Raw genomic sequence first — 72,089 nt, 5'->3', positions numbered from 1 at the left:
ACACAATTAAAACCTTTGCGCAAACAAACCAAGTTATAATTGGATAAAAAACTATAAGGAACCTTAAGGATTTCCGTATATATGAACCACTAAAATTACTTGATTCTTTATATTCAGTATCTAATAGTTTTAATAGTTGCATTTCATACATTTCATCTATTTTCTTTAAAGGCTCAAATATGGATGATAACATAATTTTTTTTTTTTGATGTATTTTTTTCCTTCTTGGGTGATTTTTTTTGTAAATTTCCAAATTCTCTTTCATTATTATCATACTCTTTTAATGAGTTAGATTGTTTTTTAATTTTTCCATGAAAATTTCCTTTTAAAGTTAATTGTACATCTTTAAGATTTTTGTATATTTTTCCACACAGTAATCTGAGTATCCTTACATCTACTGTATTACTAATGATGATTTTCTTATTCCATGATTTTCCAGTATTTGGTTAAAAATTAGAGAAAATTTACATTCTAAAAATTATCTCTATTTCCATATTAACAAATCTTTATTTTAAAATGAAAATGTGGGATTATAAAAAAAGAATAAAAAATATAGAATTTAATAATTATCCTACCTTATAGGAGTTAAGATATATCCATAATATTAGGGCAAATAAGAAAAGTTTAGAGTAGAAGAATTTATTTGTTTGTGCCGACATTCCAAAATTTTTTATAAATTCTAAATCTTTTGAGATATTAGAATTTCTATCTATATAACTTTTTCAGTAATATACAATAGAAGATATTTTATAATTTCTCTTTATTATTTCTACAACTTTAAAATTTTAAAATTTTTACCTTTCTTTATTTAATGATAAATATACCATATATTCAATAGTAAAAACGGAAATAATGAATCAAATAAAAATATGTTAGTAAATTTTCTGCATAAAAATATAATTTATTAAAATTATAAAATAGAGAAGGATTTTTAAAAGCTTCAAAAATATGTAATTATTGCAATTAGACTTCTTGTAAAAAAATTAATTTATAATAATATAACGTCTATGTAATAAACATATTTTTTAAAGTGGTTATAAAAATAGATAAAATTTAATAACGTTATATGACATTATATATAAAAGTTAACCTAGAAAGCATACCACTTAAAATTTCTCTCTTGCGATTAAAATAATAATAAATATTCTGAAGTTAGCTAGAGGCATACTTGCAATAAATTTTTTAAATATTTTGCAGTAAGCATAATATAATTAGGATAAAATATATATATAATATGTATTATTTCATAAAATTCAAGTAAAAAGCAATATGCACAATATGAAAGAATTATATATACTATGCAAAAGTGCTTAATATAATGGTTTCGATAAAAAATATATTGAGGTTACTTTTTCTGTTGTATAAGATAAATTAATGTTCTGTTCTTTTTTAAATAATATAAGAAATAATTTTCTTATGCGGTTTAAATATTCAGAACCGTTAATATGAATTCACGTGTTTTAACAATATAAAATATTAAGAAAAAATATTAAAAATAAAAATTTTAATAATAAAGTATTTTTTTATAAAATACTTTGGATTATAATAAAAAATATAATTCAAGATATATATATATATGTTATAAATAATTTTATGAACAAAATAAAATGATCATTTAATGATGCCTTATCATGGATTTATTTCCTAGTTTATGATGTACAATAATAAAATACTTATAACAAGATAGAAAAATGGCTTTACTAGGATACAGTAAAGCAAATACATCACAGTTGCGAAGTATAAAAAAGCGATTCACAGTAATTTTCAATAAAGAATGATTAGGTGAAATAATATATATTATTTTTAAAATATAGTACTAAAATGTTATTAATTTCCTCACTTATTTTATAAGTACAGAATGATTTACTTATATACATTGAAAGAGTATATATATATATATATACATATCCTACTTATTAAATATATTTTCTATATAATATATTAATAATTACAACGACAAATTCCACTTTCATACATTTAATGTGTTTATAGTAAATCGTACATTGCACGTTTAACTATTTCATTCATTAATATATACTTATATATATTTAAATTGTAAAAAATAATTTTTTTTTATATTTAGAGAATTAATTATATATCAGGAGATATAAAAAAATGAGTTCCCTTATTTTATTTTTTATATGTATTGTATACATAATAAATCTTATATTAATATTAATGTATTTATATTTTATAAAGTAAGATAAAATATGACGAAATACCTATGATAATTTAACGGAAATATCATTTATATATAAAGCTCAATAAAAAATACCCTCATAATATTTATACATAAAAATTAATGAATTTTTGCTAACTTACTCATATATAGCCATAGTATTCTTGTATGGATAAAATTTTTTTATTTTTTAAAAACAATGAAATTGATTTGTATGTAAAAATATTTTTTCATAAAATTTTCTAAAGATAATTCTCTCAAATATATAAAATAAACTTATATTTATGGAGTTCTGTAATATTTATTATTAGTTTACATTTCAAACTGTAATAATTAAGTATCTGTCACAACTTTCTTAATGATTTACAGTTCATAAAGAGAGTTTCATATAATAAATCTTTACTTTGGATAAAACATAATTTAAAAAAGTTCAATTTTTCTTGAATTCTATATATAATATATTAACTGTTACGCTAAATTCAAAGAAGTAGAATACTCAACTTTCATTAATAATAATATTGTACTTCATTTTTGTTGTTCTTCATATAATGTTATATGTATTTGTTCAAACATTTTGTAAATAAAAATTTTGACATAAATTACTTTAAAGATTATTCTGATTTTCTTAAAAAGTAAAATTTAAGAATAATTTTTCTTTTTTCTAGTGCAATTATATAACAAAGAAAAAAAAAAATAATATAAAACAAAAGAAAATAAGTTAATTACATGTTCTACAGTTCTAAGAATAATTTAATCGGAATATATAAATAAAACATTAAATTTCAATATAACGATGATTTATATTTAACCCTTAAATATTTTAACAATTGTTATAATATAATACACAAGAATAGTAATATAGTATGTGTTAGTAAATATGCTATACTTATTATATATATATATATATATATACATATACGTATAGTTAAAATAATGTATGCATATATATACAAATATTAATATTTATTTATGCAAATTATATCCATATAATTTTATATAATATTCTTTTAGAATTAATTTAACAGATTCGATCATATTTCCCATATACTGGAAAATATTTTAATCTTTTAGGTTATTGTTTATCATATATATCTAACATATATTTGCTCAAAGAAGACTATATATATTTTTTTTTTTCTTCTATATATATAGAGATTTTTAAATAAGGAAAATAATAAACTATAATAAACTAAGCTTATTGTACATCTTCCTTAGGAAATTATTTATTATTTGTATATTATTCATTAATTCTTATTAATTAAAGATTAATTATATTATATATGTTATACTACACATTCTGATAATAAAAAATCCAAAAAATCCTTATATATATTAAACGTAACAAAGATTTCTATTAAACATAACATGGGTTTTTATTATACATTAATATATTAGAAAAACTAATTATTATTGTTACTAATAATTTCTTTATCCTTGGTGCATTAAATATTATCTTATTATTAAACATACTAAAATATTTTTTCTTCTAAGGAAAAACATAATATTATATTTTTATAATGTTTAAATTTTAAATAAAGTAAAAGATTAAAAGAATTATACATTAAAAAAAAAAACATATATACATATATATAAGTAAAATTTTTATGGAGAAACTTAAGCCGTACTTTGATGCTAATATTTGTGGGAATCTAGTTATCTATATTATATTATTTATTACGCTAACATATATATACAAAAGAAATATATTCGTTAAAAATATATTCTATAAATTCAGTATATCTAATAATACCAAAGAAGGAAATTACATATTAAAGGATAATTAAAAAAATTTAGCTCAAAATTTCACAGATTAATATTTAATGCATAAGCTTTTTTTTTTTTAAAAGTATACATTAAAAGTCTTTTTATTTTTTTCGTATCAATCCTCAATATAACTTTTTTATAGATGTACTTATAAAAGTAAAAATTATATATAATTAGAATGTTTTTTAAATAAATCCACTTCGACCTTTATACTCTAGACTTGGTTTTTTCTTTTATACTACTAATTACTTCATATTGTTTTTTTCTTTATTCCCCTTAGAAAAAAAATTTAAGAAAATAGTTTCATCGACATTATGATATATCACTTTAATATGACTAGACTATATTTTGAATTGTTCCTTTTCAGTTCCAAGGATAAATTATTTTACTATTTGATTAGATTTATTTTCATTGCTTCATTATATGTGAAATTTACATATGTATCATCTTCTATTATCCAATTTTCTAAATCTTTTCTCAAACAGTCTTCCCATATATAATTATGAATTTCCATGCTTTTACTGCTTTCCGAAGCGCTACTGTTAGTTTCAATTAAATTTTTTAATATCTGTGATTTTTCATATGAATTTCCTTCTATTTTCCATTTATTTATGGAACTATCTAAATATAATTCATTATTTTCTATATTCTCTTCTTTTTTGCATTCTTCTAATATCTTTATAAATACGAATATACACAATTTTTCTAATATTTTTCTTTTTAAATATTTATATAAATCTTCATAGCATTCTTTAATATCCAGTTCTTCTATATTTATTAGTGATAGACCATAGTTATTTCCTAGAGCTTCAATTATATCTGAAATATTCTGGAGTTTTTCATCTTTACCTTTAAACCAATCCTTTTCCAAATATTGTTCTATAATATAACGATTTTTTGATATCCACTGCTTCCATAAATCTTTTTCTCTTTCGAGATATGGAATTTTGTAAATTTCATCTAAAAGGTTTGAGTTTAATTCTTCACTCTTTTTTATAAAAAGTTCTTTTTTCCATTCATTTTTCAAATTATTGAACCATTCTTCCCTTGTTAATTTATCAGATATGTTTCTGTGTTCTTCTAACCATTTATTCCATAAAATTTTTTGTTTTTCAATATCATTTCTATTTTGAACATTTTCCATTAGTTCATCATCTGTTAAATTATGATAAGTTTTATATTCTTCTTTTTTGAAATGTTCTAGGCATATATCTAAAAATTCGTCTTTGTTAAATTCCCACTCATCATTTCTGATTTTTTTTAATACTTCCATATGCACTTCTATAATAGTTTTTGATCCCTCCTTTTTTCTCTTTAATTCTTCTGTATTTTTTATCACGTCACTTTCATGAATTTTTATTTTTTTTATGATTTCCTTATCATCATATATTTGATGTTCCAAATGATCATGTGATGAAAATTCACTTTTTCTGTCAAAATATGAAGGTACCCTTATTTTCAGAAATTTCACTTGTTTTCTTTTTATCTTTTTCTTTTTTTTATGTAGCCCTACTAAAGCGCACTACAACATAAAAAAAAATTGAATCATAAAATAATTTATTACAGCAGTCAAATGGTAATCATATTTTTAATATTTAAACATTATTTTACTTTAATAAAAATGGAAATGACAATAATAATTACAAAACCCATAAAAATGGATGATATATGTTCCATATGGGGATATCCTAGTTTATTTTTAACTGCATTTTGAAAATGGGCGTTATTTATTGTATTTATTTCAAAAATAGAAAAATAAGTAGCATTAATTTACCTTCAATTTCAGGAAGTTCGGAAGAATCAACAAATGGGGAATTCGTAATTAATTGTGATGAATTTCCAAAAGCAGCACGACTATCTTCAGCTTTTCCTGAAACTTGAACTTTTGGAGAAGGTGCCGTATCTCCTTGTAAACTTAGATCTCCAGTTTCAGGACCTTCAAGAATTTGTGATTTTTCATCTGATACAGATTGTAAATCTTTAGGTTGGTTAGTTGTTATTTCCATAGATGAAGGCTCAGATAGAGGCGTTGTTTGGTATTGCGATTGTTCTTCACCTGTAGATACCGGTTCAACTTCAGTTTCTACTTTTCGTAGAATTTCAACTACCTTATCCGATTGATCTTGAAATTCAGATGGACTTTCCGATACAGTTTGAACTTTTTCTGAACCTTTTGCATGTTCTTCAGGTTGCAGTTGACCATTTTCTGGGGGTTCCAAGATTGAGCATTTAGGAAATATATTAAATGTTTCAGGATTCAGTAAGTCATTTATTGGATTACGAAAAGAGATATTTGCATTATTAATTTTTGAATTTCTTTCAATAAAGCTTTTCTTTTCCTTAAAATATTCCTCTCTATTTTTAATCCACTCATTATATTCCTTACATGTACTTTTACATTTAGCATCATTATTACAAATATATGAATCCTCTTGGTTCTTTCCGAAAGCTTTCAGCTTTCTCTCCGTTCTTATTTTTTGTTCATAGAAATCATCTGCATCATATTTTAATTTTAAAAGTTCTTTATCATTATCTTTTAATATTACAGGGCATCCTCCATACTTTTTTAGACCTTCATATTTAGGTTTTAGCCAATTTATTAGTGCTCTTTCCCAATTATTTTGGCTAAAATGTTGTGGTGCAGTCTTTTCCTTAATTATATAATCAGCTAAATTTAAGCAGTTGTTTCTAAATTCATTTTTATTTTTCACCTGTTTTAAGGTATCAGTTCTAGTTTTTGCTTCTTTAAGAATCTTTTTAAATTTAGCCTCCTTAAGGTAATATACTGATCCCATACCTAGTCCAGTCAGATCCTAAACACAAAAGAAATTTTAGAGATTATTTATGTTTTAATTTTTACGTAAGTTTTTTTGTCCCTTTTTCCTATAACCAGTAAACTAACATATAAATTTAGAAATATTTAAAACCACTAAAATTTAACCATTTCTTAATTCCACTAATTATTACTACGGATTGTTGTAAATAAGCATCTTAAAGAAAAATACAATTATCCATCTTTTTATTTTTTAATGCTGTAATTTTAAGTTAATATATAATAGCAGAGAATATAAAATTATCAATTACATAAGAAAATACATGAGAACTAAAAAAAAATTAAAATAATAATTAGTTTATATTATAATCTCCTATTACCCGAAAACTATATATCACAAGAGGAGATATATCCTAACCACATTTCGGTGTTAAATCACTGTTAAGAATATGTATTTATGTAAAATTCATGTTCTCTTTATAATTCAAAATGCAAATAGATAACAACAAAAAATTAAGTATTAGTAACTTAATAAGTTACATGAAATTCATGTGTAAAATTTTCATTAATATGTGTATTGAGTCCTTTTTTATATGATTTTTGTTTTTATTAATACAGTTACATACATAAAAATATTACTATCCCTAATAATGTAATTAATACTTTTTAATCTTTTGATTTCCTGAAAATAAGTAATCTATAAATTAAATAATTAATAACAGTGATAGTAGGTTTCTTCTTTATTATACCTTATATGTTGTCTATGTTTAAGATATATAATTATGTAGTTATAATTATTTTGTTAGCTGTTTTTTATATTTAGTATGACGTATACAAAAATAAAAATTAATAATATATAAATTATACTAAATTGTTGATTTAGTTCAAGTTGATTATCATTTAATTGTAATTATGACATTTAATAATATATATGTCGACTACATAAATATTGATAATTTATTATATATATTATTTTAGTGAATAGTTTTAATGTGCTATAATTTATAATATATATATGTTTTTCTGAATATGCTTAGAGTACCACTATTTGATAGTAATAATCCCATTCGGACTAAATTTTAATAAAAAGTATATTTAAGTATATTAATGAAAAATATTTTGAATCTTATTCATCATATGAAATATTATTACGATATACTTATAAAAAAATTAATTTTACTAACTCGTTAAACAAAAATATAATTGATTAGAACATTGTTATAAAAAATAATAATATATGAATTTTGTATAAATAGAATATTATATTAAATTAAATAAAAGAAAAATATTGAAGGTTTACAATTATTATTTTTTAATTATTTATAGACATATTCGAATAATAGGTTAAAAAATTGCCTTTTTTTTCTATATTTGTTCAACATTTAATAATTATATGAAAATATCCCACTAAGTCCATTAATAAATATTGTCTTACCAGGAAATATATAAAAGCTCTTTTATTGTTTTTATATACCTTTTAAGTAATGAATTATTAAATGAAAATACAGAATATTCATTCGTATTATCAACTACATATGTTATTCTATTATAATGTAAATATATTATTTATAGTTTTGATATATAATTTAAAACACTTGAAAAAGAGATAATGAATATAGAGAAAATTAAAAAAAAAAAAAAAAAAATTTATATTAATTGATAATTAATTTTTTGTCAAAAATTGCTTAACAAAAACAGTTAAGTTATAATATTCATGTTCAATCAATATATTAATTAGTGGTTCCATGTATTTTTTAATTTTTTAAATTTATTTTTATGCCATTTTTATTTTTTTTGTTTTACGCATTTTTTTTAAAATAAATTTCTTAATAATTATATACAGGATAATAAATGTAAAAATTAATTATCATGTTTTAAGGCATTTTTTATCTAAATTGTTGTATTTTAATATATCGCTTATATGATAAACTTATATTAGTGGCTTAATATGCGCTAATATAAATGAAAATACAATTTTCTCAAAAATTTGAAAGGTTATATAAAGAGATACATAAAATTAGTTTTCATATATTACATAACAATATTATTATATTTTATTTTTACTATTTCATAAGTATATAAAATAAATATTTTTCTTTGTTAAGGTATTTCTGATGACTTCTTTTTTATATGATAACAATTATTGCTTGATTCTTCAGTTTATACATAACATTTAATTTAAATTAATGAAATATTAATGAATACTCATAAGAATTTTTGAATATTCCTTCAAAATATTATGATTATTTTATTTACTTAAAAAATATTATTTAACATTAAAATGTATATGTTTACATGTAAATTTATCACAGAAATTACACTAATAAGATCTCAATATATTTATCCATATAATTATCGCAGGTTACATATTAAAATATAAATAAAAGGAAAATCTAATTTAACATTATGTAGTTACCCGTAAATAACATATACTAATTTGACTATACTTATTATGTATAAGTGTTCATTGTAATAACTGGGGTATACATTACTATAAAAAGGGACCAAGTATTTAAATTTTCTCTTCACACCACTTTATATTAGTGTTTATAATTATCAATATATTCAACTAGTGAATGTATTTTTATGGAATAATTATATTAAAAAATATAATAAAAATATTTATTTTATGATAAATATATTTTAATGTAATATATAACTTTTTACTTATATAACTGAACATACAATAGCAAGATACCATAGAATAAGCTTGCCTTTATATATCATTTTACTAATAATTGCAATCATTTATTTTTATATAGATTAACATAATAAAATATATGTAATGTTATTGTTAAATTTTAATTATTTCCATTTAACTCTATTTTATTATATATAATCGTTCTATTTATAATTTAGCATGCCTTTCTATGGTTATGCTACTGATATTTCAAAATATGATTTCCATATTTTATAGCATTTTTGACAATTTAATTAAAATGATTCGTAAAGTATTATTTATATATTATTAATATGTTCAAATATGGGATAAACCTATTATAACTAGTTTTTGATAATATAATGAATATTCTATTTTCATACCATACTTAAAGGTAAAGATATGCATATTTATTTATTGAATTTTCTTTGAACATATATATTATACGGATGTACTTTTCATCATAAATACTAAATATTTTAACTGTGTTAATTGTGAGCAATAAAATTAATGGTGTTTATGTAATTAATATTTACATATTTTTATTATGTTATAATGTCTCCTTCACAAAATACAAATTTATGTAAAATAATTATTCTTTAACATTTAACTATTTTTATCTTGTTAAACATTTCTATCAACATAGTTCTATATGAGTATTTCATAGTTCCCTTGGTATAATGCTCACTTTTGTATTATTTTTTATACATAATTATTATAAAAAAATTTATTTAAACTTTTTTTCTTTTTTTATATTTTTTTAATAAATATTTCACTTAACATGTTCATAACTTTTATCCATGCATAATGATATATATAAATGAAAATTTATGAGTAATAATTTTGTATCGTAAGATAGGTTATTGAACAACTTGTGTAATCCGAATATATATAAACTTTTCAAAACGATTTATAAACATTTAGAAATTCTCTTAATCTGAATATTTCAATATATATTTATTTTGTCTTAATGAAAAAAAATAAAAAAACCCATAGTAATAAACGAGAATTAAAAAAATTACATATTTGTAAATACAACACTTAACAGTAATATCGTATGATAATATTTTACAAGACTGCATTTATATTCTCTCAATTTTAAGTGGAATAATTTATATTTATAATACAAACAAATTATATGAAAAATGTTCCAATAATCATTTATCTTATTTGTTGAAAATAAAGAGATGTACTGATATTCATTAATATCGTAAGATGCTTATTTTTGTGATTTTTACCACCTAAGTGAAGGTTTTGCAATACATAGGATTCGTTGATATTTAATTCATTCATATATATTATTGAAAATTTAAAAAATCGGTACATTTTTTAAAATTGTTATATGATTTTTACGCGTATCGTATTTAAACACAGAGTTTTAAAATTTCATACAGATATTTTTTCCCCTTTGTAAAACATAACTATTATATAATTAATATAAAACCATTAATATATTTCATAATATATATAAGAACTTTATATATTAACTGAAGAAATGGAACTTTTTAAAAATAGTAAAACATAAAATTTTTATGTTAAATTATAAAAATTATCAAAGTTTTTATTTTTGTAAAAAGACAAAAACGTTGGTACCGTTAAATACATTATAATTGTAAAAACACAAACCATATATTACATTCAGTAAAAGCTAAATATTTAAATTAACACTTTGTTTTTTGCATATAATTTAATATGTACATAGAATAAATAATGTAAAACATTATGAACTTTTAAGTTTAATATTATTTTATATTTAAGCATATTTTATTAGTATGTATTAATATTAATTATATTGTTTATTATATATAAAAAAGATATAATTAGAAAAGTATAAAACCTTTATTTAGACATGCATATAAGAACAAAATACACTTATAGTACATGTCCTTATTAATGAGAAAATAAATACATTACAAAAAAATAATGTACTTTTATATTATTTCCTAATTTATAAAAGGAATAAATATTTTAGATAAATATATATATATATATATTTTAAAAAAAAAAAGGATCAAAAAACCATTAAAAATGAAAAAGGCTATTTATAATCAAATGTTTAGCAGATTTTTATTATATGATATACTTATTTTCTATATTATATTTAATAAGATATATACGGATTATTATAAATTTTAAAAATGTGTTTACTTATATTTTATATAAAAATATTTAATGAAAATAAAAACTTTATAAGGATAAATTGTATGAAAATATAAGATGAAATAAATAAGAATCTTTGTAAATGCTTCATACCAATAATGTATACGTAAACCTATAGTAAATCTATAAATGTATGTTTCTGTTAATTTAAAAGAATTTGTTTTTAATACTGCTTTTTATTTACTTTGAAGAATAATATTTTATAAAGTGTAAAATTATATAATATATTATTCCATTTGATTATAATGATTTTTTTTAATTTTATATTGACAAAATGATTCTGAGATTTAAAACAAATAATGAACATAATATTTGGTTATAATGTGTTTTAAATAATAATGACATGTTTAACAAATTCTAATTTATATATTTATGTCCATTTATTATCCTACGCCTTTAAAATACGCTTCAATCATTATGTGCTATTAAAAGAATAAATAAAAAATAATATATTGTTCCTAATGTAATAAATAGAACAGTTCTTATAATATGTGTGTTAGTAGATTATATTGCTATTATTTCTTATTTGTTATGTACAAATTATATGCTGTATATAAATTTCAAATATACTTCACATAAAAATAATTCTACATATTAAAGTTAATTAAAAATTATTATTATTATTATCAAAAATAATGATATAAAAATTAAAAATCACTGTTTATTTAAATTCATAATATATATATTTTATAGATTAAGTAGATTATTACAAATAGTGTTCTCCATGTGAGAAATATTATATTAAAAAATGAATATATTTAGATAGTAAATCATGCAACTACTATGAACAATGAAACTCATAATGTTTTATGTACTATTCTTCATTTATTATTATTATATTTTTAAAATGATTAATATTTTATTTAGAATTAACAAGTTTTTCCAAAATATTATGTTTATAAATTTATTATTATTAACAGGAAAGCATCAATAAAATATAATTTTCCTCTCTTAAAATGTTCAAAAATGCATTATATATATTCTCTACGTTATATATTCTATATAATCTCTCTATACACCAATATTAAGAAATCATATGTATATTTTTTTTATTTTTTTTTGAAAATTTTTTTTTAAAAATCGTTTAATTACATTACTATTTTAAATAATTATTTCATATATTTTTAATATTTATAGATGAAGTGAAATTATATTTTTCCAATGAAAATTAGTTCTTTATAAATAACAATAAGATAAAGTTTTTATAATACATTTTAAAAGTTATTTTTCTTTATCTGTGTTATAAAATAAATTATTTACATTTTTTATGTTTTTATGAAAAAATAAAATACAAAAAGAAAAAAATAATAATAAATAAATAATCTATCCTTTTTTATTAGAATTATATTATGTTTTCGTTAATTTTTTCGTTACTGAATATATTACTTTATTAAATAGAGTCAAGTTCAGATAAAAAATGAATCTGCTCTTTTTAAAAAAAATATCCACCTTCGTACTTTAAATTAGTCACATTACTTTTATAATGATATACTACGGAAACATTACTAAAGGAAATTCACAATATTCATACTTTTAGAATCTTATTTTTATTAATACTCTTTTTCATCATAAAATTATTTGTTCTTTTAAATAATAAATATGCACATTCTATATTTAAAGTAATTATAATAAATGTTTGGACAACTACAAACTTGGCACAAAATTGAAAACAATATCGTACAGTTTACTGGAAAAAATATTAACAGGTGAATGTTTCAAATATTGAAATATTAAAACAAGAGTTACAATATAATTTAGTGGATCAATAAAAAGAATTTATACAATAATGAGAAGGGGTACAATTCAAAAAATAAACTATCAAATGAATGGACATTGAATAAAATAGAAATATATGAACAATTCAGTAGTAAATCCCACATACGTACTACAAGAGATTCGTATTTAAAAAAAAAAATGTTCAACAAAGTAAATTATACAAAAGGAATTAGGTATATTATTAATGCAGATTAAAGGAATTTAGGATTAAAAGTATATAATAAATAGGATTTACTTTGTACTTTACTTGTTTCCCTTTGATTAAGTGGAATATTATTATATGTCTTAGAAGACAAAATGATTTTTTCGCCCCTTTTTTATTTGATAGATGTAAATTTAATTCCTACTGCAGTAATTAGTACTAATCTTAGAATTAACATCTATAGTTTTACCAACTTATATATATATCTTCTAGAAACATGTAAAATATGATAAGTTAATACATATAAAAAAGTAAAACTTATAATGCTAAATATAGCCTTTACTCACAGTAATTTTTTCAACAATTAAAATATGTAACATTCTATGTGATATAAAGAATAAAAAAACAAAATCCACATTTGTTTATATTTCATAAATTAATCCTTATATCATAAGCCTTTTTTACTCTTATAAGTAAAAATATACAAATATAATTTTTTTTTTAATTTTAATATTTTAATTATTTTCACTTTGAATTTTAGTGTATTATTTTAACACACATAATATTATGATTCATGTATAAGTATCTGCACGTACATAAAAAATTATGAAAAATCTCTATATACATGTTATAATGGATATATAAAGCACAATTTATATTATTTTGCTGATATAAAATGTAAATTAATATTTGTTACTACAGAAAATAGTATTCTATTTATTTTTAACATATTGTAATCTTAAATGATTATTTGTTGATGTAATTATAGAAATGTTTCATATGTTTTAAACTAAAAATATTTGTGTCTTGTTTAGTGTATGACAAAGCAAATTGAATGTTTTTTGCAGTATATATATATAAATTTTTTTTCTTTTTACATATAATATTTATAAAATGAATAATGGATTACATGAATGTTATTATACTATATTTAATTTTACTTAAAACAAAAATTCGTTTTATTTGACCTAACAAAAATTTTTAAAAAAGTGAACCAGTGAAAATATATAAATTATGTCATAATATATAATGTCAAATAATTTATTTAATTACTTCTTATTTATTTTTTTACGTTGTCTTTCTATTATTATAAAATAATTCTTTTAATTAATAAATAAAGTGTTATATAGGGAACAAAAAGATATATAATGATTATGACATAAATAGTATTAGAAAAAATATAAGCATCATTTTTGTTTATTTTTACATTTTTATTATGTATTCTACAGTAATGTACTTAATAATAACATTACATATTCCACAATAACATACATTACAATATCTCCTTGACATTGATTTCAGTTTTACATATATAACATAGAATATTATATTTATTTATTTTTTCTAAACATTTAAGAACGTATACCCTAGATAATATTTATGTATGCTAAAAGAAATGTTTCTTTTCAAATTTAAATTGGCTATGTTATTCATGTTTGTCCTACATTTTTTCAGTATTATACTGAATCATACATTTTTTAATAGGTGAATTAATTTTCATTTTTCTTTTTTTTCGTTTCTTTAGATTCACCCCAAATAAATAAAATGTAATAGTATATGCACAACAAATGCGTAAAGTTTCGAATGTGATATATTAATTTGTAAAAATAAATATCAATATAAAGATAAATTTAAATGAAAAATATGTCATTGTAGAAAAAACTTATACATTACAATACAAATATTTTTCAATTTTGTGAATAACTACAATTTATAAGTTTGTGATAACATAATTTTATAAACTCATTAGTAGTAATAGCATAGTTTAAAAGACATAATTAATTTATATTAGATATTCCTATAGAAATGATTCTTAATGAAACGCTAGGAAAATGTAATTTTTACTGAAAATATATATGATGTACTAATGTTTAATTATCAAAAAAAATATTGATATAAAAAGTCATTTACCCTTAATTAAATAACATTAATATATCACCAATTATAAAAAACGTAAACTATTATTATAAAACTAAATTACCAAGAAATAACAATTACAAGTTATATTATATATACAAGAAGTCAAAAAATATTAAGGGGATAGTTTCATTATATATATGAATTAGTAAATATATATACATAAATAAGCACGTATATATATATATTGTTTGTATATGATATATACATGTACTCTGGAAAAAATTAATTATTTCTGTAAAATAAGAATATAACTTACAAATTTTTCATTTTTATGAATACGCATAATTAATTAATTTAAGTTACCATAGATATTTTTAATAAATACACAAATGAAAGATAATATAGTAAAATATAAATACTCCTAAAAATAACAAACACAGTTACATGGAAATTTAGAAAATATTAATTAAATAGAATATTATATGTTTGTATAATTTGTACTTTAATTATTCTTTATAAGATATATTATGAACTATTGAGGAACCCTGTTGTATTCTTTATAAAACTAAAAATTCGTAATTATTTACGATAAAGTATGAATATTCAAATAATAAAAATACTTGAAGACCACGAATAATTACCTTTCAAAATATGTTTATAATTATATATATAGTTGCATATACTATGTACTTATGGTATAATAAATGAAAAAAATAGTTGTATTATATCACAGTTTTATGGTAACTTGAATTATATAGCATATTAAAAATTTTAAGGCTTCATTTTATTTTATTTCATGAAATTAATTATTTTTTAAAAAAGCAATTTTCCTGCAAAAAAATGTATCATTTTATTATTCTATAATTAAAATAATACATTTAATATATAATATTTTTACAGTTATCTCGTCATTACGTGTTACAAATGGTAAGATATAAAAATCATCAATTGTAAATATTTCTGCATAAAAAGAAATATTTGTTGAAGTATCAAACTTATTTAATTTATTCCACTTGCATAAACGTTATAATTTATTATATGTATTGGAGTAATATCTATTTATATATCAATAGCAAAAGCATCTAGCTTTCTATCCAATATAATGTTTTCATGAAAAAAAAATAATATAAATAAATTCCCGTAATTTTATTATATATTATTTTAAGTATTATACTTTCAGATTTTTTAAGAATATTATTTATCTTGAAAATTATTTTATTTTAAAATTTTTTTAAAATTAATATAATTACAATAAGTATTTTTTTCTATATTACTTTTATATTTATATATATTTTTTAATATTAGTATTCTCAATATATTTGCAAATTTAATTACTTTTAACAAAAAAAAAAAAAAAATTATAAATAAATAAACAAATTTTTATTAATTAAAATTAACTCTTTCGTAATAAAAAAAAATTAAGTATTTTTTTAAATTATAATAGAATTATAATATTCTGTTATAACTTGATACAAAAGTGTGAAATATTTGATTATATTAGAATATTTAAAAATATAAAAATTTTATAAGTAAATTCAAACAAAAAATTCAACTTTTTAAATATTAGTACAAATATTTTCCATATATTCTTGGTATATAACACATGAAAATTCTTATTTTTCTTATAAAAAAAATTAGCTCTTTTTTCCTTTTTTTATTTTCAGTAATATCCTTGCTATTATAAGCCAAAAAATTATTTATGCTTTTCAACTACATTATTCAAAAAGTATAATGCGTTCTTAGAAATATATTAATTATCAGAAAACAAAAGAAAATTTTTACAGGTTATATATCTTATGTAAATGCTAATGTACATATGTAATCGACATATTATTTTTTAGTTTAAACATAAAATAAATATATTAAGAACAAAAGAGGTCATTTTCTTTTATTTTTTATTATAAAAAGTACTAATTAAACGAAATTTATAATTATTTGCCTGACAATTAAAATATATATATACATAGGTTACTAATAAAAATTCTTTACCATAACGTATTTTATTTAATGTTGATTTTTTTTATAAATAACATTAAAGTAAATATTCATTAAAACATTTTTAAAATTATTATTTCTTTTTTATATTATGTATTTCTATATTATTTTTGAAATTTAATACTTTTTAAAAATAAAATATAATAAAATTGTTATACAAATAACATTATTCTATTAACTCCTTGTAAAAATACAAGGAATTTATTATTAACTTGAATATATTATTACATTAAAAAATTCAAATATTAATGGAACAATGAAATCTTTTATTTTAATTAAAATTTTCACATATTCCAATTTTATTTGGATATGTTCTTATTTTAATTGTGTGGTACAATAATAATATCTCATATAAGTTCCTTTATATTTTTTCTTTCTTCATATAATATAAATATAATATATGTTTATACATACAACAAAATATTTTCGTTGTGATTAAATAGATATATCACCATGTAACCAATAAAAATAATACATTTTCTTTGTAGTGTACTTCCCAAAAATCATTAGATAATAAGAATTATACAGATAGTATATTAGATCTAAGTAATGATATATTTAAATTAGTAAATGATAAGGAAAGAAAAAATGCAGAATTAAATATTATGTTATTTGAAAATGGACATAATGATTCAGAAAATTCTAAAAATAATATTCAATCAATATATTACGAAAAACAACAATCATTAAATGAAGATGATAATAGTAAAACAGAAAATTATGGAAAGAATGAATCTAAGAATAAAAACAATTTAACAGAAACATCCAACAAATTATTCAAGAAATGGATATGTGCTATATGTAAACCGTTCAGAACGATAGATAATGTATTTGAAAAACGACTATATAAGGTATTCAGTCATATATATAATTACAGGCAATGTAAAGATCCTACACAAAAAAAAAGTTTAAAACGTTCAGCATATAAGTATATTGCCTTAATATTTGTTATACCAGGGATGCTTTCAATTATTGGATTTATATCACTTTTTTTATCGTCCTCTTTTGTTGGCAATGAATTATATTTAGCATTATGTGGAGAGAGTTATGAGAACGGGGGTGAAACCTTAATAAAATTTATGGAAAATTATGGGGGTACAGATATATTTTTGTTAGTTATATTATTAAGTATTTTTATCGTTGTTTATATGCTAGTAAAATTTATAAAATATTCAATTAAATTAGGAAGGAATGAAGTTAAATCTTAATAATAATATATGCATTTCTTTCAGGAAAAACGTGCTTCAGGTAACCAATAAAAACATACGTTATACTTAATGAAAATATATAATTAAAAAATTCCCTTGATACATATATAAATTTTATTAACATATATAGATAATAAAAAAATAAATATTGATACAAAATGGTAAAAAGATATGTATTTAATATTAATAAATTTTTACGATATCATATATTTGTTTTCGTATTAAAATGTATACTTTTGACCTAATTTATTATTACATTTTAGTATATATATATATATATATTTTTTTTTGTTTGTTTCTTTTTTTTTTGTTTTCCATTAAATTGTGTTATTGATATTTATTAATTTTTGCAATTAACATATACGCTTTATATATATAAATTATGTATTTATATGATTTAGGCAAATTTTTATTATAAAATACATATTATAAATTTAATATATAAAATTACAATTGATGCAACTTATGTAGTACAATAGTTTTTATTATTAACAAATGTATTTTACATTTTTTTTATTATTTTTTTTTAATATTAGACATCAAAAACTGCTATATATATATATATAAATAATTAAATTTTTATTAAGCACAACTGAAATAAATATATTAATTCATGAAGTAGCATAATTAAGTATATATACATATTTATATATGTGTTCTAGTTTTTACACTTCACTACAAATACATTAGATTTTAGTGTTACTTAAAGGAAGAATATTAATAAATAGAGAGTGTGTTGAATACTATTAATTCTTTCATCTTTTTAAAGCTTAAAATTTGTATTAATTAAAAGATATAATAAAGAAATATTTTTTTTATAGGTAGTGCATAAAAACATGATATATTTTTTACTTGTTATAACAGTTTTAATAAAATATTTTAGAAAATATGCAATATATATTTAAACATATTTTAATTAAAAATTGTTATGTATAAGTTGTCCCATGCAGCAGTTTTCCCAATAATTTTTATTTATTAAATTTTATTTTTTGCAGACTGAAATAACTTATTTAATCTAATATTAATATATGTTTTAAATATGTCGTTTACACTTTAAAAATTATTTTTTAGAAAGTTAAATAACACATGTATACTTTTTATTTGTAAAAGTATAATAAAACCTATGTAAAATTAAACTAACATATACGGACATTATTGTATTTGGAGAGTTTAGATATGGCTAATGCGAGTTTTAGAAAATTAATTATTATTATTTTGTTTTATTTCTTTTTTTTTTCTCCTTTTATTAATTTGTGAATGTTAAGGCTTAAATGATTAATAGTGTAATATCCTATTAATATTTGCATTTACACATTTTCAACTAACATGGATATTTAGTTATAATTATGTTAATTCAATATAAAATACAACAATATTCACATTAAATGTTTTCAATTATAATATCAAAATGTTATGGGAACATGTAATTTACGTTTTATGTAAGGTGAAGTCTGCATTCTTTTCATCATAAATACACCAATATGTAGCACTTGAGATATAGCCATTTGTAAGGGAAACACCATAATTAACTATTAAATTTATAAACATATATATTTTTCACAATGTTATAATTATAGAATTTAAAATATTTATTCTTTTACATCATAAAAATTTAATTCTTCAAAAAGAAAAAAAATAAATTACTTTTATAAATTATTAATAATACATAAATGAAAACATTATGACATTATCACATCACAGATCAACAAATACACTAATACGTCCTTAGTAATAATACATATATTTTAAATATATATTTATTAATGAAATATATGATTATATTTTAGATTATCAGTTTATTTTATATTATATATCTTAACAAAATATTACATATTTCTTTTGCATTTCGTACTAATATGTATACTTCTTATTTATAAAAAACATAATGTTACTAATATATGGAATTCATATATAAAAATATATAGATAATTTATAAATATAATTATAAGTTATTACTTATTCACATAAAAGAGGAATAATAATAAGGCGAACAATTATAACTTGTTGATAATATATAATATCATTAATTTATATAATATAGTAAATTATTATTATTAACTAATAGAATGCTAATTACAACGCTATTACTGATTAAATAAAATGTACCAAATTGAATATATCTTATTAATAAAAATACAAATTCGTAGTAATATATAAAAAGTGACAAATATTGAATTTATATAATTCCTTTAATTATGAAATATTTTATTGAATTTATCCCTTTCCCTAGAGATAACGCTTATAGAAAAAAGCGAAAGGATATAATTTACCCTATATTAATTAATCCTTTTTGCATAAGTATATTATTTAAATTTTTATATATAATACTTTTATTTTTAAATTTTTATAGTGCATTATATAATATAATATCTATATAAGGAATTGTTTTTAACAATTTTATTAGCCACTATGCATTAATAATATATAAAATAAGTAAAAATTTTTGTGAACATCTAAATAATAATTAAGGTATTATGTATAATAAAACATAAATTACAATGTATTATTACTCAAATTAGGAACAAGCACTATAACAAATTAATGAAATAAACAAGGAGACAACTAGCTAAAGTATAAAACAAGGCACTCATATATTTCCATCCTTTTAACAAAATTACCGCTAATTTTTTATTACTTATGTCTCATATGAAATATTAAAAATTCTTAATTAGATGACATTTTTTTCATATAACGAACCGACTGTCAAACAAAATTGCGAATTGACTTATTTAGTTAAAAAATATAAAAGAATAATCAATTTAAATATATAAATAATAAATCTCATAACAATAACTAAGGTAATTCTCTTAACTATTATACGATTTGTCAAAATTATTATCACTCATTATTATATTTTAAGAATTGTTTCTATCTATTATTTCAGATATAGCAACAATTAATGCTAAATAAGATCATATACCCAGTAATTCAAACGCAATTTTAACATATTATTATGAAAAATTAATTGATATAGAAAAATTACATTATAAAAAACTACACATTTATTTTTTTTTTACTATGGCTTTATAAATATCAATCTTTTTGAACAGTTTATATCTAGGGTTAAACTTTACATACAAACAAAATTAACCGTTACATATAAGAACATATAATAGAAAAATTACATTTTAAACTATATTTATTTTTCTGCCTTAATGTTAGTTATCTAAATGATATAATGATATGTCACATTTTCTTTCATATTCTATATTTTCAGTAATTATTCTTATATGAAATGTTGAGACATAATACTTTAAAACATAACAAGATTAAGAATTGTGTAATCTTAATAAGACTTAAAAGAAAAATATAATATCATAAAAAGAAAAAAATAAAATAATAAAGCTATATATTTTATTATAGATACTTAATATATGAATATGTTATTATTTTTTTATTTATAACATAAGTATATTGTTGCTATACGTATCATACTTAGGGTCACAGAAAATCATGTAAAAGAACTAAGAATTTCCTCTTAAAAAATATTTTTATTAAGCAAAAATTATTATGAAATTATTTTTTATACTAAAAATATTTTAAAGTTTGTTATTCATTTTTTCTCGAAAAAATTATTCTAATTAATTAGTAAAGCACATGTATAAAAATTCTACTTAGAGAATTCACATAATGAGTTTAATTTTAAAATTTAATAATGTTATATCTTTGAAAAAAAAAATATATATATATGGAAATAAAAGCAAAATATAATCAAATATATAATAAACTACAAATTTATTGAAACAAATAGTAAAAATATAAATTTAATAAAATAACAAAAACAAAGACACATAAGCGATTTCCGACATATATAAAAAAAAAAAAAAATCATTGATTTTAAAATTTACATTTTTCTATATTTATATCAAACTAATTATATAAACAGAGAAAAAATATGTAAATGATCTATACTCATTAGGAGATATAAAAATAATCATAAAAAAACTTTTTCGATAAACGTTAAAAAAATATAATGCAAGTATAATGTACATAATAAATATTTCTTACTCTTAAATATATAAAATTCCATATGTATTAATATAAATCCATTCAGTTAAAATATTTACAAGGATAAATCTTAAATCTAATCTTAACAAGTATTTAAAAGGATTTTTACACATATTTGGACTTGATATGATTAAGACAATTTTTTTTTTTTTTAAATTAATATACATAATTAAGCATTAATAATATATTGAATATAATGCTAAATCACCTAAAAACAACGAATACACGATAGTCCTTTGTAACTCGTATTTTCTTGTTAAAATTGGAATTAACGCCTTAGGGATATTTTTAGTTTATAGGTTGTATGTATCTTCTAATTTTTTGTACATTATTCGATCATTATCCGACAGCTTTAATATTCTAATTTCGTATATTCTATATAATTTCTTTAAATTTTTATGTGATAATAATACTGTACTTTTTCTTCTTGGTTTTTCTTTTTTCATTTGACATGGGTCTCTTAGTTCTTCAAATTATATTTTAAGATAATTAACATATTTTAATGAATTAGACGGTTTTTTATTATTTCCTTGTAATTTTTCTTTTAAAAGTAATCCTATTTGTTTGCAATTTAAATCAATTTCTTCATTTAATAATGTTCTTACTTTTATATCTAATGTATTATTTAGGTTGATTTTCTTAATTCATGATTTACCATACTTGTTTGTCTAAAAATAAAGTAAATATTTAATATTTAAAATAAATATACGTATTATCTGATAAATAAAATAATAATTTTAAAATGAAAATTCAACATTATAAAAAATGTATAGAATTTATTGAATATAATAGTTATTCTACCTCATAGAAATACGGACATGTCCATATTAATACGCAAAAAGAAAAAAATTTTTAAAAAATAAAGAATTTATTCTTTTGTACTATCATGTTGAATTTATATATAAATTCTAAACCTTTTTTGATAAAAGAATTTTTTTCTATATAGTTTTTTTGATAATAATCAATAGGATAAATGCTATAATTTGTTCGTACTCTTTTCTTTTTCTTCAAAATTTAAAACTTTTTAGATCTCTTTAATTAATGTTAATAATAGTAACAATTCATTTATAAACAGTGAAAAAATGAGTTAAATAAAAATATTATACTAACCTTTCTATGTAAAAATATTATAAATTGAATCAATTTTAAAAAACCATTAAAAAATATTTAATTATTATGTAATAATTGTAAATGTACATGGTGTTAATAATTAATTACAGAAAATTTGTTTATATTTATGTATTTTCTATTCATATTAATAAATTGATTTCTTAATTTTTTTACAATAATAATGTATAAATATAATAACATTACATGATATAATTATATATACAATAACGTTTTTTAAAAAATATCATTTAAAATTACTCTGTTATAATTAAAATACCTAAAAGTATTTTGAATTCAACTAATATTATATACATGAGATATTTTTTAAAATAATGTGCTATAAGCATAATAATTAGAACACAATATATAAATAATAATAGTAATTTAATAGAATTTAATTTATGCCCATGTGACATATATGTATTAATATAACTGTATATATCTTACAAAATTGTTTATTGAACTGTTAAGGATAAAATATATATTTAATTTTACATTTATTTTTATATTATATAACATAAAATATTGTTATATATTTTTAAGTAATTTAAAACATTAATTTCTTATGTGCACGATGGTTAATGCTCCTTTAATATTACTTCAAAATTTTTAATAAAACATTATATGAAATAATATTAAAAATGAAAATTTGAAGAATAGAAATATTTTTATAAAAATATTGCAATGATTATAAAAAATTAATTTAAAACATAATAAAAAAATAAATAAATAAAATTGATTACATATATTTAATTATAAAAGGAAAGTTACATAAATAATATAATTGTACATAATTTTTGTATTGTTAATATTATAATGTAAAAATTTGTTCAAAAACATGTAACATATTTTAGAGAAATTAAATCTAAGTTTTATATAAACTTCTCCATAATAAAAATGTTCATTTATAAAAAATAATTAATGAATGTCTTACTTTCTCCTGTAAAATTATATTTATAGAAATAAAATAAAATAAAGTAAAATAATTTTTTTAATAATTATTTTATATAAATAATAAATATATTTGTGCTTGTATTTCATAAATATATTATTTCAAAGAATTATTGGTTCCGTTTATTTAAAATTTTTTAAATTTAGTTTAATGTTTTTGTCTTGTTTCTATTTCCACCGTTACTTTTTATTTTAACCCAAACATTCTAACTATTACATTTTTAAAATATATATCTTAATAAACATATACCTTGAATTATATATATATATATATATATAATTGATCTTGCATTGTATTAACATATATTAAAATTGTATTTGAATGTATTAGTTAAATATATGATAAACATTATATATAAGGAACATATAATAGTAGGTGATTATATTACAACTTAAAGAAAAATATGATTTTCTCAAATATATGTAAGCATTATGAAAGGAATGTATAATAATTGTTTTCAAAAATATATATGACAATATTTATCTTTTTTATCTTTTTTTTTTTACTGCAATATATACGTTATAGATACTTCTGGATACAATGAAGTTTTATTTCCTATAGATAATTATTGGAATTTGATATTTAGTACTATATTCCATAATTATATTCAACTTGTTTGAGCAATTATAATATAATGTATATATATTATCAAAATTACCTGAGTTCTTGCAGTAAAACTTTTAATTTATATTAATGATACGGAAGTATAATTAAGGAAAAAATATAATACAGAAAGAAAAAAAAATCTTTTAAATTCAGATAAAAATTGTTATTATCTCAAAAATGTTATCACTCATAAATGTGATTTATGAAAAATTGTGTGCAAGGAGTTTTTAATAAAAATTACTTCAATATTATGTTCATTTAATGAATATGATCATTGTATTTACTTTTACTATGTATTAACGTTATCATCATATTATATATTTTTTTTTTTATTAAAAAAATTTATAAAGTACACATAAAAAAAAAAAATGAGCTAAATAACTTAGAAAAAAAGTTTAAATTTAATATTAAGAAAAAGTAAAAAAACAATCAGATGAATGTATGTATATTTGAAAAAAATTAAAATATAAGTCCTTAATGATAATGAGATGAACTGACATAAAATATATTAATTATATTTTAATTAATTGAACCTAGGGCAATAATTACGAAATGTAACAATTATATTATTTAATTTATATATATATTTTATGATATTTGTTTATATTATTCTAATTCGTATTGATTATACTAATAATCCATATTTTAAACAAACATCTATTAGATAAAATAAACAATTATAGATATTTCGAAGACACATTTTTCTTGTGAAAATTTATAATTTTTTTTTACATGAAATATTTCACATACAACATAATGATACTATAGCATTTTAATACTATAAATACCCTTAATATATTATTAAATGTTTTCAACAAAAAAATTCAAAATAAAATTCTTCCTAATTATTATATATAAAATAAAATGAGTAAAAAAATATATATATTTTTTACTGTATTATATATAATTAACTAATGAATATAATATACATAATATTGAAATGTAGATTTATTTATCATTACATTTAATTATATTGCATATGACATGATAATAGTATTACTTTTGGAGTTATATCTTTCACATATGATTCCTTATATTCCCATATTGATAATTAAAATCTAATTCATTTTATATTATTCAATTTTTTATAAAAAACATATTTATTCTGTCAGACCAAAAAGTTTACTTTTCCTTTATAATAGTATTAATCTAAATGAAGTAATTAATTGGTATATTATTACTGTAAAAATTACGTTAACATAATTCATAATTTTTTCCAATTTTTTTAAGAATGTAGTGAATCTATTCAAATATTATTATTAGAATTTTGTATAATACATATTATTTTAGTTATAGAATATAAATTAAAGGGAAAATAATGATAATTATAATATAAAGTAATGAATTTTAATTTTCACATTTCTATTATTAAAAAGAAAATATTAAAAAATTATAAAAACCTAAGCATAATTCTAAAATGTAGTCATTTACTTTTCTATATATGTACTTAAGTAATGCTAACATATATATCATTACTTTCCTTCACATTTGTATATCGCTTTTTCCATTATTATTCCTTCAAATAAAATTATTAAATATGTTACATACACTCTTGTGCTTTATAAAATTTCTACTTTTTAATTACAAAGAACATTTTCTATGTTTGCATATAATATCGTGTTTTTTGTATATATGATAATTTATCTAAAATCATTTTAGCTTTTTAAATGTTACTAATATACATGTGTTACTTTTTATAAATTTGGTTATATAATTTTTTGTTTTTTCCTTTTTATATATGATATTCTTACCATTTATTTTGCTTCTTATCATTACATGAGTTTTTATGAAATTTTAGATGTTTTATATTATATATAAATATATGCAAATTTTTTGCATTTAATTATTTTTCATTTTAATCATTCTATCCTATAGTTTAAATATAAGTACAATACATGAATAACCTTTTAAATACACATCGTATTATATATGTATTTATTTATGTATTAACTATATATCAATCATTTTTTTTAATTTTTTCTCTTACTAAATATGAATACATGCATACCTCCTCCACGAGCGCTTTTCAGTATTCATTTTATAAATAATTTTGACTTTTTCGTTAAGTCACCAAATATGGTTTCACCTAGAATAATAAGCAAAATGTAATCTTGTACTACCCCTATTTCTATTTACCGTTTTTGGTGCACGTATTTTAAACTGCCGCAAGTATGATATATCAACATCATCGTCAATTCGTTTATTCCTGGATGTCTTTTTTCTTAAACGTCGTCCAAAGGGAGTGAACTAATATGAAAATTAATAATATAAAGCATAATTAATACATTTGTTTTATAATTATATAATTCAATGGAAACATACAATGGTAAATTAATATATATTTCATTTTCTCGAGAAACTATAATTTACTTTATAATAAAGGAAAATAGTGAAAATTATTCCAATGGCCAAAGCAAGTGCAACACCAACTCTGAAAAAATTGTTGGTAATTGTATCAGTTTTATTTACTAATGTATGATAATAAAAACCATTGATGCTTCGTGTGAATCTAACCTTTTTATTGGGAGAATATTCTTCCCATCTTCCTCCGAGAGTTCCTCTTTCTCGTACATTTGGTTCTTCACATGATCCAGGTGAACCTTCTCCAAATTGGTAACTAGGACAGATCTTTTGTACTTTACTCTTCCCATTTTCTGATAAGGATAATGAATTTGGAGCTTCCCGTAATGTGCCCTTTTGTTCAGAATTTGCAGATAAGCCCGATGCATCGCTGCTTCTATATTGCTTTTCTCCTGAGATTTCAACAGATTGAACTGCTCTAGACCGTGACACTAAACTATCAAAATCACTTTGTAACCTATGATTTGTATTAGAATTAAAATTTTTAGGAGATTCATAAGATGGAGACATTTTACAAATAAGATTATCATTGCCTTTGCATGTAACAGTATAAAATGAATTAAAAATGTGTGATCTAGAATTTTGAAAACTTGATAAACTATCCAAATTTGCAGATGCCTCGGCTTTTTCTAAATTATTACATTTATTTATTCCATTTTTATTTAATGATGACAACAGTTTACGAGGATCAAATTCATCATTGCATTTAAAATAATCAAAGCAACCTATCAAGAATGAACCATGGCAACAAGAATCCTGAGCTGTACGCTTATTGTATAATTTAATAATATAATTAAGATATTGTGTATATTTACTTAATTGAACACGTTCACAAGTGTCATATGTTTTAATACTATCAAAGTTTGTGAAATAATCATGCAAATATTTCTCTTCTATCATATCTTTTAATCCTTTTAAAATATCATTTTCAAAGGCATATAGACAATTATATGCATTATAAGCCCTATTTATACTATTACGAGCTTCCAGGAAATTATCAGTAAGTGATTTTAATTCTTCTTCTTTTGAAATGTTTTTTAACACTTTCCATAATTCATAATATACCCAGTATCTGTTATGAAAACATTGATTAGTATAACTTGGTGTTTTATACATTTTTGACAAATCTTCTGCATTTCTTGCAATCAATTTACAAAGATTATAATTTGCATTAGGAATATTCTCTTTTGTTCCATTTAATGATTTACAGTATACATTGTATTGTTCTCCACTGACGCTTCTGTTCAATTTATTATATATATTACTTGATTGTGACCCTTGTAAAATTCTATTCTGAATATGAAGATAAAATGAATCAAAAAATGACTTATATTTTGAAGAAGTATAACTTATTGTTATAATGTACAATAAGAAATTTACATTATAACTTATTTATGTTTTTTTTATTTTTCAAATGAAAGAGTACCAAATCATCTTCCTCCATAGAATCCATTTTATATTTTTACGGTTAAATTAAAAAAAAAAAGTTATTATTCCGAATGTTCAGGTAAAACAAGATAAAACTAAAATCATTATTCGTAGTGATATATAATGTATTACTCTAAATGTATTTACAAAAGAAAATAAATATAGGCTAGAACGAAATATACGTTAATCATCACTCAGAATTAGAATACATTAAAGTTGCTAACATCAGAGTTATTAATCATTTTTAATTTTATAAGAAATGTAAAGAAAAATAAGTAAAGATTTATACAAGTATAACGTTTATTGATAAACTTTTGTTTTATATATTTTTTAATTGTAGCGTTTATACACTATTCTATTAATATATAACTCATAACAATTTTTTTTTTGTTGTTTCCTTTTTTAACATGTCATAATAAAAGTTTTCATCTATTTTCTTTTTTTCACAAATTTTTTATATATCAATTTTGATATAATAACATTTCATTTAATGATAATATATTTTTGCATTTGATATTCAGAAATATATTAATATAATTATTCCATATAAGCCATTCTAGAACGTTTTTTTTTTTTTAATTTAATATTACACAGTAAATATTAAAAAATATTTTATTAGTATATATGTGACAAAACTGTAAATTAAGAATAATTGTAATACTTCAAGAAATAAATCGTTTTAAATAACAATAAAATTAATTATTATGAGAATATATATAATAATTATAATTTCGATATTTAATAAATCACGTATGCCTATATTATCCCAAAAGAGACCAATAAGTTTCTTTACTTTTTAATGAATATTTATTTTAATATTTATTATTATTTTTTTTATTTTTCCACTAAGCTTATTCTTATTTAACATATATGTTCATATGTATTAAAATTATTAAAATAAATGGTATAAATAGAAAATTTGTACATTATATTTTTCGGTAAGTCATATTCTTAAAAAAGGGTAAAATTAAAGATCTTACATAAAAAGTGATTCGATACTTTTATATTTATTATAAATTAAATATATAATTCCATAATAACACAGAAATAAAAGAATATAAATTAAAGTTTTATAATGTATATGCAATAATTTTTTTTTTATTTTCAAGATATAAAATAATTATGAAAAGAAATATTACAGTATTATGAAATTTATAACATTTCTTTCATATTTTGTTTATAGCTCTTCTGTTCCATAGTAATACATTAATTCAAAAAAATTATAGAATCACAAATAAACAATATATTTTTCTGCATGTAATATTTTGATATAAAAAATGTTAATTTTGTGTACATTTAAAATAATTTATTCTCCACAAGAAATAATATCTTAAAACCTTCTGGAATAAAATAAAAACATAAGGTACTACTAACCTTATTATATACGTAAATTGAATGGATTTCCTTTTTTTATTAATTTTGTATATGATAAATAGTTGTATTCCTTCTTTAAAAATAAATTAAACCACTATATTTGATAAATGTTAAAAAATAAATTAAGAATACAGATATTTATATAAGTATAATATATTTTATATGTTTTTATATTTTTTAATATTATATAATTCATTTGTATTTAATTTTTCTTATTTTTTTTTATATTTATTTTTTGTACTATTTTACTTTAAAAATGTAATATTTTGCTGTTAATTTTTTCTTTATATGATTGTTAGAATTTTGTGAATTTTTTAATGATTTCTTAAAAAATATTGTAAAAAAAAAAAATTAAATTATGATATATAACAAATTGTAAAAATACCTATAACAAACATAATTATTTATGAATGTCGTTTCATTTTATCATTTAAGTAATTTTTTATAAAAGATATTTCATTTAAACCATCGTTTTTTTGTTTATTATAATTATTTATCAGAATACATTAATAGGATATGTATAAAACATTTAATTGATAATAACACAAATCACACCACATGAATATTACATTTTAGCTGTTCTTATTATTATGCAAGTTTTTAAATTGCTTTCTTAATTAATTTATTGAGTGTTTTTTTGCTACATTTTTATATAAATTTTACATATCCATTTTTTTATTACATTTCAACCATATCATTAGCTAATTTTTGAGTAATAACCAATATTTAACTATTATATAATATTCAATTTTTTTAAAATGTGTGATTTTTCAATTATAATAATATATTCAACCTTTATATACTACACGTTATCATAAAATTAACTAATAAATACTTATATTAAAATGTTCTCGATAGATTTTTTTTATAATATTCTGTTGAATGAGAAGATAAAGATAATAATAGTTATAATAAATTTATATTCGAATATTTTATAAAAATATATTTAATTATTTGTAAATAATTTTGAAACAATCAGAATGACATTAAATAATTATATCATATAAATAATATTATTTGTAAGAAGTGATATGGCATTTTCAATGAGGAAAACGTTGAAAAAAAATCAAAATACAGCTTACCAATTTATTTTTTTCATTTTGAAATAAATTAATTTAAATCTATATTACTAATATGACATGTAACAAAAGTAAACAAAATATGGGTAAATATAAAATTAAGAAACATGATAAAATAATTCTTCATAAATATAATTACATCTATAATGAATAAAATAACAGTCATAAACTCATCATTACAACGTATTATAAGTTCTACATATATTATATTATTATAGTTTTAACTAAATTTACAGACTTATTTCTATCATGCTAAAAATATAATAATGAATCTTTCATGACTATTTGTTTACTTTTTTAAAGCTATTTTTAACATTTTCTAAAAAATTCTTTTATTCCAAATAATTTAATGTATACATTAATTTGAAGTAATATTACATGTATATTAATATTGACGATATTTCGAAATATTTTCTTAAATTGTGAGTATTGTAATATAGAATAAAATGGCACTTTAAATTCTTATGTACTCTAAAATTGAGGTAACAGAGAATACCATATTTTTATAATAAAATGTAAATTACTTTTTAATTAACATAAATATTATTAATGATACTTCTTAATGATAAATAATTTTGTCTTAGTTAAATAGAGCTAAATAATCATTTATTATTTTTACCAATTTGCAGTTTTTTTCTTCAGTTATTGTGAATTTTAACTTTGTAATAAGCGTTAAGCTATAATAATAAAAGAATATGTATATATTTTTTAATTTTTTAATATCCATGATGTATTAGTTAATATTTTGCATATTCTAAATTCAAATGTATGTTATTACTTCTAATTTAAATCAATGACTATTTATTTATGCAAATATACATATCTATATTATTATTTGTTTGAGTTATCTAGAATTAAAGAATATATTAATAAATACAAAATAAATTTTATAATTTAATATCAACTATAATATTTGTATAATTATATATAATTAATAAAATTATATGGAATGATTATAAATCAGTATTTTACAAAACAAATAAATTCTCACGTGATGTTTCATTTTACATGGGTAATTCATTGCTAATTTTCATTTAATATTACTCATTATTAGAAATGCTTATTCTATGTTACATTGATAAAACAACTAGAATATAATATTAAAGGAAAATTAAATAAGAATCTCTATGAATAAATATTTATTTAGTTATTATACATAATAGAAGGAAATAAAGAATATATCTCCATCTTATGTGATATTATATTTTATATATAGATATTATACTGTCGCAAATGTAATCATTAATTTAATTAGCATATATTGAAATAGAAAAGAAGATTAAAAGCAGAACAAATGGTACAATTCATATTAATTTAAAAAATTATAAATATTTCATTTTATATTCGATACATTTCTAGTGGGCTACAATAAAAAGCCATTCTACTAACAAAATTATGTATTTATATAACTTATTATTTCTGTTTAATTCCCATGGTAGTATATCATGAGGAATTTCGTCATATGAAAGATATAATGAATAGGATTATGAAAAGAATATAAGTGATTCTAATGATGAATGAAATAAATTAGTTCATAATGAGATTAAAAACCTCTGTAAACATGAGTCAATATCCTTAGTATAATTACCTAGAGAAAATAATAAAGATCACTTAGTTATTATTATTTTCGATATTGGTTCTATGATACGGTAAAAAAAATTTTTAATACTAGTATGAGAAATAATAGTCATGCAGGTTTTATTATTAAACCTTTTTATATAATAAATAGAGTTAATTTAGATCATTTAAGATATACACGAAGTTATTGTTATTCCGATTCGTTATAAAAGTAAGTAAAGAAAAGAAATACCTACTTTATCATTTTAAATTACTCAGTTTTACTGAAATTAAAAATAAATATAAATAATATGAAATAAATATGTAGTGTTAATAAATTATATAAACACTATATATGCGGACAATACACTTAATATAACCATGATAATTGTACATATGTATGTAAGAAGCTTTTTAAACGTAATAATACGTATAAACCTTTTATAAGATATCCAAAATTGATACATTCTCATTATAAATAACAATAATGAATTTATAAAGATAGTTAATCCTTAACATATTGAATATTTTATTAAATACGTTAAAGAATTAACATGAAAAATGGATAGAATATTATCTGTGATTAAAACAAATTATGCAATTGCTCCAGAAATGTTTAGAAAATTAGAATATGATTTTCTATGTACAGTCTTTTTAATTATTTCTGGGTTTAACTGAATATTTCTAAAATTATGACTTTTATATAAAATAAAAAAAAATTGTATTTTAAATAGGAATAAGTTAAGTTTATATATATAATTTTATTATCTTAAAAATTTACGATTATAAATTAAACGTGTAAAATATACATAATATTTCTCATTTATATATAAGTTCACTTAATTGGAATGATCCTCTCATAAGGTACAAACCTAAAGGAAAATTTATAATAATTTTAATTAAGAGTACACTAATTAATTAATTAGACTATGTTCAGCATATGCAAATATAATATGACTAAAAAGGTTATTAAATATATATACTAACGCTCTTCGGTGGCTACCATCTCATATGGAATATAAAATGACAAATCAAACAGATAACAGTCCTATAAAGTGAACAATTATATAAAAATCTTTTTTATAAAAAAAAGAAATTATACATAAATAAATATAAACCCCAAAACACTGTAAAATAAGAATTCCAAATAATAACTATGTTAATGCAAAGGATATTAAGACAAAAATCTAGAAGCTTATATATTCAAACTCTAACAGAACATAAAAAAAACAATTGATATTCAAAGAATATATTTATTGAGATTTAATTTAAAGAAAAATAAATATGGAAAAAAAATATTACATAAGAAATAAACAATTAATTAATAGTAAAAGTAAAGTAATACATATGGTGTAGTATATTAATAAAAAGATATAAAGGAACTATGTGATAAATAGAAAACCTCATGTTATTGTAATCTCCAGACATAGAACATTGTATTAAAGTTTTTATTTTAATGTGTAAAATGTGGAATATACTTTATGTAAATATTCTTTCAGGAAGATAACAATTTGAATTTACTAAAGAGTGAAATAATTGATCTTTGATAATATAGCATATCTAATATATAACATAGAAAATATGTAAGAACATTATACACTAATAACAAAAGTATACGCAAATAAAAGTATTTTCTTTATATAGTTTATATTTTCATTTATATAATGTTATAAATAACATTAGAATAATATCATATACAGAGTAAAGATAAAGGTTAAGTTGATTATAAAAAATTTCATCTGTGATAATCATAATATATATATAAATCTATTAATATATTAGCATCAATAAATATGCAATCAATTAAATATATGAAAAAAATGTATAATACAAAATGATGTAATTTATATATAATATATTAAAATTTTATATTTTTTAACAGTTATACACTATTTTAATAACCTGCCATAAATTAAAAAAATAAAATGAAAAATCTTTAATATTATTATTATTTTAGTCTTATTTAATGTAAATATAAGTTAACATATATAAACAGTTAATAATATAAATGTCATATTAATATAATTATCCAATTAGAAAAAAATATATATGAGTAAAAGGATAAATATAACTTAAAATTAAACAAATGAGAAAAATGTATGAATAATAAAATTTTACAAAATTTTAAATCTAATGCATTAACCAAAATATATAATTTTTTATGAATAAATTATCAGATACATCTGTAATAGGTTACTTAAATCATATAACATACTGTAAAAGGGAAATTAAAATATTTCTAGAAAAAAAATAAAATTTCAAAAAAATTCATATATTTTTATTATTTATTAGGAAAAATAATGGAGTAGAATATTTTATTTATTATATATTGTTTTGATATTAACCATGTAACATATTAAAAAATATATTATATTAACGTAAAGGAGTATTTACAAAATATTAATGTTGAATATCACATGATGTTTAAATGTAAGAAGAAAAATGTCAAAGGATTAATATGAGTACTTGAAGGAGTAAATTCATTCATTAAATGTGTTCATACTATGGAAAAAAGTAAATAAATTAAAAACAAAAAAAGAGATTCATTAATGATTCCTTCATTTTATAAAAAAATAAAAAATCCAGAATACAAATAAATAAATATATGCATATATATCGAAATCAAATAATTATACTTTTAAGGCTTAGTAAATAAAAATATTTCTGATCGAGATAAAGTTTCAATACAAAAAATAATAGGATAAAAATATAATTATGTTAATTTTTATTCTATTATTTTTTTAATTCAAAAATTGCTTTAAATTTATTAATTTTCTTTCCTTTTTTAAAAAAAATGTACTATAATTTTTTTTTCCTTTTTTAATATTAGAACTATCTTTTGTGAAAATAATAATTTTATAAATGTCATTTACATTGTAAATAATTAATATTATAAATAACAAGATATGTAATATATTTCCTACTATATATATTTTTCATATAAAAGCAGTTATTCATGTAAATGATATTTTTAATATTTTTTATTTTTTTTAAATACACTCTATATATATTATATGTTTATGAAATACAAAAATACATAAAGTTCTGAAAATTTCATTAAAAAAATTAGTGAATGAATAAAATATTTTTTTAATAATTTTTAATACTATATCATATAGGTTAACGAAAAATATTTTATATAATATTTATAAATATATACAAAGTAATCATCCTTTAAGTTATTACTAACTGCACCCACTATATGTTAAACAATGTTATTTTTTATTCCTTTCTTTTTTTTTTTTTTTTTAATTCTTATATATAAATATTAAGTTATTTATATGTATAAAATACAATAAAAGAATTTTTTCATAAATTTATTAAATTATTAATTAGCCAAAATAAAATGTAATCCCCAATATACCAACATAGAATATTATAAATTTATTATATAATAGTAAAAGTTTCACATAGATCATACATCTTAATATAAAAAATTTTCATAAATTATGCAATATCATAAAAATTACATTTTTAACGAATACAATATATTTTATACACAAATTCACGCTATGATAGTTATTAGCAAATCAATTTTAAAGTAGGTTTTATTTTTTTAATAAAAATATAATATTGTTTGTTCATTTATTTTTATAATTAAGAACGTCTAACTGAGAAAACAAAAATTTATAGCTAACAGATTGCATATATTAGAACAACTAATAATAAAATATAATGAAATTTAATAATTGAACAATTAGCAAATAGTTTTACATATTCCTATCAATTTTTTATATATTCTATATTTAAATAAATCCAATATTATGAAATATTGCGATATCATCTTTTTCTTTTTAAATGGTAAATATAATATTATTTACTTACCCTACTATGAAATAATTAATTTATATATTTATAATAATTATGAATAAATTCAATTTATATTATTTTAATTAAAATTATATTTTTATAAATAACATTAATATAAAAATTTCCTAATATATATTAATAATTATTATTCTTTGTCTCTATTGTAGAAAATGTCCTAGATATAAATACGTTATTAAAGTTTTTCTAACAAATAATAATACAAAATATTATAAAAATAAATAAATCTTTAGATGAACCTTTATAATAAAAAAAAAATTGTATTACTTTAAAATTTTTCCTTACTACATATATTACAATTTTTAAGATATATATAATGAACCACAAAATGAAGTCTCTATTTTATTGAAATTTCTACCTTTTTACTTTCAACATGGATATGCCTTTTTTACAATGACCCAGCATTACAACATTATTTAACGAAGTTTGTATTATTTATTTTTTCGTCAACTTATTTTTATTGATAAAATTTTTTAGAGTATGTTTTTATTTAAAAAACACAATTTTACCCTTATTTTTTAGAGTACATTTAGTAAATATGTGGGAAAGTACAAACTTGACAGAAAATTAGGTATAAGGAATTATCGACTGTTATCAGCTTATGTAGAAAAAAGTGATCCATATATTGCAAACTTAAAAAAGGGGATAACTAACAATGAAAAATGGGACAATAGAAAAAACAAACAACCATGTAGAAGTTCATCATATAAAGAGGAATTCAATAGACAATATGATAAACATAAATATTTAGGATTTGAAGTAAAAACGTTATCTGATTTTGAAAGAATTTTATTCAGTCATCTTGATTATATAGAAATTATTAAGGAAAAAACATCAATTGGTGATAAGACTACAAACAAAAAATATGTAAAGAGTACGGAATACGAATTCTTATGCCTAATATATTACTCTAGTGGGGATTAATTCTACCATTAAGGAACATAAACGATGTTATAGATATTAAAACTTTAAATACTGAGGATAAAGCATATTCAATATTATTCTGTATATTATGTGTTATATTCATATTAGGACTTGCTCATACGCTTATAAAAATTATAAAATATAAAGGAATTATGAAGAGGAAATATTAGAAATAATAATAAAAAGAATATTTCTTTCTTTATATAAGTCATTAATGTGAAGTAATGACTGTAATATATTTACTCTTATTCATAGTAAACTTACATATAATTTCTTAATTTGCACAAATGCACTTATATACAGATGGCATACTTAACAAAGAATCGTATATATTTATTCTCTAATATTTTTTTGTTAAATTGAATGTTTTAGGGTTTTACATTTTGGATTTTAAACTATTGTTCAAGATTAATTAATTACTATGTTTTAATATATATTTGAGTATTAGTATATATTTTCATGAACAATATATATTTGTCTGTTAAAAATACATGCATAATAACAAATTTTATATAATTTTATAGAGTTATTGTAATTTGCATTCAGTATGAAGTGTAATTTTACCACTTTTTTTTACTGTTTCATTCTAAAATCGTTTTATAATGATCTAATTTTAATAAGACCTTTATTATTTTTAAATTAAAAGTAATTTAGTCTTGTTTTTCATTTAACGGAAGTGTTCAATTATATGGTTCCATTATTATATATATATATATATACATATATATTTATTTATATAATGAAAAAATAATATTTATTCTATAAAATAAGTTTTATGAGATATATTTATTAAAACTTTAGCATAATAATCTTTTTAAGAGACCTTTATTTTAATTTACAATATACAAATTTGTAATTATTAATATATAATAAAATAACATCCTATATAGTTAAGGATTATTTATAATAGTTTAATAATTACAACAATACATGTCTTTATAATTTCATAAAAATTCATTCCCATTTATTATATTATGGTTGAGCATAAATGTAAATTAATATTTCAATAAATATAAATCAAATATATATTATATTTATAATTTACAAATATATATATCATATACATTTCTTGTTTTTTACATAATTAATGGATTCTTTAAAATAATTAAATATATAATAATATATGAATATATAATATGTTGAAATTCTTTCCTTTTTTCAGCGCTGTTAATTCATAATAATAGTCTTCTAAAAATATGCGATATATATATTAAAATAAAAATTTTCATTAAAATATAATGAAAATAAATGTATACTTTTATAAAAAAAATATAATTATATATAGACAAAAATTTATATACATGTTCTATTTTTTTTGCTTTTCTATAGATATATTAAATAAAAAGTTGAAATAATTACATATATGTATAAATATATTCACAGTTTTTATTAAAAATTTGTAAATTCATTAAATTAATAATAATAATTTTTAAAAAATATATAAAAATTAACTAAATGAATTAATTTTATATAAATAACCTAAAAATATGTAATATGGATTTTATTTTTTACATAGATTTAAAAATGAATATTTCAAAAGGTGTTATATTTTTTTTACCGTGTTTAATTGAAAAAGTTCAATGTTTGAGGTTCCTCTCAATACAAATTTTTCAATAATTTCCATTTTTTAAATTCATTATTTTATAGAAACAAAATAAAATGTTATTATAATATTATTATATGTTTTATTTATGAAAACTCCGTAAACTTTAAAAGGTATTCTTTAATAAATTAAATAATTAATTTATATATATATATATATATATATATATAAAATTTTTTTTTTGATTGTGTAAAATGTATTTAAAACCATGAACAAATAAGTATAGCCTATATGGGCATACAAAATAAGGAAAATAAAAAGGTTGCTAATAAGAATTTTAATAAAAAAAATATATTACGTTTTTCTGTTAATAATAAGTATTACTATAAGTTCGTTAATATATATTAATCCTTGGAAACAATATGTATATGCATAGATATATGGAGTAATTCTACTATAACAATATGATTTTTTTTGTTTTTTTTTTTTTTAACTATATTAATGTTTCTAATGAATGCACATAATTAATAAAAGAAAATTAATAAATTACGTATGTGAATATATAGATTTTTCATTTAGAAATAATGATACAAATTAAACTTAATGAAAAATTATAATTTTCAAAAATTATGGTAAAAAAATGTAAAATCTGTTCATATTTAACTCTAAAATATATAATACTACATAGTAGAGTAGTATAACGCAGATTAGACCATTTATATATATTATAGTATATAAAAGATTGAACGTGCTTAAGGAATAACTGGTTCTATGGTAAAATTAACATATCACAATATTTTTTTTCGTTTAATATTACTGTTCTTATATTATTACAATAATTAACATTTTATTAAAAATAACTTTGTTTTACAAAATATAAATTTTATAAAATTATAATTATTAACAGGAAAAAATCCTTAAAATTATTAATTATTGTTTTTCTAAATCGAAAAATATATTATCTCTATTCCTTATATTCTATATATTCCATATTCTATATAAACCTAATATTCACAAATGTTAAAAGTTATATATATTTTTTGCTTTTATGTTAAAGAATTAAGAGGAAAATTTTTTAATTACTCCTCTAAATTAAACAAATAATTTATATATAATTAATAATTATCAATGAATTTAAATTAATTCATTTTAATGATAAATAGTTTTTTTAAAATAAAAGTAAGATAAAAAATATATAATATAAATAAAAGTTATTTCTTATTACATATACTGTAAAATACATTATAGTTATATAAATTCTATTATGTATTTACGACGAATTAATGAAAATTCTTTTTAAAATAAATATAGTATTCATCGTCACCAGAAAGATATTATATTATTATTATTTTTTCCCTAAATTAATACATTAGATTATTAAAGATCAATATAATGGAACAAAAAATTAAGGCAATTTTAGTTATAAAAATTTCTGCGTTTTTAGTTTTAACTTTGAAGCACCATTTTACGAATGATGTGGTATTACATTATTGCATAAGAATATTGGCATAATCTTTATTTTCTCATTATCATTACTGTTATATAGTAATAATTTAACGATTCTTTAAATATTATATATATAATTTCTTTTTTTAGAGAGTGTTTAGCAATTTTTTGCATAACTATAACCTCAACAGAAAATTAGATACAAGAACTTATAGATTGCTTGCAATATGCAAACAAGCTAAAAATTCAAGTATATTAATGCTAAAAAATAATATAACGAATAATGCATTACAGAAAGAAAAATATATATCCATCAAGGAAGATAAAACTGCACAAAAAAAAAATTGGTTAAATGGAATTTCATTAAAGAATGCGAAAAAATATAATGAAGCAAAGAAAAAAAAATCTTGCATATTTGAAACAAAGAAATATTCCAATTTTGAAAAAAAAATATTCAAAGAACTTGATTATATAGATTTTCTTAAAAACAACAGGACAATAAGTGATAAGACTTACAAAAAAATAATAATTAAAAAATACAGTCTACAATTTGCTTTACCTTCGTTATTGTTTTTGTTGTCATTAGCATTACCCATGATAGAGATAATATGGCATTTCTTATATCAAAAAATATGGTTATTGGAATTTTCATGGCTGAAAACACAATTAAATGCGTTAGCCAGTGGACCATTGTCTGACTTTTTAGAAAAGTTAAAAGATGGTATGTCATGGTTATGGGGAGACTTATCTTCAGTAAGTGATTCAAAATGTGCAGTTCTAGGACATTTAGTTGGTCTTCTAATATATTTCATACCTTTTATTATATTAGGTTTCACACTTATATTGAAGCTTTTTTATTACCACAAAAAAGTTAAAAAATATGAAAAAATTAAGTTTAGTAAAAGGTAAGATACATACTAAGCAATATATATATATATACGTAAAGAAGTTCTTAATGTATAATAATAAATATAATGTTTTTATTACTAATAAACATAATCATAATTTCTTTAATTTTGTATATGTCTCTATATATATATGGAATTTTTCATACATAGTAGTGAAAAAATATATTCTTAGTTTTTTTGTGAATTTGAACTTTTTAATATCTTTTAATATGTGACATAAAGAATTATTTCAACTTGACTAAATATTATGTATTAATATATGCATTTTTTTAAACAAAATTTCATTAAATATATATATATATATATATATATATATATATATATATATATATATATATATGTTAAATTAATATATAATAACACTAAACATATAGAATTATATAAGTAAAATAACTATATGCAACCAAAAAGATTTTTTTTTTTATTTTATATTATTGTCTAAAAGTCCAAATTGTTGAAAATATCATGAAAATTTATTATTATTTTAAAATTAGTAATAAACTTGCCTTATTTTGTATTTAATTAAAAGAATCGAATATATTTTGTTGAACTGATATATATATGTATATGTTTTAACGTTACAATAAATTTAGTATTTTTTATATAGGGTTTATACTATGTGGAACATATCATAAAGTGCATTAATTTAAATATCTAAGAGATATTTCGTTTTTTGCGTATAGGTATTTATAAATGAAAAAAAAAAAATTGTCCTCATCAAATATGAATTATTCATAAATGTCAAATAGACTTTGGATTATATATCATTACAACAATTTAAAACGTTCACATCAAGTACTATTTTATTGTTCATTTAAGCTGAGGTGTTAATTCAATTTTGAAAGAACGAATTAAATATATATAATACTGTAAATATATAACTAAATTAACTATATGTATTTTATATTATTAAAAGATTACATTAACGAATTCAGTGTATTCATATATTAAAAAATAATCGGTTTAAATTGTTTTTTTCTTGTGTTTTAGTTTTTTTTATAATATATTTGCTAAACCCATGTTAATACTTATAAAAATAATAATTTTTATTAATGGTAATGAAAGTAAATGTATTTTTTTTTTTTTAATAATATAGAAATATATTGATAAATATTTATCTGTATGTTTTACTTTTTATATTGTCTATAAATATGTTTTGTAGTGTGTTATTAACTTCTTAAAGATGTACAAAATTACATGTTGTTTATATTAAGTGTTAGTAATTTGTTCAGCCTAGTACTGACAAACTTTTAAAAAAAGAAAGTAAAAACGAAAATTAAATTATTATTTATAATTTATAAATATGTAATATTTAAAAAAATTTTTTTTGCTTAGTATTAATCTAATATATTCAAAATGTTACTAAAAATTTTTTAAAATGCTTAATTAAATAAATGAAATTTGTATCTTTCTGTCTACAGCATATTATTAAGTAGTTTTCAATTATTAAATATTATTTTTCATAGATTCAAATAAAAATTATAATATAAGTTCTGGTTATCGCCTTTATATACTCTTTAAATATAAGCAATTAATAAGTGAAATAACTTATCTATATTTTTTTCTTTGTGACTATCCACATATAATATACAGAAAATGAGACAGATATATTTGGACATATCTACATACAGAAATTGAAAATGTTGCTAATAAGAATATTAGTAGTACATTTAAAATTATTTTTACTATTCACTACACTTTTTTTATTTCATTCTCTATTGATATTTCTTCTAAATATATATTAATAATTAAACAAAAAAAATTAGATGAATATGAATATTTTTTTTATAGAAATAACACTATAAATTAATCTTAATTTAAAATTATAATTTTTAAAAATTATGATAGAAAAATAAAGAGTCAGATTTTATTCATCTTTACAATATATATATTTTTTTACATATTATATAATATACTAAAAATTAGATTTTTCAAAATTATATTATAGTCTATAAAAATAATATCCATGTTTACGCAGTAATGCAATTGCCATGTATAACACAACATGTTGCACAAAAAAAAAATTTACTTTCTCTATTATAATATTTCATTAATTAATATATTTTAGGAATAATATCTTTTTAAAAAATATCTTTAAAAAAATTAGAATCATTTATACGATAACATTCTTAAAATTAGCAAATATATTTTTAATATGAAGGGCGATATATAATATGTATATTCTCTACATTCTGCATAGTATGTAAACTAAATATTTGTGTATAATAATAAATCGTATATTTTTTTTTTGTTTATTCTGAATAAGATTAATACATAATCTATTTAATCAGTAATTTACAGTAAATAATTATATAAACTTTTTTAAATATTTATAAATAAACACAATTTATTTTATTTAAATAAATGTTTATTACCTTTTCTTTTTATAACATTAACATTAACATTAAAAAATTTTTAAAATATCTTTAAAGTTTTTTTCTTGTATAAGCTGTAAAATATATCGTAATTATATAAATATTATTAAGTATTTATGAAGTAATAAAAAAAAGTTTTTTTTTTTAATTATATATAGCATCCCTTATAAGTAGAAAAATAAATTGTTATTTATTTTTCCCTTAATATGTTTGCTTATTAATTATTTATATAATGCAACAAAAAATTAATTCCATCTTATTTTATAAATTATCTGCGCTTATCCTTTTAATTTGGATATGTCATTTTTATTGTCATATAGTATGATAATATTATTTATGTATTTCTGTGAAATATATATTTTTCGTGTTTTATATTATTTAAAAATATTTATTATTTTATGTATTAACATATATTAACATAAACTTTTTTTAGGGTATTATTAACATATCATTGGATGAGGACTGGACACCATGTCGAAGATTATATACAAGAAGTTATCGTTTACTAACAAAATATAAACAGAATAAGGATTCAATTATTTTAGATTTAAAAGATGAAAAACCATTCAATGGAGAGGGGGAAAAAGGAAAAAACAAATATTCTAATAGAAGGCCACTAAATAAGGCGCAATACTATATAGAAGTTATAGATTATAATAATAGTATGTTTGACGGTAAACACTTCCATTTTGAAAGAAAATTAGTTAAAAAAAAGGACTATGATGATTTTCTTGAAAAAAAGAGAAGAATTTGTAATATAGCTTTAAAAAAAATAAAATTCAGAAAATACAGATATGGAGCTTTTATGTTTTTCCTTTTTTTCTTGGTCGGAATTGGATTGCCAATATTACAAGGATTAGGCTACTTGAAAACTGCAGGAGAATCGCTTAAAAATTCACTATCTTTGAGCAGTGTATGGGATGCAGTTGAAACTGCCTTGGGTGAAGCAAAAAAACATTTTTTTGTAATATCATTTGGGATATTAATGGTTATATTATCTGTCATACTTCTAATAGCGTTATATAAGATCCTAAAAAATAATGAAAAATATAAAAAAATTAAGTTAATGGCTGATTTAAATGATTAATTAGAAATAAACATTTTTCTGTAAGTTAACAACATTAACTTATATGTATAATATTTTTATAGAATTTATTTTTATAAAATATGCCTATAATTATTATAATTCTATAAATACATATATTAGTAATTATCTTTTTTATACAGAAGAAAAAAAAAAATAAGTTATTCATTTATTTTTGAATTTGGATATTTTGATATTTATGAACTTTTCTTTTAAATTATTGCTTCATATTAATTACATATTATGGGCTAATATAAACATAAATATGTTTATTAAATTAGATTCTTATGAAGAATATATATTTAAGCATAAAAATTAATATATAATAAAACAATTCATATAATTTTATTGGAGTATGAAAACTCATATTTGAAAAAAAAATTGCTTCTTCCTATATTGCAATATTTTTCATAGAAAAATGATTAATTTTTTTGGTAATTAAAACAATGTATTATTAGTGTTAAATTAATACTAAATGCGTCTTGTTTTAAATTTATAGTAACGAAAAGAATTTTGCACCCTTGACACAAACACTTTTTTATTTAAAAGACAACATAATATTTATACTAAAAAAAAAGTTTTATAGAAATTATATAATAAAAAATATATATACTTTAAATATCTTTATAACATATATATAGTTTAATTCGCCTGGTACATTAATACAATAATCCTTATGTACCAATATTTTTTGCTTTGAAGAATGCATTACTAATTGCTTAATTTCAATTTCAGAATATATAATATTTAAATGAAGAGCTCAAAACAAAATTATCATTGTATTTTATAAAATTTATAGTTATAGGAATTAATGCTTTTTTTAAAAAATAACATATATATAATAAAAAGATATTATATATATATTTTATTAGCAAAATCTAGCTAATACTTTTTTTAATTAATCTTAATCTTATACTAGTATGTATCATAAAACAATTACGCATTTTTTCCAAACTTAAACAATAACTACTTAATAAAAGTAAATAATAAATTTATAATGGAATTCAATTAACTACTGAATAATGCGTTAATGCACTTTAAAGATATATACGTTTTTTTACATAACACTATTACACATAAATAAACATTTGCAAATTCTCAGTACTTAGTATTTTTTCTCTATACATATTTTTACCGCATCAGTAATATGATCTTAAATATGTGAATTTATATAATATTATATTAATGATTAAGAATTTTCTGAAATTATATTCTTTCTCATTTTAATAACATAAACTTAAGTAAAAAATTATTTGTATTCACATATTATATCATAATAGTGCTATCATGTTTTTAATAATTTTAAATGTTATGATATATAATAATTAAAGTCTTAAATTATATTTTTCATTTAGTGATTAATCACAAACAGATAAATCATAAAACGTGTGGTCTAATTTATTTACGAGAATTTCACATTTTAATGTTCTATCATTTTTTAAAAAGAACTTTTGTAAATTATAATTTAAACAAAAAATTAAAATTAATAATTTTTTTATTCATTAAACTATTCTTATATTTAGAAAAGTATATAGTAGACAATAAAAAGGAATAATTATTTTATTGTTTTGAAAATATGTTGTTCAATTTAGATAAATTAAAATTAATATTTGGATAAATGCGCATAAAAGTATCAATCTATTTCTAAGAAAATTTTTAATAGGTTTTACAATTTTTTCTTTCTTTTTTTCAATATTAAATGTTATAAATATTATAAAATTATATTGTTATCTGTAAATAGTACACATATGTATCTAAAAGGGGTAATATATAGTCCAAATTATGGCAAAAATATTACCAAGATATACTAGTACAATTCTTTTTGTTTTTAGGGCTTCATGTAGGAGATTATTAATATTGATTATTACAATACAACATCAATATTCTAGATCATACATTTATTTACTATTTTATTAGTATACGTACGAAATTCCTGATTTAATTCTGTGTTATAAAAACTAAGCAAATATCTGTTATAAAATAAAATGGTAAAAAAAATGAATATGTACATACATTTCTGATATATTTAAACAAATATAAATATAAATTTCGATTATGCTGATAATCATGTATTTTTCTCACGAATTACTGTTTTTATTTCTTTTCCCCTTTCGTTAAATTTATCATATATATATATATATTTAATTAAAAAAAAAAAAAAACATTTAAATAGATACAATTGGAAAATTTACATTTAGGCATAATGCTATGAGTTTAATTGAAAATTATAATTTTCTGAAATAATGATGGTAAAATAAAAAATTAATGCTTATTATAAATAAAATATGTATTTTTTCATGTTTTAGTAAGTACATTATTAACATGATTTGTTATATATATTATATACAACAAGGTATCCGCATTTTTTAGATGTATCTAATGCAATATCTAACTCTATTTTATATGCATTACTAAAAATAAGCATAATGATATTTGTAATATTTTAATACCTTATATAAAATTAACTGACTATTAAATGTTTTCAGCAATATATTTTTTAATGTATCATAGACTATTAAGATATGCCGGTATTACATGTATATTAACAAATTTCATTCTTATATATTATTATCTTTATTAAATATATTATAATAAAGTAACTATATATATGAGTTGGTTCACGGAATTTATAATTCCCTCCTTTTCATTTTTAATAATAAAATCCTCATTCATCTTATATTATGATATATATTATAAAAAAAGGTATATATTTTGCCAAAACTAAGAGGTTACTTTCTCGTAATAGCAATTGTATTCATTTAAATAAAGGAATTATTTGGATATTTTTAATGTAAAAGTTATATTAACATAATTCATAATATTTTTTATTTTGTTCACATATGTATTGCATCTATGTCAAATTTAGTATAAGAATTTTATAGAATATATATTATTTTACTTATATAACATAAATTAAAACAAAATTAATGATAATATTAATATAAAGTAAAGTATTTCAGTTATTACATTTATATAATTAAAAGACAGATATAAAAAAAAAATTCTAAAAGCCCAAACTTAATTCTTAAAATTAGCTATTTACCTTTCTAAAAATGTACCTAAATATAGGTAGTATATATATCGTTACTTTCCTATTTATTTTTAAACTGTTTATTCTATTATTATTCATTCAAATACATTCACTATATATAATTCATACACACTGTGCCTTTATAAAATCTCTACTTTTTAATTACAACAAACTTTTTTCATTTTTCCTTATAGTATCGTGTTTTTTCTATATATATTAATTTATCTTAAATTATTTTAGATTCATAAATTATATAATTATTTATGTAACACGTTTTATAAATTGTTATGTATAATTTTCTTTTCCTCTTTTTTTTTTTTTTTTTATATATGATATTCTTACTATTTACTCTTCTTCTGATAGTAATATAAGTTTCATAATTTTTTAGGTGTTTTATTTTATATATTATTTTACTCTAATTTTCTGTGTTCGATTATTTTTTATTTTAGGCGTTTTACTGCATACATTTCATATATATAAGTACAATACTTGGAAAATCTTTTGTATACCCATTGTATATATTTATATATATATTATGTATTAACTGTATTTCATTCAATTTTCTTTTATTTTTTCTCTTACTATATATAAATACATATATAACTTCTCCACGTTTGCTTTTCATTATTCATTCGCTAAATCATTTTGACTTTTATTTGAAGTAATCAAAGATGGTTTCACCTAGAATAATAAGCAAACTGTAATCTTGTACTACCCCTATTTCTATTTACCTTTTTTGGTGAACGTATTTTAAACTGCCGCAAGTATGATATATCAACATCTTCATCAATTCGTTTATACCTGGATGGCTTTTTTCTTAGACGTCGTCCAAAAGGTGTGAACTAATATAAAAATAAATAATATGAACAATAATTAATACATTTGTTATATAATTATAAAATTTGGTGGAAACATAAAATAGCAAATAAATATATTCTTCATTTTTTTTAGAAACTATTAATTACTTTATAATAAAGGAAAATAGTGAATATTATTCCAATTGCCAAAGTAAATGCAATTCCAACTCGGAAAAAATGGTTGATTATATCAATATTATTTCCTAATGTATGATAATAAAAACCATTAATGCTTCGTGTGAATCTAACCTTTTTATGGGGAGAATATTCTTCCCATCTTCCTCCAAGAGTTCCTTTTTCTCGTACATTTGGCTCGTCGCATAATCTTGAAGCACCTTCTATGGATTGGTAACCGGGACAACTCTTTTGTACTTTACTCTTCTCATTTTCTGATGTAGATAATGCCTTTGAAGCTTCCTGTAATGTATCGTTTGGGTTAGGATTTGCGGAAAAGCTCGATACTCTGCTAATTCTATTTTTCTGTTCAACTTGTCTGCTTTGGGAAGCTGGTGCCTCTTGACCTTGTGATGTTAAACTAATAGGTTTATGTTGTAACACACTATCTGTATTGGAATCAAACGTTTTAGCAGGTTCAACATAAGTTGTAGACATTCTGCAAATATCTGTACCTTCTTCTTTACTTCTACAAGTAAAATAATAAAATGAACTAAAAATGTGTGAGCTAGAACTATAAAAATTTGGTGAACTATCAGAATTCGCATGTTTCTCTTCTTTTTCTAAATTACTGCAACTATTATTTCCACCTTTCTTCAATGATGACAATAGTTGTTTAGGATCAAATTCATCAGCACAATTAAAATAATCAAAACAGTCCTCCAAGAATAAGCCGTTGCAACATTCTTTCTGAAGCTTATGATTATTATATATTTTAATAATATCATTAAGGTATTTTTCATATTCACTCAGTGAAAGAAGTTTACAAGTATCATCAGTTTTAATACTATCATAATTATGAAAATAATCATACAAATATTTCTCTTCTAACTTATCACTTAATACACTTAAAGCATTATTATTTTTAAACTCATACTGACAAAAGTATGAATTATAGTCATGCTTAATACTATCTCGAGCACTCAAAAATTTTGTAATATAGGAATTTCCATTAAAGTTTTCAGAATTATTCTCTAGAAACTTTTTTATATTTTTGTATGCCCAATACTTATAGTGTGAACAGTAAATAGTAGATTCATCTTTATTACTATGTTCAAGTAAATCATCTGAATTTCTTGCAATTTTTTTACACAGTTCGAAACCTTCATTCGTACCAGCATCTCCTTCATTTTTGAATACACTACAAGAATTGTTATATTTATCTCCTTCAACCTTCTTGTCGAATTTATTATATATATTATATGAATGTGATCCCACTAAAATTTTATCCTAAAAATTAAACAGACCTAATGAATTATATATATATATTTACAATATCTTTTAAAATCATAGATATATATTTTGTTTTCGTAAAAAAATACTAAATTTATAAAATGTTAATACACTTTTTAATTAAGAATTAATATGTACCCATTTATCCTCATTTGAAGTTGACATTATTGCTTCAAAAAATTGAAATAAAAAAAAATTTTACCATTCGAAGTTTTGAATTACCTATATATAAAAAATAAAAGTACAGTTATTAATGACATATTATGTATTTCACTATATTAATTATAAGAATTAAATAAATCTTCCTTAGTAATAAAAATTAGTTAATTATTATTTATAATTAAAAATCCATAGCACTGATATTATCCTATAGAATAATCATTTAAAATTTTGAAATAGAACAAAAAAAAAATAAGTTCAGAATTCTAAAATGACATTTTAATTTTAGCTCATAGTGTTTTATTTTGTAAATAATTTTTTTATACGATTAATTCACTTTTCCATTAATGTTTTACACTATATTATAATTTTTTATTATATTATTTTTTTAATAATTCTTTTATATATGTATCAATCCATTTCGTTTTTTTTAATATTTTCTTTACCAATAATAATTAATTCTCTTTTATATTTAGTACTATATTAACATAATTATTCCTTAAAATCGATATAAGGGCTTATTACAAAATAGTATATACATATATATATTTTTATTAAAATTAGATAAATGAATACTAAAGAAATTTTATTTATACAAATTTGGAAATTTTATAAAGCAAGAGTTATTGTTATACATGTTGATAAATGATCCTAAATAAGATAAAAAATAATAACTGCTTAAAAAACTTTTTTATAATTACAATTGTAATATTTAAAATATATTATAAGTTTTTATTATAACAAAATAGTTCCTTTATAATTACTATATTTAAAAATATATCATTTCATAATAATGCTAAAATGAACTAATATAATATAAGTTAAGGTCTTAAGTTTTAAAATATATTAACAATAAACTTTTTACTATTTTCACATTATAAAATTATAATAAAAGGATATAGTAGAGTACTCTAAAATTAATACTTTTTAATATCTCATCCCTATATACGTTGTTACATATTAATTCATTAATAAAAAGATATAATAGAGTTGCATATATAAATTCCTATATTTTTTTTTTAGCTAATATTTCGAAATAACTCATTATAATTTTATAAGCCCACAAAATAATATGTTCCAAATAATGACATAATATATGAAAATGTTTTTGAACAAAAAAATGGAAAAAGATTCTACCATTCGTTTATACGTAAATATAATAAAATTCTCTTTTTTAATATACTTCTTGTAGGTTCTAAAATAAATTTATTACTTTTTTCATTATAATTTACACAATTTTTTTTGTTAAATTAGAAAAAATATATTGAGAATTAATAAATTTATATAATGAAATAGATGCTATATATATTATATATTCTTTTTTTTTTTTAATTTAATTTTGTCATATAAGAGGAATTTTTATTAATTTTTTTTTTATTGTTTTATGTTTATTGAATATATATTTTTAGCACAAAGGAATGATATGCTATTGTTTATTTTTTTTATTATTATTATTACACAGATGGTTTTAAAATAAATATATTAATGAATTCTTAATAATATTTCATATGCAAAAAACCACTTAATGTATACGTAATTATGTAATAAATACAGAAATTACTTAATTTATACAAAACTTCTTAACTACATTGTGTTTCATTTTCATTTCAGTTATTACTTTTTATGAGTGCTTTTAATTCGAATAATAATTTTTGTATTTATAGAGATTATATATGATAATATTTTGATTAATGGAATATGCATAAAATATTTAATTCGTTAAAATGCATTCCATGTTACGCAAACAATATATTTTAGTCATTTTAATTGTTGTAAAGTTGATGTTCTTTTAAAATTTTTTCACACGTATGATACATATATATTTTATCAAAAACATTATGAGCCAATTTTAATAATAATTATTATATATATGTTATATTGTATGTAATTAGTTTTAAAATTTTTGCAATTTTTCATTTATATATATGAGTATATTGTATTTTGCTGTGAAACAGTATCTCACAAAATTAACTAATTAATGCATATGTTCAGAATATTTTTTTAGCTGATTTCTATTTTTTTTTTTAATTTATTCTGATGAACTAGAAATTTGTGATGGCAATACATATAATAATATTTTTCCAGATATTAAAAAAAATATATATAATTATTCATTAAAAATGAACTAATAATAAAAAGTATATAAAATCTTTACATTATATATTTTACTTTGTAAATAGTGCTTTAAGTTTTTTACTGCTAAAACGTAATTCAAAAAAATAATGATTACAAATTTTTTTATTTTTTTTTAAATAATGTGCTATTATATACTGTTACTAGTATAATTCGCAGCAAAAATAAATAAAATATGTAAAAATATATATTTGGAAAATTATACATAATGATATTTAATGATCATTATTAAATGTATGAATAATAAAAAGAATATCATATATTTATTTCGATAACGTAATACTTTTATAGAAATTAAAGACACAAATTATATATATAATTTACAAATGTATTTTTGTGATATTAAATATGTAAAAATAAATCTTAAATTTATTTTTATTTTTTTAAGAGTTATTTTAGTATATTTCTGAAAATTTTGCTAGTACCATATAATGCGCTATTAACATTTACTTTTATTACAAATATATAATTATACCATTATTTCAACAACCTAAAATTACATAGAGAATATATAGTTATACAATAAATTAATATGTTAAATTTACAGCTACCTCAAAATTAAGAAAAGCAGAAACCATCATATAGTCAATTAAATACCAGATCCTTCAAAATAATAGAATTATAATTATTAAAAATTTGAAATACTTATCAAATTTTGTACTATAAAATAGACCATATTTGTCGTATATTATATTTACTAATTTATAATATTTTATCATTTTATAAGAAGTTTAAATATTTAATATAAATTAAATTGAAAATGATTAATAGTATATTTATATCCTTAGAAACAATCAAAATAAAAAAGTTCGTTTATTAAAATTCTATATTCTTATAATATAAATTTTATTGATTTTAAATATAAATAACAATTATATTCATCCGGAATGGAATATTTTAAAAGTTAAATAGCAATATTATATAAACATCTCAATGCAAATTAAAGTTTATATATTTTTAATATAAATACCATTCATTATATATTATGAGATTAATAGAATTCTATTATAAATATATAGCTTAATACTTTACGTAGTGCTTATTTTTAATATGATATGCTGCATCTTGCATGAATATTAAATTTCTGATGTTCACTGAATTTTTTTTTAAATTAAAAATACTTATTATATATAGTATATATAGTTCTACTATAATTTATTCTTAAAGGTAAATGAGTAAAGTTATAGAACTAATAAATATATTTTTTGTTATTAAAATTGGCATTAATAAATAAGTAATGTGCCTATAAATTGCTATACTTATTTTTTATAAAATTAAAAATATACTAAAACAAATCCTTTCTTATCTACATTTAACATATGTATAAATAGAAAAGCACTTTTGAACAAAATAAATGGGGAAGTCTAATTTTTATCATATTAATTATTAATAATTTATAACTTGAATGTTCTAAATATGTTTAATGAAAAAAACACTTTCTGGAGGGAAAGTATTTATACATATAATTTATTTTTATCATTTGATTTTTAAAAAGATATATTCCAGTGTTCACTTTTATGTGAAAGATAAAATACATTGGATGTAGATAATAATTCAAGTGATTATAGAAATAAATATAATGATTTAAAAGACATTCAAAAAGACATTAAAGCGAATTTTAAAAAGGTAGCAATATATTTAAGGAATTAACATAATTCGTGAAAAAACATTCAAAATTTCAGAGATATCTGCCATTATTTTTAGCTTATGTTTTACTATAGGAAAACAATAATATCAAGGGGTTTCTATAATTACAATAGAAGCACAAGTGTTAATAAAGTTTATAACATAATAAAAAATATTATAAGTATTTTAAAAGAGGTACCTTCTGAATGTAATTTTGTAGATGTGTATAAACCTCGTAAAAATGGAGAAAATTTATGTGCTTATTTTAAAAGTTATGACTATATTAAAAGGAAATATGAATATAGATATTAAAAAACAAAAAGAAATATAGATGAGTGCAAAGATATATTAGGTAATTAATTTAAAACTACACCCAAAGAACAACTTCTGTCTATTAATAAATTCCCAGAACAAAATAGTACAACAAATAAACACTGATAATTAATTTAATATAAAATAAAAAAGGGTAAATACTTATCAAGGTAATGTAATACATTCATTATAAAGTTATCAATGATTTTGAATATATATTTAATTAAGTTAACATAGCAGAATACTGTGACTGCTAAGGTTCTTAATATCTGAGATACCATCAGGAATTAATATGGATTATGATAATACTTCAAAAACTATATGTAATAATTTAATATAATATGCTCTTGAATTATAACTATAGTTTCCTTAACACTTGGAATATATTATCTACTTTATGCCCCTAATATTGTAAACATAAGTTCTTCCTTAAAATTCATATACTACACTCTAATTTTTATATAATAATAACCTTAAAATATTTTGGTTTAAAAATAATTACATGATATTCTTTTTATCTTCTTAATATATTCTTTAGTAACCTCTACTTGGAAGTTCTTTATGTAATACATCAGAGAAAAAAAAAATAATAATAATATATCTATGGAACATACAAACTAATTAAGAAAAGATATAACCATATCTATATAGATATATTATAACAACAGACAATTATGTTCATCCTATCATCCTGTATTATAATATGTATAATAATATGAAGTATAATACTAATTGATTCTAAAAGACTACATTAAGAAGTATAAAAATAGGGTTCACACTCTAATTCTACTTAATAATAAAATAATATTAAGAAAAATATAAATAATAAATTTAAGTATTATAAAATTAATACTAGAAATGTTATTCAGTTATATTATATATAAATATGTATAAGGATTTGAAAGAACATCCAAATTTTTTAGAAAGTATACATAGGTTACTTTATGAAGTGTTATATAATAAATGGTTTTAATATATATCTGTTTTGTTATCAATATATTAGGAATACAACAAGATACATTGTAGACACATAATAATATAACAGAAAATTTTATAAAAAGCGTACATATTAAGAAATCTAAAATAATCTTTAAGTTATATAACAAATAGATGATCAAATGTCAAATAATATTAAAATATAAAAATTGTTTGAAATACTCCATATAAGGAGTTGGTTGAATGTAATTAAAAAAATGCTATTTTATATTGTTATTCGTAGCATATTTTCTTTTTTCTACATTAAATATAATAATTAAAGTTTTATTAGTTAATTTTACTGACACATGTTTTATTAATTTATATATTATATTTTAGATGCTGTGTTTTTTATAAAATAATTTTATTAAGTTTTCTTACTATAGTAACTTATAAAAATATTCAGATATTAAGAGTATAATTACTATATTGTAGTTAATAAAAACATTCCTAGTTACAATTTTTATTATTTAGATTAAGTTAAATTAATAACATAGGATATATATTATGTACTTGTAAGGTTAAAATAAATAGTACATGAAATAACACTATCCATTATAAGTTAGATTTAACAATACTGTAACATAGTGAATTTAGTTAAATAATATGAACTCATTCACTTATATAATTATTCTCTAACTGAATATATTATGTATACGGGAAAAAAACTAATTCTCAATATGTCAACAGTGACATTATACCATAAAAAATAAAATATTATAAAAAAAATTTTATAGCTCGATTAAATTATTAAAAAAATAGTATGTTCATTTCCAAACATTAATAATTATAATTAATTTTTTCTTTATTATACCATACTAGTTTTCACGACAACATATTTAATATAATATTAAATGAATTGATATGTAATAATACCATAATATACTAAAAATAATGCTACAGATAATAGATGAATGAAGTTATTCCACTTGGGTACACAAAATATTAAAAAATATAAGAAAGATTATATATCAATTTTTGCTTCTTTTCATTAATTATTATAACAGAAGCAAATATTTAATTATAAAATTATAAATAAATAAAACAATAATTGATAAATATATATTTTTCAGTATAAAAATAAAAAATTTATGAATTATTTCAATATATATATAATTGATGAAAAAGGATTTATCAGAATATAGTTTACAGATAAAATAAATGTTTTTTATCAAATTTTCCTGAATATTTTTTTTATTTTGGATAGTATTTAATATATTTTTTTATCCTCAACGTAATCTTTTTAAAATAGTGAATTTTAAAATTTCTTAAAATAATTTTATTCCGAATAACTTAAAACAAAATTTTTTATTATGCTTATATGGTAATGGTTATTTCTTTAAGCATGCATATTACATTATTACTGGTGCAAAGTAAAATAAAATGGATTTTAATTTCCTCGAAGAATAATAAAGAGAGAAATATATATACTTTTTTAAATTACAAAATAAATTGTATTTTTTATACTTATTATTTATAAATAAAATTTTTTTTTTATAATAGAGAATACATAAATCAATTGTTATATATAACAATATATATCATATTTTAATTATTAAAAAAAAAAAATTAATTTCTAATACACATTAATATAAAGATAATAAAATAAATTATTCATTATTATAACTACAAAGGGAAATTATACTAATATATATGACATATAATTGATCATTCTACCCAAGTAAATCATAATGAAGGAAATTTAATTATATATATATTTATATATAAATACAATATTTTCGAAATGAAATAGGATAATTTAATTAATAATTTATCTTAAGCTGCCGTCAATATATAAATGCCATTTAGGTATATTTTTCCCTAATATATATCATTATTAGAATTTGTTTGTACATTTATAAAATTAAATTTTATAAGATAAAAATTATCCCCGCAATATATTATTTTATTATGGGTACTATATCCATGATATTCATTTTATTTTTTTCTAATTTAAAAAATTTTCTTTCGCGTTGTAAGTATAAAATTATTATAATATAATTTCAAATCTATAAATATAGCATAATTCTCAATAATAAATATTTATTCACTCTATTTATTTCATATAAAGTACATAATATATCATTATATTATGTGCTGTTATTATATATATATGTTGATATTTATGTGTTTTTAATTATGATCATTTAATTTAATTGATGTATCTCAAAACAGAATGAGTGCTTCAAAAGATGATTTGGTATATATTTTACATTTACTAATATAAATATTAATTCATATTTTAATGCATCATACCTCATTAAGAATGATAGATTTTTTAAAAAAAAAAAATTAGTATTTATATATTTAATTCTTCTGATTAATTTTTAGGAAAATATTTTAAAAGAGTTGCCTGAATATACAAAATATGCTGATCTATATAAGAATGGAAATAAAAGTGTAAGTGTTGATTACTGCAAAGAAGAAACTAGTTCTAAATGGAAAAATGAAGACGTAAAAAAAGTTTGTAATAATATTATAGATTACTTAAAAAAATTTGATAAAACTAAAAAAAAAAAAAATATTAATTATGATGTATGTTCTTACTTCACTTACTGGATATATGATAAAATTATAAGTGAATTAGGTACTAAATGGAATAAAACTATTCATCCAGATGATAGAACAAAACTTAATCACGCTATCCTTTCTGCATATAAAAAAAAAGTAGAAAAAGATTGTATATTTTACTTTGACGGTAATTTTAATGAATGGAAAGAAGAAAAACATTTGTACTATTATTTTAAAAGTTATGATCACATTAGAAATAAAAAACATTCTTCTGGAACAGAAAAAAATAAGTATTGTGACTATCTTGAACAGATAAAAAATATATACGAAAAACATATAAGGAAATGTTGTAAATATTTTTTTTTGGAAAAAAATAACGATAACATATGTAAAAACTACATAAAATGTGAAGAACAATATAACCCATATTATATCTTATCCGAATTAAAATGTAAACATAATTTATCCAGTGATTATTGGGAAAAACTAATTCAAGAATTAATTATTGATAGGGATGTTATAATTCTAAGTCAACATTCATCTAAAAGAACTCTTATAAACTTTTTAGATGATCCTTTTTACAAAGCAATAACATTTGGATTCGTTACAATAGGACTACTTTTCACATTATTCTTATTCTATAAAGTAAATAAATATTCCCTTATAAAATATAATTGCGCTACACACTTCTGTATAATAAATCTCCCTTAAAAAATATAATTACAAAATAAAAATTTTATTTTTTTTATATTTTTATTTTTATATTAGACTTATCACTACAGGAAAAATAAAAATAAAGAAACATTTTTAGATCAAAATGAATTATTAGAGAGATTCTATTATGCAAAACACAGAAAGTTAAATTTAGAAGATAGAGACATCCATTTATCTTATGATGCTATATGAAACATTTAATTCTAATTGCACATGTATTATAAAATGTTTTATGACAGACAAATTAAGACACATTTAAATCTTATTCTGGAAGTAAATTAACTTATAAAAACAAAAAAAAATAATAACTGCATATATAAATGATATAATAATAATTATTATTCATTTGAATATTATACCCTTATACGTATTTTTTATTATTATTTTTTTGGGAAGTTTTAGTACCTTTATTAAATAAACAAAATGCTTATAGTTTACATAATAGAAAAATATATTTTTATACAGAAGTATTAATTCATATTTTTATATGTTACAAAATATAAAATTATGAAAATTAATTATTCTTTTTTTTTTTTCCTATTGATTTAGTGATTATCGTTATATAATAAGAATATATAAATACTAAGGAGTAAATGTTATTATATGTTATATATATTTATTTTATATAAATATATATATTCATCCATTAATTTTTAAGTTATTATTTATTACGGAGAACTATAATGAATATATAATTCTTTAAAGTATAAGAATGAAAGATATGTAAAGGCCTGCTATATAAGAGAAAATTATTATAATGATATATTAATTATATATTATATAAATATATGCTTTTTTTCTAAAGTGGTAATAAACATATATTATATCAATTTGCAAACAGAATGATAAAAGTATTCATTTTGTATTTTATGGTATAAGGGATAGGTGCATATTCTTACAACATGTTATATAATATTTAAGTTGAAGTATATCAAAATTTTTTAACTAAAATTATTCACTTTTAATAAGTAAAAGTAGGCGAATAAATATAGAATATTTATTATTGTAATCCTTGGTGAACTTCTGTGATTACATGAATTAAATAACAAATAAATAAAAAATGTATATTATTAAAACACAAGTAGAAAATTGCATTGGAAATTATATAACAATTAAAGTAAATTTATAAAAACTGAAAGACTAAACAATAATAATATGAAATTAATGCCTCTAATAGTATGAAATTATTTATCCTAAATTAAATATGTTAGAGTTTTTCTTTATTACGTAATGTTTAAATTATCCACATAATTATTAAATAAAAAGAAGACTTATTTTATTAGTTCAACATAAGGTAATATTTTTACAAATAAGAAATAAAATAAGATAATGGACCTAAATAAATAAATAATAGTTTATTATTTAAATGGAGAAAAGTATTAAATTTATATTTGTTTTACGTTGAACATATATGCAACATAATAACATATATTATACTAAATACACTTTATTTTAAATAATTCAATTAATTGTTAATAGAATCATATATATACCTTTGGAATTATTTATATGTTGAGAAAAAACAAAATTGAAATAAAATATTTTTTTACCACAGACATAACGTCATTCATAGTATACAATAATGCATATTAATAATATAGACATTTACCATAAGTAAAAAGCAATAAATATAAACTATTATTTTTATTTTGAAGGAAAGAAGATATTGTAGTTCATAATATAATACTATTATATAAATAATATTATTAAATATAATATTAATATTAATATTGAGCAACATCTTGAAAATATAATAAGGGAATAATAAATTATAACATTCTACGTCTTATGTACTCTAAAGAGATTTATCATAATGTTTTTGTTCTAAAGGTATATTATTTATATTTTATTTTTTTATATTATTTATTTTTTAAATGCTTTTAATTAAGTTACTCTTTATGACTTGAATTATTTATTAAAATTAAATGAAAGAATCTCAATCATTAGTGAATTTGTGTTTATTGCATTTATTCTTTAAATATTGCAATTAAAAGTGATGTAATATATTACAATGTTTTTCACTTTAACAGAAAAAGTAGAATTACATGTAAATTTTTTTTTACGAATATTAGATTCATATAATGGTCATATAAAACACAAGTAATACATTTCCCTATGAGATGCATAAATATTTTTAAATATATGCCTAAATAAAGAAATATTAATTTTTGGAGGTACAGAATATCTACAATAAAAAATAGAGTATGATACTTTTATTAAATTTTTGTGTATTTATCTATAACTAATTATAATTTACAAAATTATTAAGCTTAAACTCTATATAAACAAAGGATAGTCATATGAAACATTCAAATTATATGAACATTGACTTAATCAAAATTTATAATATTTCGTATTAAATTATAATTATTAAAAATAACTATTCTATATAACATAAGATATTGTAATATGCTATAAAAAGAACACCAACTATTGAATTACGTAATTCAATTTTTTTTATATACGAAAGTACATTAAAATTATCCATGGTTATGAATGTATTGATATATATCTTCCTTTTAAACGAATAAAAATATTATATTCTTTTAAAACAGTAATATTTTAATATATTATTAAAATAAAATTGTTAAAAATATACAGAAAACGAAATATAACAATCAATGTACATCTGATGATAAACATATATTATTATTTTAAAATAAAAAACTAGTTCCACAATGATTTTACTATGGAAAACTCATATTTTATATTATTTATTTATCTGGTAGTGTATATTTATGAAAGAAAATGAGCACATTTAGAATATGTGTCTCTATTTGCATACATATTATGATTTTACTAGTAAAAATTCATTATTATAAAATATTATTAAAAGTATATATTTAATTTACATGTAATGTTATAGTATATATAAAGTGCACTAAAAATTAAAATGACAAACAACTTAAATGATAAATGTTTAATGTCCACAAAAAAATATAATTGTATGTACTGAAACGATAAATAAATTTTTTTTATTAGAAACTATTTGAAAAATACAAGGACGCACTTATTATACATAATATATCCAATAAGTAATAAGAGGACTATTATAAAGTATCAAAAAGAGGTAACTTATATATTACGTGGGAATATTAATATAGAGTAAAAAAGAGATAATATGATATTGTGCTAAAATTTAAAATAAACCATATAAGAACTATCATAATTGTTGTAACGAAAATAATATATATATTTTAAAAAAATAAAAATATAATATTGTTAATTTTTACTTATTTTCTTTTTTTAATTTAAAAATAGAATTTAAATTAAGTTATATTTTAATATTTTAATTATTTACTAAGAAGAATAATATTTTTTAAAGAGAACAATAATATAAAGTTAAATATTAGATGATTCAAATAATTTACTGTGCATACATTATGTAATTATCATTATAAGGATTACAATATATAGCGAACACAAACATATGAAAATAGCAACTTTTTAATGATCAAATTATTTTTGATAAAATACTATTTATTCAATATCACATTATAAGGTATGCCTCTGAGATATGCTCCTAATATTATGAAAAGTATATGAATAAATGAAAAAATAACATATTTCCCCTAAAATTATCAAGATAAAAATTACTAAATTAAATATATTAATAAATTATATCTGTATTCCTTCCTATTTATTATACATATATAAATAATGTATGTTAATTATATTAGAAAATATATATCACTTAAAATATTGTAAAATTAATGCATCTTCATATTTCATTTCCATCTGAATTTTAACTGTGATATCTTTTTATTTTTATTATTTTTACTAAATATATATATTTAATTAAAAGTAATCCAGAATAAATGATTGGAGTTTTAATTTGCATCATTTAAAAATAATGACATAATTTGAACTTGAATATTATAATTTTCCAAAAAGTATTATTCAAAAATAAAAAACTATAATTTATTTACCTTTTAAATGTATGTTTTTTTACATATTTGTTAGTTCATTATAATTTTAACTCTATAACTATATTAAAAACTTTTAAAAAATGAAAGTTCTATGATTAATGTATTATAAAATGTTATACAAAATAGTACTCTCACCGTTAATCATAACTGCTACTTTATTTGTTTAATTATATAAAAAATATTTTACAATAACAACTTTTTCCAAAATGTAATGTTTATAAATTTATAATTATTAACAGGAAAACTTCTTTTAAATTATTATTTTCTATTTTCATATATAACAGTGCATAACCTATATTCTATATAATTCCTACTCCATAAAATTAATATTTAATAATATTCTTAAATCATATAATTTTTTTTCTATTAATTCAAAAAGAAACTGATAAAAAATTATCTAATTAGTTTAATTTATTAATTAATTAATTTGCATATTTGGAATATTTATCAATGAATTTAAACTTTATTATTTTATTAATAGCTAGTTTTTTATAAGATTAAGATGTAAATTTTATAATATATATTTAAAAATATTTTTATTTGCCATTGCTGTAAAAAAAAATATAGTTATATAAATTTTAAGTTTTTAAAAAAATATTATAAAAAAAAAAATAATAATTAATTATAATGTCTGTTATAATTAAAAAAATATTATATTGTTAATAATTTATACTTTATTGTAGAGAACACAATAATAATAATCTATATCATGGAACAAAAAATTAATTCAATTTTTTTTTTCAAATTTTTTTCATTTTTCCTTTTAATTTGGAGACTCTACTTTAACAATAATATTGTATGATAATATAATTTAAGCATATTTTCGTTATCCATATTTTTTGCGTTTCATTTTTAATAATACATTTTTATAACGTTAAATTATTTATTTTTTAAATAAAAATTATTTACTTGGTTTTTTTAGAGTACACACAGCAAATTATTGAAAGTAAAGTACAACATCAATATAAATTTAAGTACAAGAACTTATAGATCATTAACAAAATATAAGCAGGACAAGCATACAAATATTTTAGCATTAAAAGAGATACATTGCAATGGAGTAAACCAAAAAAATGATATATATAATAATGAAAAAAGAGATAATGTAAAATATATACAATTAACTGGAAGTTCCTTAAACGAAATGGAATGCCATAAACAAACTAAGAAAAACAAATCTTATATATTTGAAACAAAAAAATGTTCTCGTTCAGAAAAAAAAATATTTAAAGAACTTGATTATATAAACTTTCTTAAAAACAACAAAACTATTAGTAATAAGCTTTACAACAAAATAATACGTAAAAAATACGGACTAAAAATTACTTCACCTTTAATATTTTTATTGTTGTTCTTAGTAGTATTCATATTAGATTTATTTGTTGGTTATGGCTTTATAAAAGGATTGTTCAAAGTATTTACCGCTTTGAAATTATGGGATGGACTAAAACCCTTTTATTCATTTTTAATGAAATCCCCTTTTAAATCGCTGTGTTTACCCGTGAATATAACAAAGGGTACAAACGCAGGTAAAAAATATTTTCCCGTTTTAGATGTCTTTTTTGTTTTTCTAATATATATTTTACCTTTCCTTATATTAGGTGCCTTAACTGTATTAAGGCTTATTTATTATCATAAGAAGGTTAAAAAATATGATAAAATTAAGTTCAGAAAAGGGTAATATGAATAATAAAGAATATGTTTCTTTTATGATGAAATATGCTTTATAACATATTATCTATAATATCTTTAGCAATATACTTAAAAAACAGATTCATAATTGCGTGAATTTTAAAGTATATATACATACACTTGGAATTTCTAAAATATAACTCTAAAAAAAATGATACTAGTTTTTTTGTGAATTTAAATTTTTTAGTGTTTTTCACCTTGTATTTTAATCTGATGTTTCAACATAATTAGTTATTTAGTTTTAATGTTTATATTGGTGTATATAAATATATTTATATGAAAAATATATTTGTGTATGTTAATATTAATGTATAATAGTAAAATACATATAATTTTATTCAAGTCTTGTGTTAATTTATTTTTGATATGTACGATATGCTTCTCCCTATTTTTTACTATAGCTTCTGTTCAAAACTATTATTTGTTCAGTTTACTAAATAAATTTGTTATTATTTTTACAGTAAAAATATATGTCTTTTTTGAATAAAATAAAATAAAGTGAATGTATTTGGTTCCTTATATATATTTTTTTTTCTTTTAAAAAAGTTTTATATTTTTTCTATAAATAAGTTTTATAAGAAATATGTTAAAATATATATTTATCGTAAAAAACCTTATATGTTTGCTTTTTTTATTTTGCAAATCATAAATATAAAGTTATAAATATATTATACAAAATATTCCTATCAAATAAATACTATTTTTTTTTTGTTTATTGATTTCTTATTTTTAAAACGTCACAAATATATGAAAAGAAATAAAGTTTAATTTTTCATTATTTTGTTTAATTATGAAGTTAATTAAATTTTATAGAATTATTAAGATATATATTATATAGAAAATTTATAAATAAATATTCTATTAAATTATTATTTTTAATTATTAGTGTATTAATTAAATGATTTAAATATATTCATATATTAATAGGCAATTTTTTGAATTTTTTTTTCTTTTATTTTCTTTATTTTTTCATAATGATAGATAACAAAAAAATACTTTATATATATTTTAAAATTTTTATTAGGAGTCATAAATGTCAATACACTTTTTTCTGAAATAATATAAACATACGTTGGTAAAAAATTTATATATATGAACAATTTTTTACTCTTAACTATAAATATATTATATAAAGTGTTAATATTATTTTAAATATATATAAATATAATAAGTATTTATTTTTTTATAGATATTTTTTAAATTCATAACATTGATTTTATTAGTTATATATGTTTTAATGAGGTATACTTAAAAATCAGTTATTTCATTTCATACAATGTTTAATTAAATATGTATTAAAAATAAGTTTCCCCTTTCAACCTTTTTTAGCGTAATATCTTTTTATTAAAATTATATTTTTTATAGGTATTAATAAAAATAATAATATAATGTTAATGTATTTTTTAGTTTTTATAATTTCATACACTTTAAAATGCACTGTTTAATCAATTAAATGACACATGCATATATTTTTTGCACAAAAATATATAGTCCTCAGAAAAAATGAGACTAGCTTACATGGAAAATGCTTCCTTGGTATGGTCATAACACTAATATTAAAAAATTAATAAAAATTATATATATATTAATATTAAGAATTATACATTTTTTTAAATATTTTTTTCTATGAATAAAATACATATGCGGAAATACTTTAAGATAATATGTTTATTTTATTTTTCTAGTTTATTAATTTTTCTTTATTAATAATAGATATTTATATGAAAAAATATTAATGATTTTCTATTTTTTTCGATCACAAATAATAATTTTTATCACATGATAAATTCTTAATAATTAACCTAAATATTATAATCCACATAGAAAAAAATAAGTCATAATTTCATTATTATAAAAAATTTTTACATTATATAAAAACATTAACTTTTTATGATTTTTCCTAAAAATATGTTTTTAAAAATATAAAATTATATAAAATAGTACAATATGAATTCCTTATAAATGTTTCCAACAGAATAATTATTAAATCTTCCGTTTTCATAATTTTTTGTTATCGTCCTTTTATATAAATTATGTTTGTTTAATCCATGTTATTTTTGTTCATAATGTTATAAGGACGTAATTATTTTTGAAATTATTTAATTGCACACTAATATCTTATTTCAAACTTATTTTTACTTTCTCTTTTTTTTTTTTCTTTTTAGATATATTAATATTTCTCTAAATAAATATTTATTTATATTTATAAAAGTAAAAAAATAAATTGAATTTATGAATTTTTAAACTATTCATTAAAAAATTAAAAAAAAAAATTATATTTGGATTTATATACAAATTATAATACTGCAAAATAATCACACATATACTGCTCATTATTATAGTACTTCTAAAAATATATATGTAAATTCATAGATTTCTTAATTACCTTAAACTTTATCATATTAATACATAAAATTTTATAAAGTAACTCGTATCTTTTTTTATTTAGATATATAGTACTAGTGTATATTTCATATAATAAAAAGTGTATCACATTGTGATATTTATTTTGTTATTTTACTTATTTTTATAACTAATATTGTTTAGCTATAATACAAGTATATAAAAAAAATATATATAAAACATTAGAGTTATTTTATGATAACAAAACAACATAAACGTTTGTAACTTTTGAATATAAATATTAATATACATTTTTAACATGTAGTACATTCTTTTAAATATACAAAAAATTTTCATTGATGATTATATAATTTTTAATTTTATTTTTAATTATGTACATTATATTATTTTTTTTTCTTTTTTAAAAAGATTATCAAACAAAAAAATTCATAATTTTACTATTAAAAAATAAGATTTAATGCATTTAATATTTATTATTTATTTTTATTTAAAATATTGTCATTAAGTATTCAATTTTATAACATTCTAATATAAAAATTAAATAAACCAATTTTAATGTTATTATGAATTTGTAAAAATTAGTATGATTCATATTTACATAAATTCAATTTATTAAACTTAAATAGAATAGATATATCAATAATAAAAATATAAAAAGATTCTTCTGTAATTTGCAAGATTTAAAAGATAGTTAACAACCTCATAAATCTAACATTTAATAGTATTAAAGCACAATAATGGAAGGAAAATTTAAGTATCACATTTTTATTAAAATACTTGCATTTATCTTTTTAATTTTAATAAGCCATTATAACAATAATTTGGAATTATAATAATATATCTTTTCTTTATTTATCTATTATTTTTTATTTATAAATGTAATAATTTCTTACTGTAGAAATGTACATCCTTAAAAATAATAAATATTTACTTTTTTTACTGTTTATAGAATAACTGTTATAGATCGTTAGATAATAATTATAATATAGATGATCATTTAGAATTAAAATCTAATATAGTACTAGAAGAAGATTCAGTGGATGTAAATTCAACGGATAATATATCAGGGAACAAATTAAATAATGAATTACTACATTAGGAAAAAGATATATTTATAAATAAAAAAGACTCTGTAGCAGAAAGAGAAGAATTAAAAGAAAGTATATTAAACACGGAAAAATGGGATAACATAGATAAGAAAAAAAAGTCTTCTATAGTTAATAAAATAGGTATATATTTAGGACAGAGAATATTCAACCTGTTAAATTCCTTATATAAAATTAAGAATAACACGAAAATTAATAAAAGAACTACTAATGGAATGAAAAATGGGAAGTTATCTTTAGTTTTTACGTTCTCCATTTTAGTTTCTTTGATAATAATAACAGCTTTTATAACAATTATATATTTTATAACTTCGGGAAATTATATATTATTTCAACTTTCAGTTGCATTATTATTAGTTTTATCAATTTTGACTGGATTCGTTATAACAAGTATTCTTTATATTTCAGTGAAAATTGGAAAACATAAAAAAATGAAGGAAATTAATCTTAAAAATTCTAATAATGATTTAAGTTCTTTCATAAAAAAAACTTTTTATGGCCATATGTCACTTATTTAGTTCAATTAAGAATATTATATATATAAGATTTGATCAATGCATTATTTAATTTTTGTAGTACTATATATTCATAACTATTTTCATATAAAATATAAAAAATAAAATATTTTAATCTTAACACTTGGTAAATTTGATTCTTTTACTTTTTAAAATTCTATTTTAAAAAATTGTTTGAATGTAATTTGACAATTTAGAATAATTTACGTATGTTTATTTAAGTATAATATGCATTTAAAATATATTTATTTTCTATAAAATGCACATAAGAAAGTTCAGATAGGTATGGTTTGTTAAATTAGTAAGAATTTTCTTCTTATTATGTTTAAAAGTTTAAATTATTCTGTTTTAATTTCTTAATGACTTTTTAGACCAAAATGACTATTTCGCGACATAATTAAAATAAAATATGTTTTGTGTTTTAAATTAATACTGAATGTCTTTTTCTGTATATAAATTTATTGAATATGCATTTTTATTTTCTATAGTAAAAAGTAAATATAATTAATATTTATAACATATTTTATTATAGTAAGCGTATTACAATGCATATTTATTACAACCTCCTATTTAATATATGATTAAATTTTTACACGTTTTATAAATAAAAATATAAATATGTAATAAAATAGCACTATTTTTAAGAGTGAATTTTATATAGTTCCTTATTAATTTTGAGTTTTATAAATTTTTGTAGGTAAACATATTATAAGAACTTATAATGTTTTACAAATGTTTTTAATTTAATTTATATGAATTAACTAAATAATTATTATAAAAATATGCTTCGAACATATATTCTACTTTTCTTTTTACCTTTTATTAATTTCAACTATTTATTATACTAATGAACTACGGTTAGTAGGTTTTTAAATGTCAGTATATACATATACTCATTTTTATTCTCCCAGAATGAATTATATATATCCAAAGGTTTAATTACGAATAAATTGAACAAAAATAGATATATTTTTTTTTTTGATAATCTTATAATTATTTTCATGATTATCCGATAATGTATATTTCTCTCTATATGTTCTAAAAGTATGATGAATAATGTATTAAAGTTGTTCAAAATTAAGCAAAATTAATATTAGGAACTACCAATATTTTTACACTAATTGTGCTCCTTTAAACATATACAAAAGTAATAAATATAAATCAATATTAATTTTGCTTTATTCAAAAATGTATAATTTACTCTTTATTAATTTGATTTTTTATAATTAGAGTTAATTAAACTAGTAATTCAATTTTTTTTTGTTAATTTAACTGCATACTTTTTTTATAAACATTCATATAAAGATTCATGGGCTACAAAAAGTGAAACTGTCAAATGGAACATTATAAGTTGAAAAATATATAATAAAAAGGATACAAATTTAAACTAAATAAGGTTATCTTTTTTATTTTTTATTTAATAATAAACATTACAAAATTTTGTTAAAATAATGTTATTTACATAATATATATATATATATTATATTGCAAAATATAATAAATAAAAAATACTTTATGCACAAGAACAAATTAAAATTTTCATAACATATTTTTATCCAGGAATAATATGGATATATAAGTTTCCTGTATGTATTCATTATAAATAAGACAAAATTAATATTATAGTTGAAAATATAATGTAACCTTTTACTATCTGTAAGTTTTACCTCTTATCTTTCATTTATTGATATAGTTGAAATTATAAAGTTAAATACTTATATACAAATATATATTTTTTTTAATTTAATTTGAACTATCTATATTTATAAAAATACTTTAAATATATTTAGAACAATTTTAAAAATTAAGTATGTAGCATATTTATATCTGGTAACAAGGTGGTATCACATATTCAATTGGGCATTGTATATTTTTGTAATAAATCTATGCTTAAATAAACAAGTGTACTAAAAAAATGGAAATTTAAAGTTAATTTTAAATTAATTTGTAGCATCATTAAGTAATAATATTTATTTCAACTTAGATAAAAATTTCAAAACTAAAACTCCTTAAATAAAGTAATTTTTTTTTTCTTTTAGTATACTTCAAGAATAACAGATGGAATTAGTATGCATACAATATACTGGTCATATTCAAATATTTTTATTTATAATCATAATAAAATAATTAAAATGATATTATATATTATTATAAGTATGCAATATAATGGCATCTATGATCTCATATGCTAAAAAAATACATTTTTTTTTATTATATGAGGAAACATGGAAAATAATTAACATACATAGTGCAATTAATATTTATTAGCTTTGGTTTAATAAAATAATCAAAAACAATATATAATAATTTAAAGCCTTCTCCTATTTAAGATAATGTTGCATTTTATATTTTTATAAATATATGGTGATAGATAAACTAAAAAACAAAAAAATTTGATTTATGATATTCATTAAAAATTTAATAAATAAATAAATAAACAAAACATAGGGAAACATATAAATTAAAAGGTTTTCTTTTTAAAGTGAAGAAAAATATAATTCACATAAGTAAATAAAATGAAATAATAATTTATTATAATCATATAGCTCATAAAAAGATAAATATTGTTTTAATTAACATTGTATTATATAATTTTATAATTTTATTTAATTATACAATCAAAAATATTATTTCATTTTTTTATAATTATGAATGTTTATTTTATTATCATTTACTGGTATTATTTTATTTGTACGCTTAACACGTAATTGAAAAATTACTGGTCGTAATTCTTATTAATTCAAAAATTGACGTAAGGACATATGTATAGCTATTAATTATGCTTTTATTTATCTTTTACTTTATTTAACAAATATGCATTAAAGATTAATGGTACATAAATTAAATTATGAATGTATATATTTCATTTTATTATTGAAATTATAATTTATAGCTCCTTATATATATTCTATCTTCAGTGAAATACGATTACTGTCATATAACACAAAAATATGGTTATTTATTTGTATTTTCCATATATTTAGGAAAATGCTTTAAAGGATTTAAATTTATATAAAAAATATACATAATAATATAAAGTGATCAATGTAAATGAGTTTGGTTAATAATGTCGCGAATATGCTGTATTCGCAATAGATAGCCACTTAAATAATATCCGTAAAAAAATTTGAAGAAATATTAAAAGTATATTTGATATGAAGAATAAAAAAGGTAAAAATACTTGTTTCCCCTCCAAATACTGTTTATATTATGAAATATCGAAACTTGCTAAAAATACAAATCACAAAAAATTTATATCAGGAATTGATAGTAAATTTAAAATAGGAACAAAAACTATTTGTATTTTATCATGTCACTACACTCGTTCCCACAATATCAAAAATAACTATATGAGTTTCTGATTGAATGTAAAACATTTGTATGATTATTATGAAAGTTATACATGTAAATATAAAATTTTTTCACTTTTTTGCACCAATCTTACAGAATAGGTATAAAGAATATCAAAAACAAAATTAGAATAGTATAGAAAACGTATAAATACTATAAGAAATATTGCCTTTTAGACGCTTCTACCTATCAAATAAGTTTTTTGTAATGTGGAGAAATGTAAAATCTAAATAAACTTTTATAATTATCAGCGTATTAAATTAAAAGAACGAATTCTGTAGTAGCATAGAAAATCAATCTAATATAAG

At 18.6% G+C, this 72,089-nt stretch overlaps 10 protein-coding genes across 10 annotated transcripts; 7 read left to right on the top strand and 3 right to left on the bottom strand.

The window, feature by feature from the left end:
• Nucleotides 1–4,331: 4,331 nt before the first annotated feature.
• MKS88_000579 (STP1 protein) lies at nt 4,332–6,887 on the bottom strand (the record flags this gene model as incomplete). Its single annotated transcript, XM_067216953.1, has 3 exons — nt 4,332–5,455; nt 5,718–6,756; nt 6,885–6,887. 3 exons carry the CDS (start codon nt 6,885–6,887, stop codon nt 4,332–4,334), a joined length of 2,166 nt encoding a protein of 721 aa, XP_067075814.1.
• Nucleotides 6,888–17,564: 10,677 nt separating this feature from the next.
• Nucleotides 17,565–18,516, top strand: MKS88_000578 (uncharacterized protein; the record flags this gene model as incomplete). Its single annotated transcript, XM_067216942.1, has 2 exons — nt 17,565–17,639; nt 17,797–18,516. 2 exons carry the CDS (start codon nt 17,565–17,567, stop codon nt 18,514–18,516), a joined length of 795 nt encoding a protein of 264 aa, XP_067075813.1.
• An 8,758-nt stretch (nt 18,517–27,274) lies between these two features.
• MKS88_000577 (PIR protein) lies at nt 27,275–29,006 on the bottom strand (the record flags this gene model as incomplete). Its single annotated transcript, XM_067216930.1, has 3 exons — nt 27,275–27,439; nt 27,563–28,846; nt 28,980–29,006. The coding sequence occupies 3 exons, from the start codon at nt 29,004–29,006 to the stop codon at nt 27,275–27,277; spliced, it is 1,476 nt and encodes a 491-aa protein (XP_067075812.1).
• Nucleotides 29,007–37,052: 8,046 nt separating this feature from the next.
• On the top strand, nt 37,053–37,743 carry MKS88_000576 (uncharacterized protein; the record flags this gene model as incomplete). The annotated part of the gene is made up of 2 exons (XM_067216919.1): nt 37,053–37,079; nt 37,342–37,743. The coding sequence occupies 2 exons, from the start codon at nt 37,053–37,055 to the stop codon at nt 37,741–37,743; spliced, it is 429 nt and encodes a 142-aa protein (XP_067075811.1).
• Nucleotides 37,744–40,678: 2,935 nt separating this feature from the next.
• MKS88_000575 (fam-l protein) lies at nt 40,679–41,641 on the top strand (the record flags this gene model as incomplete). The annotated part of the gene is made up of 2 exons (XM_067216909.1): nt 40,679–40,765; nt 40,883–41,641. The coding sequence occupies 2 exons, from the start codon at nt 40,679–40,681 to the stop codon at nt 41,639–41,641; spliced, it is 846 nt and encodes a 281-aa protein (XP_067075810.1).
• Nucleotides 41,642–44,247: 2,606 nt separating this feature from the next.
• MKS88_000574 (fam-m protein) lies at nt 44,248–45,102 on the top strand (the record flags this gene model as incomplete). Its single annotated transcript, XM_067216898.1, has 2 exons — nt 44,248–44,334; nt 44,449–45,102. The coding sequence occupies 2 exons, from the start codon at nt 44,248–44,250 to the stop codon at nt 45,100–45,102; spliced, it is 741 nt and encodes a 246-aa protein (XP_067075809.1).
• A 3,705-nt stretch (nt 45,103–48,807) lies between these two features.
• MKS88_000573 (uncharacterized protein) lies at nt 48,808–50,559 on the bottom strand (the record flags this gene model as incomplete). The annotated part of the gene is made up of 3 exons (XM_067216887.1): nt 48,808–48,972; nt 49,096–50,391; nt 50,533–50,559. 3 exons carry the CDS (start codon nt 50,557–50,559, stop codon nt 48,808–48,810), a joined length of 1,488 nt encoding a protein of 495 aa, XP_067075808.1.
• A 3,543-nt stretch (nt 50,560–54,102) lies between these two features.
• MKS88_000572 (uncharacterized protein) lies at nt 54,103–54,624 on the top strand (the record flags this gene model as incomplete). The annotated part of the gene is made up of 3 exons (XM_067216876.1): nt 54,103–54,136; nt 54,233–54,312; nt 54,391–54,624. The coding sequence occupies 3 exons, from the start codon at nt 54,103–54,105 to the stop codon at nt 54,622–54,624; spliced, it is 348 nt and encodes a 115-aa protein (XP_067075807.1).
• Nucleotides 54,625–57,775: 3,151 nt separating this feature from the next.
• MKS88_000571 (PIR protein) lies at nt 57,776–59,016 on the top strand (the record flags this gene model as incomplete). The annotated part of the gene is made up of 3 exons (XM_067216865.1): nt 57,776–57,799; nt 57,931–58,755; nt 58,879–59,016. The coding sequence occupies 3 exons, from the start codon at nt 57,776–57,778 to the stop codon at nt 59,014–59,016; spliced, it is 987 nt and encodes a 328-aa protein (XP_067075806.1).
• A 4,446-nt stretch (nt 59,017–63,462) lies between these two features.
• Nucleotides 63,463–64,434, top strand: MKS88_000570 (fam-l protein; the record flags this gene model as incomplete). The annotated part of the gene is made up of 2 exons (XM_067216854.1): nt 63,463–63,549; nt 63,676–64,434. 2 exons carry the CDS (start codon nt 63,463–63,465, stop codon nt 64,432–64,434), a joined length of 846 nt encoding a protein of 281 aa, XP_067075805.1.
• Between the last annotated feature and the right edge of the window lie 7,655 nt (nt 64,435–72,089).

The sequence above is a fragment of the Plasmodium brasilianum genome, chromosome 1, assembly GCF_023973825.1.
Source record: "Plasmodium brasilianum strain Bolivian I chromosome 1, whole genome shotgun sequence".
NCBI classification, from domain to species: Eukaryota; Apicomplexa; class Aconoidasida; order Haemosporida; family Plasmodiidae; genus Plasmodium; species Plasmodium brasilianum.
Note: the sequence above shows the minus strand (reverse complement) of the source record. Positions and strands in the feature narration are given on the sequence as shown.